The sequence below is a fragment of the Delphinus delphis genome, chromosome 3 (genome assembly GCF_949987515.2).
Source record: "Delphinus delphis chromosome 3, mDelDel1.2, whole genome shotgun sequence".
Classification (NCBI taxonomy): Eukaryota; Metazoa; Chordata; class Mammalia; order Artiodactyla; family Delphinidae; genus Delphinus; species Delphinus delphis.
This window is the reverse complement of record NC_082685.1, coordinates 11859827-11931915: the sequence shown is the minus strand read 5'-3', so window position 1 is coordinate 11931915 and position 72089 is coordinate 11859827. Positions and strand designations below refer to the sequence as shown.

Below are 72089 nucleotides of genomic sequence, written 5' to 3'. Positions count from 1 at the left end.
TTTATACCTCCCCCCCTTTCCCCGTTGGTAACCATAAGTTTGCTTTCTACACCTATGACTCTATTTCTGTTTTGTAAATAAGTTTATTTGTACCATTTTTTTTAGATTCCACATACAAGCGATATCATATGATATTAGTCTTTCTCTGTCTGACTTATTCACTCAGTATGACAATCTCTAGGTCCATCCATGTTGCTGCAAATGGCATTATTTCATTCTTTTCATGGCTGAGTAATATTCCGTTGTATATATGTACCACATCTTCTTTATCCATTCCTCTGTCGATGGACACTTAGGTTGTTTCCATGTCCTGGCTATTGTATCAATAAATAGTGCTGCAGTGAACATTGGGGTGCATGTATCTTTTTGAAGTATGGTTTTCTCTGGATATATGCCCAGGAGTGGGATTGCTGGATCACACGGTATCTCTATTTTTAGTTGTTTAAGGAACCTCCATACTGTTCTCCATAGAGGCTGTACCCATTTACATTCCCACCAACAGTGTAGGAACTGTCTCTTAGAAACACAATTGCCAGCAGCAAACATGCCTGAGCCTATGGCCCAGGCAGTTCACAGCCCCCCATGCTGGGGAGAAACCCAGCTGGATGAAGCTGGGCTTTGCCTCCTTCCAGCATCACTCAGTTTACAAGGAATGAGCCTCTGCCTTCTGTGGTGTCCTGGGCCGTGCAGGTGGGCAGCTTTCCCCTGGATGGCTGAGCAGGAATTCTGAATTCTGGCTGCATTCCTGTTTCAGGATCTGTTCTGAGTTGTCTGAGACTCCCTACTTCCTAGATTTATTACCCTCATCATCACAGTCAGTTTCATTTTTGCTTTTTATTTTTTTATTCCATCCTCCTCATCCTTTTCTTGTTGATAAAAGTATGTTAGAAATTTATTAGAAATATAAATGTATTAATCTTACAAAAATAAGAACTGACACTTAAAATGTGTAACAAAACTCCATGTTTTTTTCTGGTTAAATATTCAGAATCCTAAGAACATATTTCCATACGTGTGTTTATTTAATGAATATTGTGATAGGGTTATCACAATAGATGTATTTACCTAATATTTTAGGTTTGCTGAATGAAACAAATGAAAGAAGAACAAGAAAAAGCCAGACTGACAGCCTCTAGAAGAAAGAGATCAAACCTATCATTATTGTTAAGAAGTAGTGTAGCTGTAGGGTCATTTTTTTTTTTTAAACCTTGAGTCCCTAAGTTTGTAGGCTAGTCATCATCCCCTGGGTTATCAAGGGCAAACTCCTGCAAGATCCCCCGGAGTCTGGGGGTCTTGCCCTCAACCACCACCTCAAAGGAAGCCATTTATGTCTGATTGCACCCCTGCTACTTATAAGCAAGGCTGGCTCCCCAGCTCTAGGGGTGAGAGAGCCTGCAATTTGCCTGCTGGGGAGGAAGGACCAGGCCTCTGGTATCTGGGACCTGGCAGGGTGGATGCAACCAAACGAAGAGGTACTCCTGGCAGCAACCAGCAGTGGGATGGGGAGTCCAAAAAACATAGACCCAGTCATCAGCGTTGCCCTTCATTAGCTACATTACCTTGGAAAGTGTTGCCACTCTGTGCCTCAGTTTGTCCATCTGTAAAATGGAAATAATTTCACTGACTAACAAAGAAGGCATATGGAAAGCACCCAGTGCAGGCCTGTGACCCTCTGGAGCCATTCAGAACCAGTGACTGAAGATAATAACACAAGGAAGCCCCAGGAGACAATAAATTCTGGACCTGCAGGTCGCTGCATCCCTATTGCACTTTCCTTGTATTAATTTTCAAGTGCTAGTTTGCATGTTTGAGTGCTTAGCTCAGTGGGACCTGATAGCAGATGAGTGCTACCTGCATCTTAGAGGTCCCCTCCCCTCTACTGAGCTTTAAGGGCAGAAAGCATCCTAACCTGGACGCTGAGAAAGAAGCAGCCTGCTTAGGATAGGACAGAAGGCCCCAGAGAAGTCGGGTCACAACAAAACTGGATGTGGACCCTCACTCAGAGCCCTTGCTGCTATGGAGCTGAATCCCTGCTCACCCTTGCGGCAAGAGGAGGAGGCAACTTCTTGCTTCTTCTAGTTGAAGTCCCCAAAGGATTCAGACTGTGCATAAGGCCACCTCTCTTTAGGATATGTGCCTTCTTATTAGGGGTTCAGCCAGTCAGTATGAGGGGGGCTGGGATGGCCCTATCTTATATCACAGACTCTTCTCCTCCCTTGGGTTCTAGGATGCTGGCTCCTTCCAACCCAGAAGCTTATAGGGTGGAAATAATGATAATGAATTATTATATTATGTGGATAACTTAGTTCCATTCAGCAGGGGTGTGTGTGTGTATGCTGGGGTTCTTGGCATTGGTGGCTGTGTGTCCTTGGGAGTAATGTCCCCAATGTTCTCCTTCCATTTGCTTATCTCTCTCAGGGCTTCTGGGAGCATTTACACAGAAATCAATCCAACTCGATCATGGTGTATTATTCTGCCATTTGCAGCAACGTGGGTGGGCCTAGAGAATATTATGCTTAGTGAAATAAGACAGAGAAAGACAAATACTGTATGATATCACTTATATGTGAAATCATATCACTTATATGTGAAATCTAAACAAATATATAAATGAATGTATATGCGAAAGAGAAACACACTTAACGATGTGGAAAACAAAAGAGTGGTGACCAAAGGTGAGAGGGAAGGGGGGAGGGGCAGGTTAGGAGTAGGGGGTTAAGAGATACAAACCACTGTGTATTGGGTTGGCCAAAAAGTTCGTTCGGTTAATGAATACGTTCGATAAAGTTCTTGGTGAAACTGAAAAATGTGTCTTATTTTTGCTTAAAACCAAACGAACTTATTGGCCAACCCAATATAAAATAGATAAGCAACAAGGATATATTGTATAGCACAGGGAAGTATAGCTGTTATCTTGTAATAATTTTTTTTTTTTTTTTGCGGTACACGGGCCTCTCACTGTTGTGGCCTCTCCCGTTGCGGAGCACAGGCTCCGGACGCGCAGGCTCAGCGGCCATGGCTCACGGATCTTCCCGGACCGGGGCACGAACCCGTGTCCCCTGCATCAGCAGGCAGACTCTCAACCATGTTGCCACCAGGGAAGCCCTCTTGTAATATTTTTAATGGAGTATATATAAGCTGTAGAAGTGCTGAATCACTAGGCTATACATCTGAAACTGATATAATATTGTAAATCAACTATACATCAATTTTAAAAGTCACCTCATTAACATGACAAAGGGCACCTTTATTGCTCTCATCGTGCAGGAAATTCCAAGGGTTAATACCTTAGGAGCTCTTTGCCAGAAATGGGGACAAAGACCAAATACATATTTCTTATTATAAATTACAATATCACAGCTTTAAAGAACACTTTCCAGAGGAGGAGATACTTGAACTGTGTGGGGTTTTTTTTTCATTTTTTGAGGTAACATTGGTTTATAACATTATATAAGTTTCATGTGTACAACATTATATTTCGACTTCTATATACACTACAGCATGCTCACCACCAAAAGCTTAGTTTCCTCCATCACCATAGAGTTGATCTTCTTAACCCATTTCATCCTCCACCCATTCCATTTCCCTTCTGGTAACCTGTACTATGTTCTCTGTACCTATGTGTTTGTTTTGCTTGGTTTGGTTTGTTCACTTATTTTTTTTAATTCGGTTTTATTTATGCAGTATTTTATTTATATGTTTGTTTATTATATTCCACAACTAAGTGAGATCATATGGTATTTGACTTTCTCTGTCTGACTTATTCCATTTAGCATAACACCCTCTAGATCCACCCATGTTGTCACAAATAGCAAGATTTCATATTTTTTATGACTGAGTAGTAGTCCAGTGTGTGTGTGTGTGTCACACACATTCTTTATCCTTTCATTCATTGATGGGCATTTAGGTTGTTTCAACATCTTGGCTATTGTAAATAATGCTGCAATGAACAGAGGGGTGCATATATTTTTTTCAGATTAGTGTTTTGATATTCTCTGGATAAATGCTCAGAAGTGAAATAGCTGAATCATATGGTAGTTCTATTATTAATTTTTTGAGGAATCTTTAGACTGTTTTTCATAGTGACTGCACCAATTTACCTGAACACCAACAGTTTACGAGTGTTCAGTGCAATCCCTATCAAAATTCCAATGACATTTTTCACAGAAATAGAATTTTAAAATCCTAAAATTTATATGGAACCACAAAATACCCCGAATAGCCACAGCAGTCAGAGAGGAAAAAGAAATAAAAGGAATCCAAATCGGAAAAGAAGAAGTGAAATTGTCACTGTTTGCAGATGACATGATACTATACATAGAGAATCCTAAAGATGCTACCAGAAAACTATTAGAGCTAACCAATGAATCTGGTAAAGTAGCAGGATACAAAATTAGTGCACAGAAATCTCTTGCATTCCTAGACACTAATGATGAAAAATCAGAAAGAGAAATTAAGGAAACACTACCATTTATGATTGCAACAGAAAGAATAAAATACCTAGGAATAAACCTACCTAAGGAGACAAAAGACCTGTAGGTAGGAAACTATAAGACACTGATGAAAGAAATTAAAGATGATCCAAACAGATGGAGAGATATACCATGCTCTTGGATTGGAAGAATCAACATTGTGAAAATGACTATACTACCCAAAGCAATATACAGATTCAATGCAATCTGTATCAAGCTACCAATGCCATTTTTCACAGAATTAGAAATAAGAATTTCACAATTGGTATGGAAACACAAAAGACCCCGAATAGCCAAAGCCATCTTGAGAAAGAAAAATGGAGCTGGAGGAATCATGCTCCCAGACTTCAGACTATACTACAAACCTACAGTCATCAAGATAGTATGGTACTGGCACAAAAACAGAAATATAGATCAATGGAACAGGATAAAAATCCCAGAGATAAACCCACACACACATGGTCACATTGTCTTTGATAAAGGAGGCAAGAATATACAATTGAGAAAAGACAGCCTCTTCAATAAGTGGTGCTGTGAAAACTGGACAGCTACATGTAAAAGAATGAAATTAGAACACTCCCTAACACCATACACAAAAATGAACTCAAAATGAATTAAAGACCTAAATATAAGGCCAGACACTATAAAACTCTTAGAAAAAAACATAGGCTGAACACTCTATGACATAAATCACAGCAAGATCCTTTTTGAACCACCTCCTAGAGAAATGGAAATAAAAACAAAAATAAACAAATGGGACCTAATGAAACTTAAAAGCTTTTGCACAGCAAAGGAAACCATAACCAAGACAAAAAGATAACCCTCAGAATGGGAGAAAATATTTGCAAACGAAGCAACTGACAAAGGATTAATCTCCAAAATATACAAGCAGTTCATGCAGCTCAATATCAAAAAAACAAACAACCTGGAGATTGGTTCAAGATGGCGTAGTAGAAGGACGTGCTCTCACTCCCTCTTGCAAGAGCACCAGAATCACAACTGACTGTTGAACAATCATCGACAGGAAGACACTGGAACTCACCAAAAAAGATACCCCATATCCAAAGACAAAGGAGAAGCCACAATGAGACGGTAGGAGGGGTGCAATCACAATAAAATCAAATTCCATAACTGCTGCGTGGGTGACTCACAAACTGGAGAACACTTATACCACAGAAGACCACCCACTGGAGTGAAGGTTCTGAGCCCCATGTCAGGCTTCCCAACCTGGGGGTCCAGCAACAGGAGGAGGAATTCCTAGAGAATCAGACCTTGAAGCCTAGCTGGATTTGATTGCAGGACTTCGACAGGATGGGGGGAAACACAGACTCCATGTTTGGAGGACACACACAAATTAGTGTGCAGATTGGGACCCAGGGGCAGGAGCAGTGACCCCATGGGAGACTGAACCAGACTACCTGCTAGTGCTGGAGGGTCTCCTGCAGAGGCAGGGGATGGCTGTGGCTCACTGTGGGGACAAGGACACTGGCAGCAGAGGTTCTGGGAAGTACTCCTTGGTGTGAGCCCTCCCAGAGTCTGCCATTAGCCCCACCAAAGAGCTGGGTACGCTCCAGTGCAGGGTCGCCTCAGGCCAAACAACCAACAAGGAGGGAACCCAGCCCCACCCATCAGCCCACAAGTGAATTAAAGTTTTACTGATCTCTGCCCACCAGAGCAACACCCAGCTCAACCCACCAGCAGTCCCTCCCATCAGGAAGCTTGCACAAGCCTATCAGATAGCCTCATCCACAAGAGGGAATAGAGCAGAACCAAGAAGAACTACAATTCTGCAACCTGTGGAAGAAAAAACACATTCACAGAAAGACAGACACAATGAAAAGGCAGAGGACTTTGTACCAGATGAAGGAAAAAGATAAAACCCCAGAAAAACAACTAAATGAAACGGAGATAGGCAACCTTCCAGAAAAAGAATTCAGAATAATGATAGTGAAGATGATCGAGGACCTCGGAAAAAGAATGGAGGCAAAGATCGAGAAGATGCAAGGAATGTTTAACAAAGACCTAGAAGAATTAAAGAGCAAAGAAACAGAGTTGAACAATACAATAACTGAAATGAAAAATACACCAGAAAGACTCAATAGCAGAAAAACTGAGGCAAAAGAACGGATAAGTGACCTGGAAGACAGAATGGTGGAATTTACTGCCACGGAACAGAATAAAGAAAGAAGAATGAAAAGAAATGAAGACAGCTTAAGAGACCTCTGGGACAACATTAAAAGTACCAATATTCGCATTATAGCGGTCCCAGAAGAAGAAGAGAGAGAAAGGACCCGAGAAAATATTTGAAGAGACTATAGTCGAAAATTTCCCTAACATGGGAAAGGAAATACCCACCCAAGTCCAGGAGGCGCAGAGAGTCCCAGGCAGGATAAACCCAAGGAGAAACATGCTGAGACACATAGTAATCAAATTGACAAAAGTTAAAGAGAAAGAAAAATTATTGAAAGCAACAAGGGAAAAATGACAAATAACATACAAGGGAACTCCCATAAAGTTAACAGCTGATTTCTCAGCAGAAACTCTAAAAGCCAGAAGAGATTGGCCTGATATATTTAAAGTAATGAAAGGGAAGAACCTATAACCAAGATTACTCTACCTGGCAAGGATCTTATTCAGATTTCATGCAGAAATCAAAAGCTTTACAGACAAGCAAAAGCTAACAGAATTCAGCACCACCAAACCAGCTCTACAACAAATGCTAAAGGAACTTCTTTAGGTGGGAAACACAAGAGAAGAACAGCACCTACAAAAACAAACCCATAAGAATTAAGAAAATGGTAATAGGAACATACATATCGATAACTACCTTAAACATGAATGGATTAATGCTCCAACCAAAAGCCACAGGCTTGCTGAATGGATACAAAAACAAGACCCATATATATATGCTGTCTACAAGACACCCACTTCAGCCCTACGGACACATACAGACTGAAACTGAGGGGATGGAAAAAGATATTCCACGCAAATGGAAATCAAAAGAAAGCTGGAGTAGCAATACTTATATCAGATAAACTGGACTTTGCAATAAAGAATGTTACAAGAGACAAGGAAGGACACTACATAATGATCAAGGGATCAATCCAAGAAGAAGATATAACAATTATAAATATATATGCACCCAACATAGGAGCACCTCAATACATAAGGCAACTGCTAACAGCTATAAAAGAGGAAATTGACAGTAACACAATAACAGTGGGGGACTTTAACACCTCACTTACACCAGTGGACAGATCACCCAGACAGAAAATTAATAAGGAAACACAAGGTTTAAATGACACAATAGAACAGATAGATTTAATTGAAATTTATAGGACATGCCATCCAAAAACAGCAGATTACACTTTCTTCTCAACTGCACACGGAACATTCTCCAGGATAGACCACATCTTGGGTCACAAATCAAGCCTCGGTAAATTTAAGAAAATTGAAATCATATCAAGCATCTTCTCCGACCACAATGCTATGAGATTAGAAATCAATTACAGGGAAAACAACGTAAAAAACACAAACACATGGAGGCTAAATAATACATTACTAAATAACCAAGAGATCACTGAAGAAATCAAAGAGGAAATCAAAAAATACCTAGAGACAAATTACAAGGAAAACACGACAATCCAAAACTGATGGGATGCAGCAAAAGAAGTTCTAAGAGGGAAATTTATAGCAATACAAGCCTACCTCAAGAAACAAGAAAAATCTCAAATAAACAATCTAACCTTACACCTATAGGAACTAGAGAAAGAAGAACAAACAAAACCCAAAGTTAGTAGAAGGAAAGAAATCATAAAGATCAGAGCAGAAATAAATGAAATAGAAACAAAGAAAACAATAGCAAAGATCAATAAAACTAAAAACTGGTTCTTTGAGAAGATAAACAAAATTGATAAACCTTTAGCTGGACTCATCAAGAAAAAGAGGGAGAGGACTCAAATCAATAAAATTAGAGGGCTTCCCTGCTGGCGCAGTAGTTGAGAGCCTGCCTGCCAATGCAGGCAACGCGGGTTCGTGCCCCGGTCAGGGAAGATCCCACAGGCCGTGGAGTGGCTGGGCCCGTGAACCATGGCCACTGAGCCCGCGCGTCCGGAGCCTGTGCTCCACAACGGGAGAGGCCACAACAGTGACAGGCCTGCATACTGCAAAAATAAATAAATAAATAAAATAAAATAAAATTAGAAATGAAAAAGGAGAAGTTTCAACAGATACCACAGAAATACAAAGCATCACAAGAGACTACTACAAGCAAGTCTATGCCCCAAAAATGGACAACCTGGAAGAAATGAACAAATTATTAGCAAGGTATAACCTTCCAAGACTGAACCAGGAAGAAATAGAAAATATGAACACACCAATCACAAGTAATGAAATTGAAACTGTGATTTAAAATTGTCCAACAAACAAAAGTCTAGGACCAGATGGCTTCACAGATGAACTCTATCAAACCTTTAGAGAAGAGCTAACACCCATCCTTCTCAAACTCTTCCAACAAATTGCAGAGGAAGGAAAACTCCCAAACTCATTCTATGAGGCCATCATCACCCTGATACCAAAGCCAGACAAAGATACTACAAAAAATGAAAATTATAGACCAATATCACTGATGAATATAGATGCAAAAATCCTCAACAAAATACTAGCAAACAGAATCCAACAACACATTAAAAGGATCATACACCATGATCAAGTGGGATTTATCCCAGGGATGCAAGTATTCCTCAATATATGCAAATCAATCAATGTGATACACCGCATTAACAAATTGAAGAATAAAAGGCATATGATCATCTCAATAGATGCAGAAAAAGCTTTTGACAAAATTCAACATCTATTTATGATAAAAACTCTCCAGAAAGTGGGCAGAGAGGGAACATACCTCAACATAATAAAGGCCATATACGACAAACCCACAGTAAACATCATTCTCAATGGTGAAAAACTGAAAGCATTTCCATTAAGATCAGGAACAAGACAAGGATGTTCACTCTTGCCACTATTATTCAACATAGTTTTGGAAGACCTAGCCATGGCAATCAGAGATGAAAAAGAAATAAAAGGAATACAAATTGGAAAAGAAGAAGTAAAACTGTCTCTGTTTGCAGAAGACATGATTGTATACATAGATGTATATGATTGTATACATAGATGCCACCTAAAGATGCCACCAGAAAACTGCTAGAGCTAATCAATGAATTTGGTAGAGTTGCAGGATACAAAATTAATGCACAGAAATCTCTTGCATTCCTATACACTAACAATGAAAAATCAGAAATAGAAATTAAAGAAATAATCCCATTCACCATTGCAACAAAAAGAATAAAATACCTAGAAATAAACCTACCTAAGAAGGTAAAAGAAATGTATGCAGAAAACTATAAGACACTGATGAAAGAAATCAAAGATGACACAAACAGATGGAGAGGTATACCATGTTCTTGGATTGGAAGAATCAATATTGTGAAAATGACTATACTACCCATAGCAATCTACAGATTCAATGCAATCCCTATCAAATTACCAATGGCATTTTTTACAGAACTATAACAAAAAATCTTAAAATTTGTATGGAGACACAAAAGACCCCGATTAGCCAAAGCAGTGTTTAGGGGAAAAAAATAGAGCTGGAGGAATTAGACTCCCTGACTTCAGACTATACTACAAAGCTACAGTCACCAAGACAATATGGTACTGGCACAAAACCAGAAATATGGATGAATGGAACAGAATGAAAATCCCAGACATACACCCACGCACCTATGGTCAACTAATCTATGACAAAGGAGGCAAGGATATACAATAGAGAAAAGACAGCCTCTTCAATAAGTGGTTCTGGGAAAACTGGACAGCTACCTGTAAAAGAATGAAATTAGAACACTCCCTAACACCATACACAAAAATAAACTCAAAATGGATTAGAGACCTAAATGTAAGACTGAACACTATAAAACTCTTAGAGGACAACATAGGAAGAACACTCTTTGACATAAATCACAAGCTCTTTTTTTTTTTTTTTTTTTTTGTGGTATGCCGGCCTCTCACTGTTGTGGCCTCTCCTGTTGCAGAGCACAGGCTCCGGATGCGCAGGCTCAGCAGCCATGGCTCATGGGCCCAGCTGCTCCGCAGCATATGGGATCTTCCCGGACCAGGGCACGAACCTGTGTCCCCTGCATCGGCAGGCGGACTCTCAACCACTGCGCCACCAGGGAAGTCCAACAAGATCTTTTTTGATCCACCTCCTAAAGTAATGGAAATAAAAACAAAAATAAACAAATGGGACCTAATGAAACTTAAAAGCTTTTGCAAAGCAAAGAAAACTACACACAAGACAAAAAGACAACCCTCAGAATGGCAGAAAATATTTGCAAATGAATCAACGGACGAAGGATTAAACTCCAACATATATAAACAGCTCATGCAGCTCAATATCAAAAACACAAAACAATCCAATCCAAAAATGAGAAGACCTAAATAGTCATTTCTCCAAAGAAGACACACAGATGGCCAAGAAGCACATGAAAAAAAAGGCCGCTCAACATCACTAATTATTAGAGAAATGCAAATCAAAACTACAAAGAGGTATCACCTCACACCAGTTAGGATAGGCATCATCAGAAAATCTACAAACAACAAATGCTGGAGCGGGTGTGGAGAAAAGGGAACCCTTTTGCGCTGTTGGTGGGAATGTAAATTGATACAGCCACTATGGAGTACAGTATGGAGGCTGCTTTAAAATATTAAAAATAGAACTACCATATGACCCAGCAATCCCACTACTGGGCATATATCCTGAGAAAACCATAAGTCAAAAAGACAATGCACCCCAATGTTCATTGCAGCACTATTTACAACAGCCAGGTCATGGAAGCAACCTAAATGCCCATCGACAGACAAATGGATAAAGATGTGGTACATATATACAATGGAATATTACTCAGCTATAAAAAGGAATGAAATTGGGTCACTTGTAGAGACGTGGATGGATTAGAGACTGTCATACAGAGTGAAGTAAGTCAGAAAGACAAGAACAAATATCGTATATTAACGCATATATGTGGAACTTAGAAAAATGGTACAGATGAACTGGTTTGAAGGGCAGAAATAGAGACAGAGATGTAGAGAACAAACATATGGACACCAAGGGGGGAAAGTGGCAGGGGTGGGGGGGTGGGGGGGTGATTAATTGGGAGATTGGGATTGACATATATACACTAATATGTATAAAAGAGATAACTAATAAGAACCTGCTGTATAAAATATAAATTAAATTAAATTAAAAACAAAAAACCAAACAACCCAATCCAAAAATAGGCAGAAGACCTAAATAGACATTTCTCCAAAGAAGATAAACAGATTGCCAACAAACAGATGAAAGGATGCTCAATATCACTAATCATTAGAGAAATGCAAATCAAAACTACAATGAGGTATCACCTCACACACATCAGAATGTGTGTGAGGTGCGCTTCCTGGTGGCGCAGTGGTTGAGAGTCCACCTGCCGATGCAGGGGACACGGGTTCGTGCTCCAGTCCGGGAAGATCCCACATGCCGTGGAGTGGCTGGGCCCGTGAGCCATGGCTGCTGAGCCTGCACGTTTGGAGCCTGTGCTCCGCAACGGGAGAGGCCACAACAGTGAAAGGCCTGCGTATCGCAAAAAAAAAAAAAAAAAATTTACAAACAATAAATGCTGGAGAGGGTGTGGTGAAAAGGGAACTCTCTTGCACTGTTGGTGGGAATGTAAATTGATACAGCCACTATGGAGAACAGTATGGAGGTTCCTTAAAAAACTACAAATAGGACTACCATACAACCCAGCAATCCCACTACTGGGCATGTACCCTGAGAAAACCATAATTCAAAAAGAGTCATGTACCACAACGTTCATTGCAGCTCTATTTACAATAGCCAGGACATAGAAGCAACTAAGTGTCCATCGGCAGATGAATGGATAAAGATGTGGCACGTATATACAATGGAATATTACTCAGCCATTAAAAGAAAGGAAATTGAATTATTTGTAGTGAGATGGATGGACCTAGAGACTGTCATACAGAGTGAAGTAAGTCAGAAAGAGAAAAACAAATACCGTATGCTAACGCATATATATGGAATCTAAAAAAAAAAAAAGGTACTGATGAACCTAGTTGCAGTGCAGGAATAAAGAGGTAGACATAGAAAACGGACATGAAGCTGGGAAGGCAAAGCTAGGGCGAAGTGAGAGTAGCATTGACATATATACACCACCGAATGTAAAATAGTTGGCTGGTGGGAAGCAGCAGCATAGCACAGGGAGATCGGCTTGGTGCTTTTCGATGACCTAGAGGGGTGGGATAGGATGGGAGGGAGGCTCAAGAGGGAGGGGATATGGGGACATGCATATGCATATGGCTGATTTGCTTCGTTGTACAACAGAAATTAACACAGTATTGTGAAGCAATTATATTCCGATAAAGATCTATTAAAAATAGTAATAAATAAAGAGACCTAGGAATGAAGGCTCCTGGTCTAGGAATGCATAAGAGTATGGCTGGTCAAGAGGGACCCAAGTCCTCGACTGCAACTGTCTAGAGCAACTTCAGTGTATTGGCTGTGCACAAAGTCTGGTGTGGGGAGGACAGATTTCCTATTTGAAGTTAATATTCTTGAGGTAATTGCCTATGGTTGGGCCTGAAAAATCACACACAGCTTTTTACCTAGGAGCCAGACTCCTCAATAACTACAATAATTTTGCTGGATTTAACTCATGTTATATATGAATATTTCAAAATGAATAAAGGTATAATAGAGTGATGAAGACCCTACTTGTTCTAAGGAGACAGATAGTTTTAAAAATTTATATGTTGAGACCAATCAGATCAGAAGTCCCCACAATTAACAAAAAGCTTTCCATCCCTTATGACCATCTTGAGGGTTTGATTTAATGTAAAAAAGACAGTTACTCTTTAAATGCCTTCTCAGAGACAAATGAGGGCATTGCTAAGCCAGTATCTAGTGAGAATGTTCCTTATAGGTCCGTATTCTTAGGGAATGCAAAGGTAACACCTCTATCTTTTACTTCAGGCCCTGATGAGTCTGTGGCAAGCACCACCAGGGAGCTGAGTCAAGGAGAATATGGAGGTACCACTTCGCCAACCAGTAACCCCTCATCTCTTACGACTATGATCAATGTGGGTAAGTAAGAGCATCATCTCTATTTTCTTCAAGTCTAAGAGGACTCATTTGGGTCCTCTCTCTTCATCCCTGGGGTCAAAAATTGGATTGTTTAAGGAAGTAAAATGACTAGGTTTGAAATCGATTTCTTTGGCTTCCTGTCACTCTAAAGATGTTGGTTATTTTTTTCCTAGAGATTGTATTAACGGAACACTGTTATTGCTTCACCTTAGTAATTTATATGATTAGTAGCCAATTAATTCAGCAGGAGAAAATGCCACAAGGTCAGTTCCCTCCACACTTTCTCTTGCACCAGGGTGAAGGATCTTTCTAAATCGGAGATCCTCACTGGAATTTTGTGTTGACAGGGAGGGCACAGACAGACTTGAGGTGATACAGTTTTCTTTTGTTACAGTAGAGGAAGGGATCATGGTCCTTGGCTATGCCAAGTTGGTGAGGATAATGTAAAAAAGAGTGCTCTTAGGTCGAGCTTTCCTTATCCCTGTGGCAGTTACATGCCCTTTACCTCAACGATAGGAAAAGGGTTCAGAGAGGAAGATGAATTTGAAAGAGGATGAAGGTAAAGGAAAAGAATTTTATCACCCTTCTATTCTGTTGCTTCTCAAATATAAATCCTTAAGTGGCTTTTCAGTGAACTAAGATTTGGGGCATCTAGCGGAGGCTCGAAGTTATAAGCTGAAACTGGTTCCGCAAGGGCAGGCTCCAAGGAGAAAAGTAAAATAGGGTAGGGGAAGCCTCGTGCATGGGTAGAGTCCAGGTTCATCACATCCTTCCTTGTACAAAGAGCCCTTCTTTGTAGGGTATGTAGTACACTGAGTTCCAGGTAACAATTTCTTCTGAGTAAACAAGAGGGTCAAAGCCCTCACCCCACTAACCCTAACACTTTGATCCATCTTTGGGGATGGTCAGTATGTTCCCTGATGTCCAGAGTCTTGAAATGTGGTATGAGAGGGTTAACATTTTCTTTTCTGGAGAAATAGGAAATAGTTTGAGTTGAAATCACAGGAAGGAACAAATGATACTGTCAATCAGGACTCCTGTACCTTTTGCATATCTCCTACCAATTCACTTTCCAATCACAGGTATGTCCACAAGAAGCCCAGAAATGGCTACAGCCTTCAAAATCATAAGCTCCAAGGAGCCCAGCACCAGCCCAGAAATGAAGTACACTCTGGGAAATTCTTGGAATACTTCAACAGCAACTGTCCCTATGAAGACCACAGTGGAACCAGTCACACTTCAGTCCACAGCCATAGAGAGTAGCGGCATCAGCCTCTCTCACCTGCCCACAGGATTCATGACACCAGCCAAGTCACCAACAAAAGGGACAGCAACTACAGAATGGGTCTCACTCTCCCAATCTGAGGTTGGGACCAACCCCCATCTTGGGACTCCAGAAGGGACCAAAAAGTCATTGGGCACAGTGTCCTCTGTCTCCCGAGAGTCAAATCCTAAAGGCAACATAGGGACTGGTCCACAAACAAGCCCAAATCTGATTCCAAGGACAACTGGAATGAATTTATCCATGTGGCTTGGCTCCACTGGAGGGACCACCGTGGACACACATGTCTCTCTGAACACATCTTCCACTGGTCCTGAAGACTCTGTGGCCATCCCGGACTCTGTGACAACCCAGATGGTAACCACGAGCTCAGTGACAGATAAATCTGAATTTATAACCAAGACAAGGGTCAACATCACAGTCATTCCTTCCACTGTTCTGAGTAAAGATACAATGACAGATGAACAACAGGCAAGAGTATCTGTGAGTGAGGCTTATTCATCTGCTAGCCCGTGGTCACAGCAGACAACTGGAAGTAACCTGATTCTTGATAAATCCCCTGAGGCCAAAGACACATTGCATAAAACCTCCGTAGAACAAACCACATTAGCATCTCTGACCTCTGAAAGCCAAGACATTACCAGCATCACCAATGCCTCAGGAGGAAAAATGAGCTCTTTACCATCTGTCACATTCCCCTCCGTGGGGTCTACGACACTGGCAACCATCACAAGTGTAGTAAATAGTGATGTTGCCTCTACTCTTGGGCAACTATCACAGACCTCATATCCTGCAGGAGTGAGCAACATGGAGGTAACCATAGCTCCCACTCCACTTGTCACCACCACGATCACCACTATGGAAACCAATTCAGTCCTGACTACCATGCCCGGCCCAAAAGGAAGTGTGAGCACCATGGACAGCACCCTGGCTACAGAGACCAGCACATCTGCCCTACAGCACCCACCCACCTGGTCATCCACAGCTGCTCCTGCCCCAACATCAGGCCCCAGGACTATCACAGACATGGCTTCAATCTTGGAAGTCACAGGTTCTCCTAAAGCAATTTCTGCAATGAGCACAACTTCATCCATAGCATCAAGCACTGAATCGGGCTCTGTGTCTACCCCCCATGGCCTTGTGACTGTCAATGGAACCAGCCTAGCCATCCCATCCTCCTTTGCTTCAGCTGAAAAGACAGAGGCCAGCACAAGTGTAAGGACATTGAGTCCTTTAGACACAACTGCATCTATGCCCATCTCAACTTCTGGTGTCGAGAGGATGAGCACCTCAGTTCCTGACATTTTAAGCACAAGTTGGACTCCCAGTAGAAGAGAAACAGAAGGCTTGCATGTTTCAATGGCTTCTATGGACCATCCAAAGACAAAGACTATCCCAAAGATCCTCCCATCCACTCCTCTGCCTGATTCTCTGTCCACTCTTGACTGGGCCACTGGGAGTTCTGTGTCATCACCCATAACCTCTACCTCAGTTCTTCAGGAGGTTACAACTCCTTCAGAACTCCCTTTGGAGAAAATGATCAGCCCAACTACCTCACAGCTGCCCTCCTCCACAGAGGACATTACAAGTGAGGTCACACCTGTTACAATGGTAAATAGCTCTAAAGTCACTTTATCAGGGAGGCCAGATCTTGCCAGCAAAGAAGTAGAGCAGAGTTCTACCCAGCTTCACATCACAGCTTCTGCAGATCCAGGGTATATGTCTAGACCAGAAACAACAACTCTGGACTTAATCCCATATACAGTAAGAACTCCATATCCAACTCCCCGGGTAAATGGGATAAGGACTCCTACAACAGAGGCAAGAGCTACATCTCATTCCTGGATGAGGGAAGAAGAATCAAGCTCAAGCACATCTCTGAACACTGAGGTGATAAATGTCTCTTCTGTCTCAGGAGGGACCATCAAGGAGGTTACTGACTCCCCAGGCTTATTAAAGACCACAGATATACTGGGCATAAGCTTGGAATCTGGGACAACTTCATCTCCAAATTGGAAAAATGGCACATATGAGAGAATAGCCACTTCTGAACCTACCACAGACAAAGAGACAATTTACCCATCTACAAACACAGTAGATACAACAGTATGGCCCTCAAATTCTGAACATGATCTTCATTCCACTGTCCCAGCCCACTCAGAGTCATCCATGGGCACATATCCAATGAATACTACCTCCATCATGCTGAATACCATTGTTTCCACATCAGCAACTACCTGGCCAGAATCCACAAGGGCTGGAAGAGAGCTTGATTACCCCCTGACCACTGAACTGAGGGAGTCCAGTATTTACATGGATACCAACTCAACCGCAGAGATAAGCAGTGTCCATTCCCTAAGTTCTTTTGCTATTACTAGGGTGTCCGGGACAGAAGTCACTACCTCTGACAGAATTTCCAGCCCAGATCTAGCTCAGTCCACAAGGTCATCAGACATCACCAGGCCCTCTACCTTCCCTGACATAACAGATTCTGAAAGAATAACCATCACCATGCAAACAGGTCCTTCTGGAACTACATTGCTGGGTGCACCTACCATGGACACATTAGCCACAGCCTCCTTGTCAGGGACTTACTTGGCTGTGACTCAGGGATTTCCACAGTCAAAGATAACCACTCAAACGAGCAAAGGTCCTGAAGGTGTGTCATGGACAAACCCTCCCTCTCTGGGAGAAACCACCTCTTCCTCTTCCCTAGCACCTATCCCCGACACAACCTCATCTTCTCATGTTTTGCTGACATCACAAGGGCAAAGCACCTCCTCTACTCTACCTGTGACCTCAGGTCTCTTGCCTGAGAACTTCGGCTTGGGGAAGACCAGAGACATGTTGAGGACGAGTTTGGAAACTGATACCAGTTTACCCCCAAATTTGAGGAGTAGCTCAGATGAGATGTTTGTCACCACAGATATAGAAGCAATTCATCCTTCCACAAACACAGCAATGACACATGTAGAGACTACCAGTTGTGAACATGAATCACATTCTCCTGTCCTGGCCCCCACACAGCCACCCAAAGCTAAATCTTCAGTGGTTACCTCCTCCACCATGTGGGACACTACTGCCCCCACATCAATGTCTGGCTCATCTGAGACTATAAAGATTGAGAGAGAGTCAGTATCCTCTCTGAATACTGGACTTAGGGAGACAAGTAACTACCAGGAGACCAGCTCTGCTACAGAGACAAGCACTGTCATTTCCAATGTGTCCACAAATGATGCTACTACTGAGGTCACCAGGACACAAGTTACCTCCTCCAGCAGGAAATCTATCCCAAGCCTTGCTCACTTCAAAACTTCTCCAAACACACTTATAGAAAGCAGAACCAGCCCCTCTATATCCATGTTCATGACAGAATCTTCGGGAATGACCATCACCACCCAAACAGGTCCCCCAGGGGTTACATCACAGGACACACTTACCTTGGACATATTGACCAAGGTCTCTGGGGCAGGGACTCATTCGACTGTGACTCAGAGTTCTACACACTCAGAGATGACCACTCTCAGCAGCAGAGGTCCCGAGGATGTGTCTTGGCCAAGCCCTGCCTCTGTGAAAGAAACTGGCTCTCCAACCTCCCCAGTAATTGTACCTGCCATGACAACACCCTCCCCTGAGCCACGCAAATTACTAAGGAGAAGCCCCCCCTCTCCTACTCCTGTGACCTCACTTCTAACCCGTGGTCTGCGGAAAACCAGAGACACATTGGGTACAAGTGTGGAACCTGTGCCCAGTTCACCTTCAACTGAGATGAGCACCACCATTGAGATACTGTCCACCTCTGAAGCCTCCACAGGTACAGATGCAATTCAGCCCTCCAAAAACACAGGTGGGATCAATGGGGCCAACGAAAGCTCTGGACATGAAACACATTCGTCTGCCCCAGCTGACTCGGAGCCATCCAATGTCACGTTTCCAATGCTTATTCCTTCCAACTCTAGGGACACCCGTGTTACCACATCAGTGCCTCACTCTGTAGAAACTACAGTGTTTGAGCTAGACTCCATATCCTCTCTGACTCCTGAACTGAGGAACACCAGCACCGTCCAGCAGGACCGCTCAGCCACAGAGAAAATCGGCGTCCTTTCCAAAGTACCCACTGATATGACTACTGAGATCTCTAGGACCGAACCCAACTCCTCTAGCAGCACGTCCACCGCTGGCCCTGTTCAGTCCACGATGTCGCCAGACATCCCTGAAGGCCTGATCACCAGGCCCTCTGCCTCTCCTGTGACGACAGAATCTGCAGAAGTGACCATGACCACCCAAACAGGTCCCATTGAGGCTACTTCACACGACCCACTTACCTTGGGCGCTACAACTAATACCACAGGGGTGGAGATTCACTCGACTGTGACTCAGAGTTTTATGCAACCAGAGATGACCACTCTCAGCAGCAGAGGTCCCGAGGATGCGTCTTGGCCAAGCCCTGCCTCTGTGATAGAGACTGGCTCTCCATCTTCCCCAGTGACTGTACCTACCAGGACAACACCCTCCCCTGAGCCATCCACATTACCAGGGAGAAGCCCCTCCTCTCCTACTCCTGTGACCTCACTTCTCAACCGTGGTCTGTGGAAAACCAGAGACACATTGGGTACAAATGTGGAACCTGTGTCCAGTTCACCTTCAAGTGAGATGAGCACCACCATTGAGATACTGTCCACCTCTGAAGCCTCCACAGGTACAGATGCAATTCAGCCCTCCAAAAACACAGCTGGGACCCACCGGGCCAACACAATTTCTGGACATGAAGCACATTCCTCTGCCCCAGCTGACTCAGAGCCATCGAATGTCACGTCCCCAATGGTTACTCCTTCCCCCTCTAGGGACACCAGTGTTTCTACATCAATGCCTCACTCTTTAGAAACTACAATGTTTGAGATACACTCCACATCCTCTCTGACTCCTCCACTGAGGAAGCCCAGCACCGTCCAGCAGAACAGCACAGCCACAGAGAAAATCGCCGTCCCTTCCAAAGTACCCACTGATACGACTATTGAGAACTCTAGGACCGAATCAATCTCCCCTAGCAGCACGTCCATCCCTGGCCCTGTTCAGTACACGCTGTCGCCAGACATTCCTGCAGGCATCATCACCGGGCCCTCTGCCTTTCCTGTGCCAACAGAATCTGCAGAAGTCACCATGACCACCCAAACAGGTCCCATTGAGCCGACATCACAGGACCCACTTACCTTGGACACTACAACCAACACCTCAGGGGCAGAGATCCACTCGACTGTGACTCAGAGTTTTACGCACCCAGAGATGTCCACTCTCAGCAGCAGAGGTCCCGAGGATGTGTCTTGGCCAAGCCCTGCCTCTGTGATAGAGACTGGCTCTCCATCTTCCCCAGTGATTGTACCTGCCATGACAACACCCTGCCCTGAGCCACGCAAATTACTAAGGAGAAGCCCCTCCTCTCCTACTCCTGTGACCTCACTTCTCACCCGTGGTCTGCGGAAAACCAGAGACACATTGGGTACAAGTGTGGAACCTGTGCCCAGTTCACCTTCAGGTGAGATGAGCCCCAGGATTGAGATACTGTCCACCTCTGAAGCCTCCACAGGTACAGATGCAATTCAGCCCTCCAAAAACACAGGTGGGATCAATGGAGCCAACGAAAGCTCTGGACATGAAACACATTCGTCTGCCCCAGCTGACTCGGAGCCATCCAATGTCACGTTTCCAATGCTTATTCCTTCCAACTCTAGGGACACCCGTGTTAGCACATCAGTGCCTCACTCTTTAGAAACTACAGTGTTTGAGCTAGACTCCATATCCTCTCTGACTCCTGAACTGAGGAACACAAGCACCGTCCAGCAGAACAGCTCAGCCACAGAGAAAATCGGCGTCCTTTCCAAAGTACCCACTGATATGACTACTGAGATCTCTAGGACCGAACCCATCTCCTCTAGCAGCACGTCCATCGCTGGCCCTGTTCAGTCCACGATGTCGCCAGACATCCCTGAAGGCCTGATCACCAGGCCCTCTGCCTCTCCTGTGACGACAGAATCTGCAGAAGTGACCATGACCACCCAAACAGGTCCCATTGAGGCTACTTCACACGACCCACTTACCTTGGGCACTACAACTAATACCACAGGGGCGGAGATTCACTCGACTGTGACTCAGAGTTTTATGCAACCAGAGATGACCACTCGCAGCAGCAGAGGTCCCGAGGATGCGTCTTGGCCAAGCCCTGCCTCTGTGAAAGAAACTGGCTCTCCATCCTCCCCAGTGACTGCACCTGCCATGACAACACCCTCTCCTGAGCCAACCACATTACCAGGGAGGAGCCCCTCCTCTCCTACCCCTGAGACCTCACTTCTCACTCGTGGTCTGGGGAAGACCAAAGACACATTGGGTACAAGTGTGGAACCTGTGTCCAGTTCACCTTCAAGTGAGATCAGCACGACCAAGGAGATACTGTCCACATCTGAAGCCTCCACAGGTACAGATGCAATTCAGACCTCCAAAAACAAAGCTGGGACCCACGGGGCCAATATAAATTCTGGGCATGAAGCACATTCCTCTGCCCCAGCTGACTCAGAGCCATCCAATGTCACGTCTCCAATGTTTACTCCTTCCACCCGTACGGAGACCAGTGTTTCCACATCAATGCCTCACTCTTTAGAAACTACAATGTTTGAGCTAGACTCCACATCCTCTCTGACTCCTGAACTGAGGAACACCAGCACCGTCCAGCAGAACCGCACAGCCACAGAGAAAATCCCCGTCCCTTCCAAAGTACCCACTGATACGACGACTATTGAGAACTCTAGGACCGAACCGATCTCCCCTAGCAGCACGTCCATCCCTGGCCCTGTTCAGTACACGCTGTCGCCAGACATTCCTGCAGGCATCATCACCGGGCCCTCTGCCTCTCCTGTGCCAACAGAATCTGCAGAAGTCACCATGACCACCCAAACAGGTCCCATTGAGCCGACATCACAGGACCCACTTACCTTGGACACTACAACCAACACCTCAGGGGCAGAGATCCACTCGACTGTGACTCAGAGTTTTACGCACCCAGAGATGTCCACTCTCAGCAGCAGAGGTCCCGAGGATGTGTCTTGGCCAAGCCCTGCCTCTGTGATAGAGACTGGCTCTCCATCTTCCCCAGTGATTGTACCTGCCATGACAACACCCTCCCCTGAGCCACGCAAATTACTAAGGAGAAGCCCCCCCTCTCCTACCCCTGAGAACTCACTTCTCACTCGTGGTCTGGGGAAGACCAAAGACACATTGGTTACAAGTGTGGAACCTGTGTCCAGTTCACCTTCAACTGAGATGAGCAGCACCATTGAGATACTGTCCACCTCTGAAGCCTCCACAGGTACAGATGCAATTCAGCCCTCCAGAAACACAGCTGGGATCAATGGGGCCAACAAAAGCTCTGGACATGAAACACATTCATCTGCCCCAGCTGACTTGGAGCCATCCAATGTCACGTTTCCAATGCTTATTCCTTCCAACTCTAGGGACACCCGTGTTAGCACATCAGTGCCTCACTCTTTAGAAACTACAGTGTTTGAGCTAGACTCCATATCCTCTCTGACTCCTGAACTGAGGAACACAAGCACCGTCCAGCAGGACCGCTCAGCCACAGAGAAAATCGGCGTCCTTTCCAAAGTACCCACTGATACGACTACTGAGATCTCTAGGACAGAACTGATCTCCTCTAGCAGCACGTCCATCCCTGGCCTTGTTCAGTCCACGATGTCGCCAGACTTCCCTGCAGGAACCATCACCTGGCCCTCTGCCTCTTCGGTGATGACAAAATCTGCAGAAGTGACCATGACAACCCAAACTGGTCCCACTGAGGCTACATCACAGGACCCACTCACCTTGGGCACTACAACCAACACCTCAGGGGCGGAGATTCACTCGACTGTGACTCAGAGTTTTACGCACCCAGAGATGACCACTCTCAGCAGCAGAGGTCCCGAGGGTGTGTTTTGGCCAAGCCCTGCCTCTGTGATAGAGACTGGCTCTCCATCCTCCCCAGTGACTGCACCTGCCATGACAACACCCTCTCCTGAGCCAACCACATTACCAGGGAGGAGCCCCTCCTCTCCTACCCCTGAGACCTCACTTCTCACTCGTGGTCTGGGGAAGACCAAAGACACATTGGGTACAAGTGTGGAACCTGTGTCCAGTTCACCTTCAAGTGAGATCAGCACGACCAAGGAGATACTGTCCACATCTGAAGCCTCCACAGGTACAGATGCAATTCAGGCCTCCAAAAACAAAGCTGGGACCCACGGGGCCAATATAAATTCTGGGCATGAAGCACATGCCTCTGCCCCAGCTGACTCAGAGCCATCCAATGTCACGTCTCCAATGTTTACTCCTTCCACCCGTACGGAGACCAGTGTTTCCACATCAATGCCTCACTCTTTAGAAACTACAATGTTTGAGCTAGACTCCACATCCTCTCTGACTCCTGAACTGAGGAACACCAGCACTGTCCAGCAGAACAGCTCAGCCACAGAGAAAATCGCCATACTTTCCAAAGTACCCACTGATATGACTACTGAGATCTCTAGGACCGAACCCAACTCCTCTAGCAGCACGTCCATCGCTGGCCCTGTTCAGTCCACGATGTCGCCAGACATCCCTGAAGGCCTGATCACCAGGCCCTCTGCCTCCCCTGTGACGACAGAATCTGCAGAAGTGACCATGACCACCCAAAGAGGTCCCATTGAGGCTACTTCACACGACCCACTTACCTTGGGCGCTACAACTAATACCACAGGGGCAGAGACTCACTCGACTGTGACTCAGAGTTTTATGCACCCAGAGATGACCACTCTCAGCAGCAGAGGTCCCGAGGATGTGTCTTGGCCAAGCCCTGCCTCTGTGAAAGAAACTGGCTCTCCAACCTCCCCAGTAATTGTACCTGCCAGGACAACACCCTCCCCTGAGCCATCCACATTACCAGGGAGGAGCCCCTCCTCTCCTACACCTGTGACCTCACTGCTCACTCGTGGTCTGGGGAAGACCAAAGACACATTGGGTACAAGTGTGGAACCTGTGCCCAGTTCACCTTCAGGTGAGATGAGCCCCAGGATTGAGATACTGTCCACCTCTGAAGCCTCCACAGGTACAGATGCAATTCAGCCCTCGAGAAACACAGCTGGGATCAATGGGGCCAACAAAAGCTCTGGACATGAAACACATTCGTCTGCCCCAGCTGACTCGGAGCCATCCAATGTCACGTTTCCAATGCTTATTCCTTCCAACTCTAGGGACACCCGTGTTAGCACATCAGTGCCTAACTCTTTAGAAACTACAGTGTTTGAGCTAGACTCCATATCCTCTCTGACTCCTGAACTGAGGAACACAAGCACCGTCCAGCAGAACAGCTCAGCCACAGAGAAAATCGGCGTCCTTTCCAAAGTACCCACTGATATGACTACTGAGATCTCTAGGACCGAACCCAACTCCTCTAGCAGCACGTCCATCGCTGGCCCTGTTCAGTCCACGATGTCGCCAGACATCCCTGAAGGCCTGATCACCAGGCCCTCTGCCTCTGCTGTGATGACAGAATCTGCAGAAGTGACCATGACCACCCAAACAGGTCCCATTGAGGCTACTTCACACGACCCACTTACCTTGGGCACTACAACTAATACCACAGGGGCGGAGATTCACTCGACTGTGACTCAGAGTTTTATGCAACCAGAGATGACCACTCGCAGCAGCAGAGGTCCCGAGGATGCGTCTTGGCCAAGCCCTGCCTCTGTGAAAGAAACTGGCTCTCCATCCTCCCCAGTGACTGCACCTGCCATGACAACACCCTCTCCTGAGCCAACCACATTACCAGGGAGGAGCCCCTCCTCTCCTACCCCTGAGACCTCACTTCTCACTCGTGGTCTGGGGAAGACCAAAGACACATTGGGTACAAGTGTGGAACCTGTGTCCAGTTCACCTTCAAGTGAGATCAGCACGACCAAGGAGATACTGTCCACATCTGAAGCCTCCACAGGTACAGATGCAATTCAGACCTCCAAAAACAAAGCTGGGACCCACGGGGCCAATATAAATTCTGGGCATGAAGCACATTCCTCTGCCCCAGCTGACTCAGAGCCATCCAATGTCACGTCTCCAGTGCTTACTCCTTCCACCCGTACGGAGACCAGTGTTTCCACATCAATGCCTCACTCTTTAGAAACTACAATGTTTGAGCTAGACTCCACATCCTCTCTGACTCCTGAACTGAGGAACACCAGCACCGTCCAGCAGAACAGCACAGCCACAGAGAAAATCGCCGTCCCTTCCAAAGTACCCACTGATACGACGACTATTGAGAACTCTAGGACCGAACCGATCTCCCCTAGCAGCACGTCCATCCCTGGCCCTGTTCAGTACACACTGTCGCCAGACATTCCTGCAGGCATCATCACCGGACCCTCTGCCTCTCCTGTGCCAACAGAATCTGCAGAAGTCACCATGACCACCCAAACAGGTCCCATTGAGCCGACATCACAGGACCCACTTACCTTGGACACTACAACCAACACCTCAGGGGCAGAGATCCACTCGACTGTGACTCAGAGTTTTACGCACCCAGAGATGTCCACTCTCAGCAGCAGAGGTCCCGAGGATGTGTCTTGGCCAAGCCCTGCCTCTGTGATAGAGACTGGCTCTCCATCTTCCCCAGTGACTGCACCTGCCATGACAACACACTCTCCTGAGCCACGCAAATTACTAAGGAGAAGCCCCTCCTCTCCTACCCCTGAGACCTCACTTCTCACTCGTGGTCTGGGGAAGACCAAAGACACATTGGGTACAAGTGTGGAACCTGTGTCCAGTTCACCTTCAAGTGAGATCAGCACGACCAAGGAGATACTGTCCACATCTGAAGCCTCCACAGGTACAGATGCAATTCAGACCTCCAAAAACAAAGCTGGGACCCACGGGGCCAATATAAATTCTGGGCATGAAGCACATGCCTCTGCCCCAGCTGACTCAGAGCCATCCAATGTCACGTCTCCAATGTTTACTCCTTCCACCTGTACGGAGACCAGTGTTTCCACATCAATGCCTCACTCTTTAGAAACTACAATGTTTGAGCTAGACTCCACATCCTCTCTGACTCCTGAACTGAGGAACACCAGCACTGTCCAGCAGAACAGCTCAGCCACAGAGAAAATCGCCGTACTTTCCAAAGTACCCACTGATACGACTACTGAGATCTCTAGGACCGAACCCAACTCCTCTAGCAGCACGTCCATCGCTGGCCCTGTTCAGTCCACGATGTCGCCAGACATCCCTGAAGGCCTGATCACCAGGCCCTCTGCCTCCCCTGTGACGACAGAATCTGCAGAAGTGACCATGACCACCCAAAGAGGTCCCATTGAGGCTACTTCACACGACCCACTTACCTTGGGCGCTACAACTAATACCACAGGGGCAGAGACTCACTCGACTGTGACTCAGAGTTTTATGCACCCAGAGATGACCACTCTCAGCAGCAGAGGTCCCGAGGATGTGTCTTGGCCAAGCCCTGCCTCTGTGAAAGAAACTGGCTCTCCAACCTCCCCAGTAATTGTACCTGCCAGGACAACACCCTCCCCTGAGCCATCCACATTACCAGGGAGGAGCCCCTCCTCTCCTACACCTGTGACCTCACTGCTCACTCGTGGTCTGGGGAAGACCAAAGACACATTGGGTACAAGTGTGGAACCTGTGCCCAGTTCACCTTCAGGTGAGATGAGCCCCAGGATTGAGATACTGTCCACCTCTGAAGCCTCCACAGGTACAGATGCAATTCAGCCCTCGAGAAACACAGCTGGGATCAATGGGGCCAACAAAAGCTCTGGACATGAAACACATTCGTCTGCCCCAGCTGACTCGGAGCCATCCAATGTCACGTTTCCAATGCTTATTCCTTCCAACTCTAGGGACACCCGTGTTACCACATCAGTGCCTCACTCTGTAGAAACTACAGTGTTTGAGCTAGACTCCATATCCTCTCTGACTCCTGAACTGAGGAACACAAGCACCGTCCAGCAGAACCACTCAGCCACAGAGAAAATCGGCGTCCTTTCCAAAGTACCCACTGATACGACTACTGAGATCTCTAGGACAGAACTGATCTCCTCTAGCAGCACGTCCATCCCTGGCCTTGTTCAGTCCACGATGTCGCCAGACTTCCCTGCAGGAACTATCACCTGGCCCTCTGCCTCTTCGGTGATGACAGAATTTGCAGAAGTCACCATGACAACCCATACTGGTCCCACTGAAGCTACATCAGAGGACCCACTCACCTTGGGCACTACAACCAACACCTCAGGGGCAGAGATTCACTCGACTGTGACTCAGAGTTTTACACACCCAGAGATGAGCACTCTCAGCAGCAGAGGTCCCGAGGATGTGTCTTGGCCAAGCCCTGCCTCTGTGATAGAAACTGGCTCTCCATCTTCCACAGTGATTGTACCTGCCATGAGAACACACTCTCCTGAGCCATCCACATTATCAGGGAGGAGCCCCTCCTCTCCTACACCTGTGACCTCAGTTCTCACCCGTGGTCTGGGGAAGACCGAAGACAGATTGGGTACAACCTTGGTAACAGTGACCACGTTACCTCCAACTTCGAGTAGTCCCACAGTTGAGATAATTTCCACCTCTGAATTCTCCATAGATACAGCGAAAATTCTTCCTCCCCTATACACAATAATGAGTACTGTGGGTTCCAGCAGTTCTGGACACGAACTAAGTTCCTCTGTCCCAATTTTTCCTGAGTTCTCCAGCACCACATATCCTATGGGTACTGCTTCCTCCGTGTATGAGACCACTCCTTCCTCATCAATGCGTTCCTCCTTTGAGACGAAGACACTTTCCCATCTGACTCCTAGACTGAAGGAGACAAGAATAGCCTTGGATTCCAGCTCAAGCACACTCACAAACACACCTTCATCGCCTCTGTCCACTCATGGTTTGAAGGGTCCCAGGACTGATGCTACGTCTTCTGTGAAAGTATCAGCACCAGATCAGCCTCTGTCTACACAGTATACTGACATTCCAGTGGAAACAGTCACACGCTTTTACACTTCTCTCTCCATTACAAGGTCTGCTGGCATAACTGTCCCAGAATCCAATCTTTCTATGCCTGTATCAGAAAATACACGTTACCTAAGCACAGATATGCTGTCTTCAGCTGAGACCATTTTTGCTAATAACACACTAACACCTTCTTTGTCAGAGGCCATGGCTTCCTTTGCTACATCTGGAGTTCCAGGTGCCATTTCAGTTAGTCCATTTTCTAGGACAGAATCAGGCCCTGGGGATGCTACTATGCCCACCACTGCAGAGAGTCTACCTTCTTCAGCTTCAATACCATTCCCCTCTTTGACCTTCCGTACCACTGATTCTTCAACCAGCCCACTCCCCCATTGGATTACTTCCTCACCAGCTACCCCAAGAATAGTAGACACCAACCTTGAGGCAGAGAGCCAAAGCACTGCTGCATTACCCTTGGTTACAGCCAGTACTTTGCAGACTTGGACGCAGCCAGTCAGGACATCTTTACCACCCATTACGGATACCAGAATGACAGAGAGTGTTGGTTTGGGAACAGTGACAAGTTCTTCTCAAGTTCTTCCACACTCAATCCAGTTGACAAGTAAGGACCCACTGCTCCTACACTCTCATTATTTGGGGCTCATAGAAAATGGCTTCTTTTCCGACAGGTAAAAAGGAGTTAATTAGGAGTTTATTACTGCACCAGAAATTCCTTTAGCAAACATATATGTTGATCTATTTTCATGTTCAGGCATTGAAATAAGCACTGGGGGAACAAAGCTAAATAAGCAAGTAGTTGAATAATTATAGTACCATGATGGATGTTGTAACATTACAGCTAATGTTGATGATGACAATAATGATAACAACAAACGTTTATGGAACACTTATTCTGTGTCAAATGCTGTTCTATTAAATTCCTCATTGGAACACAGTTTGAGAAGGGACTATTATAAGCCCATTCTACAAATGAGTCAACTGATACAGAGAGAGGTTGAGTAATTTGATCAAGATCATTAAAGCTGGTAAGTGATAAGAACTCAGATTATATGGGACTAGGAACCTATGTTCTTAGCCATTAGGCTAGGCAGGAGTGGTCCAAGAGATAGGAGGAAAAGCAAGAGATTCTGGCCTCACAGCAGCCAGAGGAAGAGAGAGTTTTAGGAAGGAGGGATGGTCAGTTCCATCAAATGCTACAGAATAGCCAAATTGAAATGAGGTGAGAAGTTCTCTGACAACATGTGGGTCCTCAGGGATTCTAATGAAGGGAGCATCAATGAGTTTTAGAGGACTGAAACAACAGATAAAATAATACATAGATAAAAGGAGAGATTCCTCCTTTAAACTGAGCATGTTTCTATATTGAGAAGAGAGTCAGCAAGGAGAAGGGAAAGAAAAAGGTGAGTGAATGAAAATCGAGGGAACAAAGTACCTATGGATGTGGGAAGTACTTAGGACCTAGGAGGAGAAACACCACCTCCAAAAGAACAGTAGATGAGGTAGGGAACTTCTTGGGAGGATTCCATTCCTTGGATAAGTTGAATTTGACGCCAGATTTTGTTCTGGACACAAATCCAACAAGGCCCTCCAACTACTCCAGCACCTGTTCACTAGACAATATGTACAGAAGGGTGATTTGATTATTTCCCAAACCAGTTTTAACAATTCACAATCAGGTTAGACACATTGATGGCTATTGACCCATGTCTTAAAACGTGGCTTGATAGTTCAGTAATGGGTGTTCAGTAAGCAAGTGATGAGTGGAATGGAAAGAAGGTAGGACTGTGGTTGGATGGGAGGAAGGAAGAAAGGAAGAATGGAGTGATAGATAAATGAAAGAAGAAAAGATGGATGTATAGAAGAAAGGATGAATGTATAGAGGGAAGGGTGAAAATAAGGAAGATGGATGGAAGAAAGGATTGAAGGAAATAAAGATTGAAGGAAATACTGTAGGGATGAAAAGTTGCAAAGAAAGGAGAGAGGAAATATGAAAGGAAAGATGCATGGTAGGAAGAAAGGATAAAAGGAAGGATGGATGGAATGGGTAGATATAAGGGTAGATGGACAGAAAGATGGATGAATCTCTGTGTGAATGGATGAACACAGCCCTGGTTCCAATCCATACAGATGGTTGAGAAGAAATGCATTGTATAGTCAAATTAAGTGGATCTATTTAGACCATGTTATCCTTCTGGATGAGATGAGTTACTCTAGGTCTCTTCCCTGCCCTCTCCTGCAGGGACTGACGGTATTGTGGAGCATATCACAAAGATACCCAATGAAGCAGCACATGGAGACACCACCGTCCATGTCCCCCTGGCATCCACGTCTGCTAGTCTTAGAGGTAGGTTCAACTTTGCTTACTTCCCAGTAATCCGATTTATGCCTTTATTTCCTGTTCCAGAGGGATGAAATGTTTGTTTCTTTAGAGAAAGAACTATGTGGAGTTGCCATGGGTTTCCCTGTCTCAACTGAATCTTTGTCAAGTTGTTACCAGGTAGATGTTACTTTTCATTCCCTCATAACATGCTGAGTGAGTTTAGTTCAAGGTTGCATATGTCAGCTTCACAAATCCGACCCAGTTTAACTTAACTCTGAAAGTGCTTATTAATAATTTACTGTGTGTTAGAAACTATGACATAAACTAAGGATGCACAGATGAAAATAGATCGGCATTGCATCCATGGAGCTCTCAGTCCAGTACAGGAGACAGCAAAGGAAAAAAATAATTATGATGCAAGTTTTAAAAAAATTTTTATTGGAGTATAGTTGACTTACAATGTTGTGTTAGTTTCAGGTGTACAGAAAAGTGAATCAGTTACACACATATACATATATCCACTCTTTTTTAGATTCTTTTCCCATACAGGCCTTTACAGAGTATTGAGTAGAGTTCCCTGTGCTATAAAGTAGGTCCTTATTAGTTATATGATGCAACTTTAAAGTACTTGAATGGTAGAAGGAAGGCTTCATGGAGGAGGTAACATTTGAGCTGGGTTTGAAACGATGAAGAGGAATTTAGCAGGAAGACAAGGAGAACTGATGAAGACATTCTGGACGGAAGGGAGAGTTGCATGCAAAGGCACAGGGAAGGGTAAAATCTGGACATATTTGGGAGGTACAAATAATTCACCTTTGCTAAACTATGAAATATACAGATGAGATGGTGAGAGATGAGACTGTAGACGGGCAGAAAACAACATTCAGAAAACTTTTTAAGCCCTTGTAATGCTTGGATGCCCTTTAACAAAAGGACAAAAAGTTTGTGGCCAAAAAAGTCTGACAAACATGTTGCTCCTGGAAATTCCCTGGCGGTCCAATGGTTAGGACTCTGTGCTTCCATTGCAGGGGGCACGGGTTCAATCCCTGGTCAAGGAACTAAGATTCCACAAGCCGCGTGGTGTGCCAAACAAACAAACAAACAAAAAAACATTGCTCCTTCCTAGAGGGTAATAACATGCATAAGCATGTTAAAGGCTCTGAGATATCCTGCTGTAAAGAAACTTGTTTAGCCTTATTCAACACAGGGTTTTACATAATTATTTGACTGTATAATTTTTTTTGCTGAAAAGCACCTACTAACATGTTACAGTATTATTGGTCTGCATGAGTGTTTAAGAGGTGCATGGTGAGGAGAGGGGTTCTCCTCACCACATGGCTAAAAGGTAAAGTTCCCCATACCCATTAAGTTTCTTCCAACATTTTTTAAAATTTTATTTATTTATCTGTTTATTTATTTATTTATTTTTGGCTGCGTTGGGTCTTCGTTGCTGCACGCAGGCTTTCTCTAGTTGCGTCCAGCAGGGGCTACTCTTCATTACGATGTGTGGGCTTCTCATTACAGTGGCTTCTCTTGTTGCACAGCATGGGCTCTAGGCATGCAGGTTTCAGTAGTTGTGGCACGTGGTCTCAGTAGTTGTGGCTCGGGGGCTCTAGAGTGCAGGCTCAGTAGTTGTGGTGCACAGGCTTAGTTGCTCCACGGCATGTGGGATCTTCACGGACCAGGGGTCGAACCCGTGTCCCCTGCATTGGCAGACGGATCCTTAACCACTGCGCCACCAGGGATGTCCCATTTTCCAACATTTTTAGAGACCAGACTATTTTACCAGTACATTTTGGAAGCTTTTTGCCAGATCCAGGCTTTGGACAGAGTCACTACCAGTCAGGTTATTAGTCTTATCCTGTGACCCAGGTATCTTTGGTTGGCTCCCCGCAGAAGCAGACATGAGTTAAGGATGTGGGCAAATAGTTTATTTTAGGTGGGCGTTGGTCCCAGGAAGCGCTGGAGAAGAGAAGGAAAGGAAGTCAATGCAAGGTGCTTTCCTGAGCAGGTCACAGCTGTGGGCAAAAGAGTGTCAGTTCCACTCGGGACCTCTAGGAGACAGCATAGAACACCTCACCTAGCCAAGTGGCTGGAGTGTTTATCATCCAACTTCCTTCCATTGCTGGCCATGGGCTGCTTGGTCCTGGAGGTAACCCTCAGCACTTCCAGCCTGCCGGACACACAGGCTAAGTGAAAGCCCTTAGGTGCAGAGCTACAGGGGCTGCATTAGGATCCCGTTGTGATTACGTACTACAGCAGTGAGTGCTTGTGGGATATGAGTGAGGCATTGCCAGTTGGCTACACCAGATCACTTGGAAATGGATCACTGAGCTTCAGGTGATAACCAATATTTAGATGGCAAAGTTTATGAGGTATAGCTAACCATATTCATTGGCTTCTTTCAGTATAGAGCGGGATTTCTCAACCTCAGTACTATCGATATTTTGGGCAGATAACTACTTGTTGTAGGGGGCTGTAGGATGTTCAACAGCATCCCTGGCCTCTGCTCACAGGATGCCAGTAGCACCCTCCATATACACACAGCTGTGACAACCAAAAATGCCTCCTGACATTGCCAAGTGTCTCCTGGGAGCAAAACTGCCCCAGGCTGAGACCACTAAATTAGAGAATCCTTGAGGACCCCACCCCCATGGTCATTTTCTCCTTACATCCTTCCTTTCCATCCTGGCCCCCACAAGATCCTGAAACTCCGTTAGGGAATTAATAACCTGCAGTGGTTGAGAGCATAGGTCTAGGATTCAGAGAGAACTATGTTCAAATTTCCACACTATCAGTCAGTAGCTGTGTGATCTTGGCAAATGATGATCTCTGAGTTTCTGTCTTTTCCCTGGTCTGTAAAATGACAAGAATAATAGGATATACACTCAGTGTTCTTGTGAGGCTCAAAAATACAAGGCATGTTAGGCAATTTGCTCATCATCATCTTCATCATCAAATACATATTAAACACATTAGGATGTGTACTCTCGGAGATGTTTTTTAGGGCATACCCAGCAACACAAGGACATTGTTCCACCATCAGAGTCCAAATCCTCCTCCTTTTGTCCCTCTCCCTGCAGCAACCTCCAGTAGGCTTTGTGGTCTTTATAGAGAAGCCTCCCTGTAGTTCTTCCTCCTTCCTGGGGACCTTTTTCTGAAGGCCTGGTGAGTAGCTGCTGTCTCAGCCAATATCACTCTACTCTTCCTCAGAGACTGAATTCCAGTCACCTTGGCCAGCTAGCATGGTTCCTGGCAAATTCAATTCAGTAAACATTTATTGTATATTAGAAGTCCAAAGAGCAGGAGTAGTAATAATGTGTGGTTGTAGCTACTAACAGTAGCAATAACTCTAGCAATAGTAGGTAATAGCAGGCAGCAGCAGCAGTAGTAGCGATAACAGTAGTAATAGGTGGTAATAGTAGTAGTAGCAGCAGTAATGGTTGGTAGCAGCAGTGGTAGCATTAACAGTATTAATAACAGCAGAAATGGTAGGTAGAGGCAGTGATAGTAGTAACAGTAGTAATAACTCTAGCAGTAGTAGATAATAGACAGTAGTAGTAGTGGTGGTAGTAACAGTAGTAATAGGTGGTAATAGTAGTAGTAACAGCAATAACAGTAGTAATAGGTGGTAACAGTAGTAGTAACAGCAGTAATGTTAGGTAGTGGCAGTGGTAGTAGTAACAGTAGTAATAACAGCAGAAATAGTAGGTAGAGGCAATGAGAGTACTAAGAGTAGTAGTAGTAGGTAGTAGCAAGAGTAGTAATAACAGTGGTAATAGTAGATAAATAGTAGTGGTAGTAGTGGTAACATCTTATTACAAAACAGGAGGCATTGTGCTTGGTGTATTTTTATCAAGACTCTGAGATGACCACTGTACTTATTCCTACTTTATAGATAAGAAAATGGAGGTCTAGCAAGATCTGACAACGTAAAGAGCCACACATCTGTTTAGTGGAGGAGCCAGAACACTAATGTGGCTTAAGAGCCCAAGCTCTTAAGCACAAAGATACATGATCTCTCTCAAGTCAGAGGAGACCTGCTAATGTGCATATTCATCCATGTATTTGTTCATTCATTCAACAAATATTTGTTGAGCCCCTACAATATGCCAAGCAGTCAGACATTAGTAGATATTACCAGGCAGACTGGGAGGGGTGGTACAGTGCAGGTTCAGACAGTATGATGAGGAAACATTGAGAAGGGACAGATGGATTCCTACATGGATTTGTAAAGGTAGATTTGAGCTAGGGTTTGAAGAAGGGCAGAACATAAAACCTGTGAGAGATGGGCATGGCAGGTAGAGAAAACAGCTTGAACAAAAGGCTCAGAGGGAGAGTACAGAGAACATCTGGAAACGGGGTGGTCAAGAATTCATGGAGGAGTTCCCACATCTACTTCTCTGACTGATATGCATTGAGGAGACAATAAATATATCAGAGAAATTTATAGAAAGTGACTAGAACTTTGAGGATTTTGTTTTATATATACAAAAAAAAAACAACCTGAAACCCATTTTCAAAAATCCATTTGTGGGCTTCCCTGGTGGCGCAGTGGTTGAGAGTCCGCCTGCCGATGCAGGGGACACGGGTTCATGCCCCAGTCTGAGAGGATCCCACATGCCGTGGAGCGGCTGGGCCCGTGAGCCATGGCCATTGAGCCTGCGCGTCTGGAGCCTGTGCTCCGCAACGGGAGAGGCTGCAACAGTGAGAGGCCCGCGTACTGCAAAAAAAAAAAAAAAAAATCCATTTGTGTGGGACTTCCCTGGTGGCACAGTGGTTAAGAATCCACCTGCTAATGCAGGGGACACGGGTTCAAGCCCTGGTTCAGGAAGATCCCAAATGCCGCGGGGCAACTAGGCTCACGCGCCACAACTACTGAGCCCACATGCCGCAACTACTGAAGCCTGCGCACCCTAGGGCCCATGCTCTGCAACGACATGCCACCACAATGAGAAGCCCGCGCACCGCAACGAAGAGTAGCCCCCACTCACTGTTTAGGAGGAATAATATTCCATTGTATGGATGTAGCTCATTTTATCTGTCCATTCGTCTCTTGATGGACACTCAGGCTGTCTCCACCTTTTGGCTATGGTGAATAATGCTGCTATGAACATGGGTGTACACCTGTCTGAGTTCCTGTTTCCATTCCTTTTGGGTATACACCTAGAATAGAAATTGTTAGGTCATTTGGTGTATTAGTTTGTTAGGGCTGCCTTAACAAAGTACAACATACTGGGTGGCTTAAACAACAGAAATCTATCATCTCACAGTTCTGGAGGCTGGAGAGGGACCCTGAGAGAATGCACAGAACATGTACTTTGGAGTTATCCTATCTTGGTGGTGAGGCAGCTGGGGTATTTATCCACCAACTCCCATCAGTCATTGCTAGGTGGATGATCCCTGGGCCTAAGTCCCCTAAGACAAAGAGATGCAGGTGCTGGTGTGTGCTGAAATGGTAAGAGCCAAGGGGAAGTGGGAGTAGGGTGACCAATTCTGCATCCCAGGAATCCACATAGTCCCAGCAAACTGGGATGGCTGGTCACCTTATGTGAGAGGGCCCTGGACAGGGATTGCTACATGAGGTGTCTCAGGTAGGACAGCCTAGGCCAGACCCCCAACTGGGCAACAGAGTTAAGGTATGTCCTCAGAGCCTTACCTCCTGCCCCCAGACCAGGCTTGACTCAGGACTGGCCTCATTTTACTCTCCCCACCACTGCAGCTGCAATTCCTTTCTTGATGCCTTTTACTGTCAACTTTACCATCACCAACCTGCGCTACACGGAGGACATGGGAAACTCGGACTCTGAGATATTCAATGCCACTGAGAGAGACCTGCAGCACCTGGTAAGAGACCCCCACCAATGCCCATCTTGCCCCAACACTACCACACCCTGCTATCTTGGTCCCTCCTGCTAATCCCCCTCTCATTCTTTCCAGCTCAGTCCTCTGTTCAAAAAGAGCAGCGTTGGTGCCCTGTATACCAGCTGTAGACTGACCTTGCTCAGGTGAGACTTCCTCCAGATCACCTCCAGAAACACCAATTCTCTCCTTTCTTGGTCCCCCACACCCTGGTCAACCACAGCTACTTGTGTATCATAGAGGATCAAAAGTGCCTGGGTTAAAAAAAAAAAAAAAAAAAAAGTGCCTGGGTTTAGGGGCTTCCCTGGTGGCACAGTGGTTGGGAGTCCGCCTGCCGGTGCAGGGGACGTGGGTTCGTGCCCCAGTCCGGGAGGATCCCACATGCCGCAGAGCGGCTGGGCCTGTGAGCCATGGCCGCTGAGCCTGCGCGTCCAGAGCCTGCGCGTCCAGAGCCTGTGCTCCACAATGGGAGAGGCCACAGCAGTGAGAGGCCTGTGTACCGCAAAAAATAAATAATAATAAAAATAAATAAAAACACAGTGGAAAGGAAAAAAATATAGAGAGTGGAAAGTTTCCTTCTCTGACTAGGAAGAAAAAGCAGTTTTTTAAAAAAAAAAAAAGTGCCTGGGTTTAAAGCCCTCCTCTCCCACCTGCTAGCTATGTGATCTTGGGCAAGTCACAGAACCTCTCTGTTCTTCCATCACATTATCTATAAAATGGTGATAATAACAGTACCTTACTCTTGGGGTTGTTAATTGTTCATCACAATACCTGACCCACTGTGAGCATTCTATTAATGGGATCTCGTAGTGCCAGCTAGTGTAACATCTTTGCCAACTGCGTTGCCAGAATCCCTGACACTCTCACTGCCCCCAGCTCATCTCTATCCTGCTGGGGACAAACTCTAGACACTGCAGCTCTTCAGTTTATTCCCTGAAAAGAGGTACTGAACCAAAGGGGGACACAAAACAAATATAGATTACCAGTAGGATATACTGCAATTTTAAAACTCTCAAATGGGCCTAAACTCTGCAGAAATGGCCTCTCTTCTCCTCTCTGTCCCCTGAGGTCAGTGTGCTCAGGACCCATTTCTTACACTTCATGATGCTATGGCCTTTCCATGAGGTCCTTCATTCAGCCAATTCAGTCATCCTGCTGAAGAGGTGGGTTCTCTGCCCCCATCTCTCCATAAGATGGGAGAATTAATAATAATAATAATATTGCCCATACTACATACCACACAATAATCCAAGTGGTTTGCATGTTTTCATTCATTTCATCCTCACAAGAACACGATTATTATTCTACCTTGCAGACGGGACACTAAGGCTCAGAGTAGTCAAGTCACTTGCTTGAGAGGAGTCAGGGTTTGAACCCAGGTGTTCTGGTTCTTGAGTTGCTCCTTTTAACCACAATACCAGCAGTGCCCAAGGTTGGGCTGGGCTCAATAGCATTTTACATTCTTAAAAAGTACCCAGGGACTTCCCCGGTGGCAGAGTGGTTAAGAATCCGCCTGCCAATGCAGGGGACATGGGTTCGAGCCCTGGTCCAGGAAGATCCCACATGCCACGGAGCAACTAAGCCCGTGTGCCACGACTACTGAAGCCGGCGCGCCTAGAGCCTGCAAGCCACAACTACTGAAGCCGGCGCGCCTAGAGCCCGTGCTCAACAAGAGAAGCCACCGCAACGAGAAGCCAGTGCACCACAACGAAGAGTAGTCCCTGCTCACCGCAACTAGAGAAAGCCCGCGCACAGCAACAAAGACCCAACGCAGCTAAAAAAAAAAAAAAAAAGTACCCAGAACTCCAAAGAGCCTTAAGGGTTATATCTGTCCATATTTACTGTATTAGAAATTTAAATGGAGAAATTTTCATTTACTTCAACCAAAAGAGAGAGAGAGAGAAAACTCAGTAAGTTGTAAGCAAAGATTTTGTCTTTTCTGAAAATTGTATATATTCTTATTTGATACTACACCAAACTGCATCAAACTCAGTAAATGGTAATTATTAAAAGTTGGTTGCAATCTGGAATCTGAAACCATATTAAAGAACTTTATGTGCTTACCAAAAAATGGATAAATTTTATAAAGATTTATTCATTAATTCACTAAAAATGATAATCCCATTACAGGTTAGCATAAATAACATATTTTTATGAATAATAGCCATATTTCTCCTACCGCCCCCCCAAAGAAAGTGTAATGAGAAGAGGGTTATTGCTTATATTTTTCCAAATTTTTTAAATGTCTGGCTTAGTAGAAGACACAGAAGGATATCTGCTTCTGCATTCCATATTTTACAATATTTCACCTGTGGCCTCTGGAAAAATCTCACTGTATACTCCTGAAAAAGTGAGAGTGAAAATAATGTCTTAGTACTACTAAGAAATATTTTTCACTTGGTGGATGCCCTGTGAGTTTTGGGAACTTCAGGGGTCTTTGGGCCACGCTTTGAGAACCACTGCACTATGCTGTATAGACATATCATGGGAATGCTATGGATAGCATGGATAATAGCAAGTAGAATTCCCAGACAGGGGAGGGATGGGAACTTTCTTCCTACCTGCAAAGCTGGGTGAATCACTGTAGGGTCAGCTTAAATTCAGGGCAAAGATATTTTTGAACCATCTTTCCCTTTATTACTTCTTAACTAATTTTCTCTGTTTCTCTCCAAACCTGGTTGCCTACCCAACATGTGTTCCCAAAGAGTTGACCTCAGCCTTTGGACTTTCCAACTTGAAATAAAGTCCCTCCTTTCAGGCTCCACAATAGTTGTCACACAACATCACAACCAGCCATGGGGGTGATTCACTCACATTCTCCAAGGTCTCTGGTCCTCTTGCTTTTCCCTTCCACATACTACCTGGCCCCAGGATTCTCAGGAGTTTCCTCCCTGGGAGCTTTACATCCCCAACCCCAGGGCCCAAGCAGGACTCAACTGTTAACTAGAGTGGACACTATCTTTATTTACCTTCGTGAGTGGACGGGGAAGGTACTAGGGGCTGGTAGTGAAACAATGAGCTTGAAGCAATTAGTAAAAAGAACAGGGAGAAAAAGAAGAAACTGAGCTAAGGAGTAGCCCTAGAGAGTACTCCACTTAAGGAGGTGAGGGGATCTGGATCCCCACATGAGACAGAAAAAGACATGTTCAAGAAAGCAGATAAAACCTAGAGAAGAGTGCCGATCTAAAGAAAAAAAAGGGTACAAATGAACTTATCTACAAAACAGAACTAGAGTTGCAAATGTAGAAAACAAATACCTCTCAAACCAGGGAGTAAGAGAGGGGGAGAGATAAATTGGGAGATTAGGATTGGCATATACACACTATTATGTATAAAATAGATAACTAATAGGGACCTACTGCATAGCACAGGGAACTCTGCTCAATACTCCATAATGGCCTACATGAGAAAAGAATATAAAAAGGAGTGGATATATGCATACGTATAACTGATTCATTTTGCTGTACACCTGAAACTAACACAACATTGTAAATCAACTATACTCCAATAAAAAAAATTTTTAATTAAAAAAAATAAAACCCAAGGAGTACAATTGAAGGAAGGTGTTGTCAAGAGTATCTAACCCTCAAGTGTCTTTCATGTTCCTACTCCCATGTCCCTCCTTCCCCAGGGCTGACAAGGATGGAACAAGCACCAGAATGGATGCGGTCTGCACCTACCGCCCAGATCCCACAGGCTTCAGGCTGAACAGAGGACGGCTGTATTGGGAACTAAGCCAACAGACCCATGGTATCACTCGGTTGGGCCGCTACACCCTGGACAGGAACAGTCTCTACGTCAATGGTGAGCAGTTCTGCTGGCTGTAGCTGGGGTCTCCTCTTGCTCCCTAGATGGGGTCTCCTTGCAGTGTAATTTCTCTGTACGCACCTTCCTAGTTCTGGACCAACCTAGAATTTCCATGGAGGCTCAGTTCTCTCCCCTGAGAACACCTAAAAAGGAACTTCCCAGGTCTGGAAATAAAGGTTTCCTCCAAAGTTTACTTCATTTCAATGACCTTTCACAGAAGCCCAAATAGAACATGCAGACATCAAAGAAGAAAAAGGGTAAATAATGCAAGCCCATGGTGGCCATTGGGGTTAACTCTTCCCCAAGGGGCAATGGGTTCCCAATGCAGTGACTGCACTTCTTTCTCTTCCTTATGGCAGCTTGTGGCCCTTTACTCACTCTCCAAGGGCCAGCTGGAACTACACCCCACCTAAGCAACACACAACAAAGCTGTTAGTAATGCTTTTGGCAACAAATTCCTTTGCCACAATGCTCTTAGCAACAGCACCCGCAATACCACCTGTACTAAAGGCTAATATTTATTGAGGAATTCCTATGTTCTAAAGCATTATATGTATTATGCCTTAGTAATCCTGCCCAGCACTCTATGGGGTATTATGTATATTTGACAGAGGATCAAACAAAGTTCAGGGACGGGAATCCATTTTCCCAAGATCAGACAGCTAATACATGTGGTAGAATCGAGACTCAAACCTAAATTGACTCGAAAATCTAAGCCCACCTAATTACTAGGCTACAGCTCAGACTAACCCAGCTATAACACACCTCAAATCTCAGGATGGAAAAGTATATTAAGGGGCCCCTAATACAACAATTTAAACTAAGCAATTATGTCCCTACTATATCACCTTGGACAATTTCTTTCTACCTGGATTAAAATCTGTTTTGTATTTCAGCAGTCCTTGGGAATTACCTAAAAGTAGTAGTTAACCACTATGGGTTTTGGTGAATTATAGGTCTTGCTTTAATTTAGCCCTGGTCCTGCCTATTGCTTACTCTGTGGCCCTGGGCAAGTCATGACCTCTCCACACTTTGTCCATTTTTAGAATGGAATTTTTTAAAAAGTCACCTATGAACTTGGACTGGAACTACACCATTGACTCTCCTGGGTCGCCAGCTTACAGAGGGCAGATCTTGGGACTTTTCAGCCTCCATAATTACATAAGCCAATTCATTATTTAAAAAAAAAAAAAAGTCACCTAAGTGTGAGTCAAATGAGATGAAACCTGAATAACCCAAGTAAACCACAGGCTCCACTTGGTCAAGTCTCAGAGAAGAGTTTCATTTCAAGAAACCCAATGAGACTATTAAATATAAAATAAGTCTAAGTTTTACTTGCATTTCTTACAGAGCATCAAAGAGGATCCAATCCATTATCCAGAACCATACTTATTCAAATCCTCTTTCCTCCATTTTCTCATATTCTCCAACTTTATATTCTCTGGCTGACCCCCCAAGTCTGTCTCTCTCTCCATCTCCCTCACTATTCTCAGTCCAACATTACAGAAGTCCAAGAACTATGCTGTCAAAGGTCAAACTTTGTCTTTGGAGAGCTGGGTATTGGGAGAAACTCATCGAGCAAGGACAAAATTATATGTCATGGATGAAGAGAACATAAATAAGGCTGGAAACACACATAAAATTGCTGTCCTTATTATTTATTTGATGAGGTTGATATTATTCCAGGCACCTAGTAAATCTCCACAATATTGAGGGTGATTTGATCATTATTTTCTTTAAGGTTAATGGTTATGAGGATGAAATTATCAGGAGCATCAGAGTATGAGGCAGTTAACTCATAAAGAATAACCATCTTTATTTACTGATGAATCTCAAAGAAAGCACTCAGTAAGGTCTGCGAGCTTGTGTTTCCAGTTCTACACTTCATTCCTTTTTTTTAAGTCTTTACTGAATTTGTTACAGTATTGCTTCTGCTTTAAGTTTTGGTTTTTTTGGCCGTGAGGCATGTGGGATCTTAGCTCCCTGAACAGGGAATGAACCCGCACCCCCTGCATTGGAAGGTGAAGTCTTAACCACTGGACTGCCAGGGAAGTCCCCCTTCACTCCTTTCTTAACCTCCCATCATCTTACTCTTTCTTTCTGCCTCTCTCTGCAGGTTATAACCATCAGTACTGGATCCCCACCACCAGCAGTGAGTAATGAGGGCTCAGATATTCCCATGACCCTGGGACCCTTCCTCCCTCAGCCTGCTCCCTGGGAGGAAAGTATGCCCCATCCCCCAGATACTCAGCCCCACAATAGCCTCAGACCAGCAAAAGTCTCAGGTTAAGCTAAGGTAGAGATGCAAGTTTCCATTAATAACTCTAGCCTCTCGTTGCTTCATGATAGGATCCAACAATTTTATTCTTTCAGCTCCGGTGACCTCTACATTCTCTCCAGGACCTCCAACATCTCTGACCTCCACCCCCAGCTCTACAGGTCTAATCTCTGGGTCATGAAATTTCAAATCCCATCTAGTGGCTGATGGATTCTTGCATGGTCTGGACCCTGATGCCCACACAGCCTCAGCCCGTCCCACTGTCTACCTTGCTCCCTAATCCAGCCTCACTTCTGTTCCTGCAGGGCCCAGACATCCTTCCATTCTCATGCACTTACTGTTTTCGGAACTCAGCTGTGCTTGGTTCCTCCTTGTCCTCCAAATCTCATCTCAGCACATTCTTGCTCAGACCATCTCCTAGAAAACAGCTTTTCCCCATAGCTAATCTCTATTCTATTCCTATTGATATGAACATTTCCTTCCTGGAAATTACTGCTATTCTGTGGGCAAGGATGTGGATAAAAGGGAACCCTTGTACACTGTTGGTAGGAATGTAAATTGGTATAGTCATTGCAGAAAACAGTATGGAGGTTTCTCAGAAAACTAGAAATAGAACACTATATGACCCAGCAATTCCACTCTTGAAAAAAACAAACACTAATTTGAAAATATTCCTGTGCCCCAGCGTTCATAGCAGCATTGTTTACAATTGCCAAGATATGGAAGCAACCTAAGTGTCCATCAACAGATGAATGGATAAAAAAAGATGCGTGTGTGTGTGTGTGTGTGTGTGTGTGTGTGCGCGTGTGTGTGTACACAATGGAATACTACTCAGTCATAAAAAGGACAAAATTTTGCCATTTGCAGAGACATAGATGGACTTGGAGGGTATGATGTTAAGTGAAATAAGTCAGACAGAGAAAGACAAATACTGTATGATCTCACTTATATGTGGCATCTAAAAAATACAACAAACTAGTGAATATAACAAAAAAGAAGTAGACTCACAGATGTAAAGAACAAAGTAGTGGTTACCAGTGGGGGTGGGGGGAGGGGCAACACAGGGGTTGTGGAGTGGGAGGCATAAGCTACTGGGTGTAAGATAGGCTCAGGGATGTACTGTACAACACGGGGAAAATAGCCAATATTTTGTAATAATTGTAAATGGAAAGTAACCTTTAAAATTGTATAAAAGGGACTTCCCTGGTGATCCAGTGGTTAAGACTCCGAGCTCCCAGTGCAGGGGGCACGGGTTTGATCCCTGGTCAGGGAATAAGATCCCACATGCTGTGCAGCGCAGCCAAAAAAATAAAATAAATAAAATTGTATAAAAAATTTAAGAATATTTTTAATAAATGTAAGCTTGTTAATAAAATACATGAGATGCACATTTAAAAAAATTCTATTGGGGTATAGTTGATTTACAGTGTTGTGTCAGTTTCAGGTGTACAGCAAAGTGAATCAGTTATACGTATACATATAGCTAGTCTTTTTTGGATTCTTTTCCCATATAGGCCATTACAGAGTATTGAGTAGAGTTTCCTGTGCTCTACAGCCCCACTTCTCACTTTTGACCAGGATGGGTTTCTCTCTTGGTTGGGGCCCCTATGCCAGGAAAGCAGGCAGGCACTCTGCCTAGGGGATCCAAGCTTTGGACACACTGGGCATCAGCCTAGAATCCAGGAAGAAAGAGCATTTGGAAGGGTGACCCTTAACGGGGGCTCTGAGGGTCAATGCACAGCTGTGGTGAGGTTGACTGGAATTACTCAGCTTCCCCTCTCTCTGTCCCCAACCTAGGAATAGAGTTTGGCAACTCACACTTTCTTATCACCGTTGCCCCATCAGGCGGGCAGGAGACATCCTGGTCCTTTATGACTCCCATTTTAGCAAAGAGGAAAACAGAATTACAGAGAAGGGAAGGGAACTGTCCACACCCACAGTAGGTTTTTCACCAGTCTAGGTCCTGAGGTTCTTCTGAGTTCACATTTTCCCCCTTCACCTTGGCCACTGCAGGGGCCAGTTTAAGACTCTCCCCAACCCCTTGTAAGCTGCACAACTTATATGCTTCATTGTGTTCACTCATTCAGCATTTACCAAGCATCTACTATAAGCCAGGCCTTGTGCCTGACACCAGAGACAGACAGGCTACATGTACAACCTATCCTAATGTAAGTTCCAGTGGGGTAAAGACTGTTTGATTCGGCAGTATATTCCCCAAATGTAAATGGAACCTGACACATTGTAAGCTTTCCATAAATATTCACTGGATGTAGGGATAGATTGGAGGGAGGCTGGAAGGGCAGATGGCAGGGTGGATGGATATTTGGGGGCAAAAATGTGTGAACATAAATATTATGAGAGTCTCTTGTTGGGGACTTGCTGGTGAGGTGGGTAAGGAAGGGTCATTTCTAATCCAAAGGTCAGGAAAGCCTTTATAGTGGAGATGACATTTGAGTCTGATCCTAGAAGATGCAGATGCTCACCTGGTACAGAGGGAATGACATCCCGAAAGAAGCCCCACATGGACAAAGCCCATGTATATCTGGGCTTGTTCCTCAGCCTCCCCTTAATGTGTGACTTTTTTATTTCCAGGTTATAATGAACATGGTCCAGATGAGCCTCTTACAAGTATGTATCTTTTCATCCACTGTCCATTTCAGTCTCCAATGATCTTGAGCCAAACTTTTCTTCTCACTGACAAAGGGAGCTTGCCCCAAACTCAGGCCAGGTCTCCTGAGTGGGGGCAGGGTATCAGTGGGAGGAAGGATGCCGAGTCCTTTGTCTCTTTTTAGACCTGCAGCCATGGTATTGGCTTTCCGAATTTTCCACACCCTTCTGGGCTGGAGGAAGAAATTTGAACGAGCGTTCGCTACAGAAATAAGGGTTCAGGTCAGATAATGACCTTGTAGTCCATGTCTCCTGATAACAAAACCTTTTAATAGGGCCTGCAGAATGGGCCTCAGTGTCAAGTTGCAAACTCGGGCGGTACTCAGTGCTTTGGCCAAATTTGTCCATTCACTCATCCAATGATCACTTCACCTATCTTTTCACCCATCCATTCTTCCATTCTCCTAGTTATTCCTTCTCTCAGACCTCTTCCTTCCTCCCTCCCTCCTTCCCTCCCTCCCTTCCATCCATCTATCCATCCATCCATCCAACCAACCATCCTTCTGCCTATTCACCTGTTTGTCTTTCTTTCCTTCTGCACTTCCATTCATCTCTCAACTTTTCTTCCTTGTGTTTATTCTTCTTTCCTTCTCTTTGACCCTCCTTGTGTCCATTCTTCCTCTGTCTGCCTGTATTTCTGCCCCTCCATCTGTCTGTCCTCTTTGTTCAGTCTCTCTCTTGTTTACCCACTCACACTCTCTTGGGTTCATTTCATTCACAGGCTTGCTCATCTCTCTACTCATACAATCACTCCTTCGCTCACTCTCATTAATGGTAAACCTATGAATGGTTTCTAGAGCCCAGGTAAGCCTGGGGGCTTCTGGAGCCCAGGTGAACCTGGAGGCTTCTCCCACTCTGTGGGGGGCTCTGTTCCTCCCTAATGACTGCCCTTTCCATAGCTCCTGAACCAGCTACCACATTCCTGCCTACTTCATCATCACCTGTACAACCAGAATCCACCACAGGTATTGGGGGCCCCTTTTCCTTCCCAAGAGAAGCTCTCCAGCCCCACACATCCACCAGCCAATGTAACACAGGAGCTGGGAGGCCAGGGGGTGCAATTCTGATTTTAGGGCAATCGTGCTGATCACAAAGGTTATACCAATAATTCTGTGACCATTCTGTCCCAAGCCATGTTCTGGCCATGGAGATAGAATATACAGGTTCTGTCTCTGAAAGAGTCATAATCAAGTGAACTAAAGATTACTTAGGAAAAAAAAAAAGATTACTTAGGGACACAAGTGAAGTAAGTCAGAAGGAGAAAGACAAACACCATATGATATCACTTATATGTGGAATCTAAAATATGACACAAATGAAACTATCTATGAAACAAACAGACTCAGAGAACAGACTTGTGGTTGCCATGCGGGAGGGGTGAGTTGGGAATTTGGGGTTAGCAGATGCAAACTATCAAATATAGAATGGATAAACAAGGTCCTACTGTATAGCACAGGGTACCGTATTCAATATCCTGTGATAAACCATAATGGAAAAGAATATGAAAAAGAATATATATATATATATATGTATAACTGAATCACTTTGCTATACAGTAGAAATTAACACAACATTGTAAATTAACTATACTTCAATAAAATAAAAAATTTTTTTTAATATTACTTACGGGGACTTCCCTGCTGGTCCAGTGTTTAAGACTCTGCGCTTCCACTGCAGGGGGCATGGGTTTGATCCCCCGTTGGGGAACTAAGATCCCACATGCGGCATGGCGTGGCCAAAAAATATATATATTACTTAAGGACACAAAAAAGGCAGAGACACTATTATTAACAGGGTGCCATGGGAGTGCAGAGATGGGGCAAGTCAAGGATTGCCTCCTGAAACTGTACTAGGCACTGGACATGACAAGAACAAGATAGATGAATGTCTGCTCTCATGGAGCTCCACCTCAATGGGCTCCTGAAGCAAGAATAGGAGTTTTCCTGGAAAAGGAAAGGGTGGAAGAGCATTCCAGGAAGCGGGAACTGCATAAGCACAAGCAGAAAAGCTCAGCTTAGGAGATTCCTTATAAAATTCCAGTTTTCTCCCTCTACAGGGTGACTTTCCATTTAGGAGCCCTATAGTCCCCAACATGTGGACCTGGTTTTGGATGATTATGACAGTAGGTAGGGGCCCCCAAGCCACCATGCCTCTGTCCTAAAACCTGAGAGTCTCCATCTGTCTTTTCTTCCTCTTGGTGGCTCCAGGCTATGTACCCCAGAGTTCATCTATCCAGAGCGAGTACCAGCTAAATTTCCACATCATCAACTGGAACCTCAGCAACCCAGACCCCATGTCCTTAGAGTACATTGCCCTGCTGAAGGACATCCAGGACAAGGTAGGGTCTCTCTCCCCTCCCATCTCTCCTTGCCCTGGGTGCCCCTCTCATTCCTCAGTCTGACTTACATCTGTTAAGTGACTGCTTAACTCCTCACTTTACCTACATGTTCTGGGTTCTTGCAGATTCCAGGGGTCATACCCTAGCTGCCTCCCCACTTCTCATATGGGCAAACTGAGGCTCAGAAAGGGGAGCACTGTGCCTAAGGTCACAGAGTGAGTTAAGGACAGAGCCAGGATTGGAACTCAGGTCTCCCTTGCTTCAAGACCTATGTTTGTTCTTCCACTGGCTCCAGTGGCCCCCTCCAGCCCCAAGAGACCTCCATCGCACTCACTCTCCCTACCCTTTATTCCAGGTCACAAAACTGTACAGAGGCAGCCAGCTACAAGACATATTCCACTCCTGCCTGGTCACCAACCTGATGTAAGTTGATATTGGAGGCATTGGCTGAGCTGGCGGCTTGAGGCTCTGACCCCCTGTTGGCACACCCTTGAACTGGAAGGTTCATTGACATGGTGCCCATTCTTCCCCATGTCCCTGACAGCTAATCTTACCATCTCCTTCCGTACGTCTTCGGGGTGCAGGAAAAGGATTAACCTCATGGAGCCACCAACCCCTTGCACCCACCTCCTTCTTGGGAAATACAACTTTCAGCTAATAATAGTCCAATAATAACATTCACCGTGGCCAGGCTCCCTGCTGAGTACTTTCATGCAAGATCATCTCATTTAATTCTCATAACATCCCCCAAGAAGTGAATGCAATGTTCATCCGCAGTGTTCACATGGGAAAACTGAGGCTCAGAGAAGTGAACAGCGCAAGAGCTGTCAAAGTTGGGTTTGAACCCAGGTCTCTGAGGGATGGGTAGAGGAACTAGGACATCTATACTAGAGAGAGGGAGGATCATGGGACACAATGCTGACTTTGAATGTTACCAAACTTCAGTTCCTTTGTCTTTAAAATGGGGATAATTATAATAATCGCTTCCACCAGAGCGATGGGGAGGGAATGTGGAATTCACTTCTTAGAGGTGCACAGTAGACATTCATTATTTTTACTATTATTGCTTCTATTCCCAACCCCTAGAAATCTTTCCCTTTTTGGTCAGGGTCTCTTCTCTTGCCTGGGGGAAGAGGCAGTCAGATACCCACAGTGCTTGTCCCTAGGTCTTTGGCTCTATAAAACAGTAACTCAGGAGACACTGCTGGTGTTGGGTGCTGGCTGAGTTCCCATGGCCTCTGTTCCTAGGCTGGATCCCATGTCGGTCAGCATCAAGGTACTGTTCTCCTCCAAACTGGACTCCAGTGTGACGAAGCAAGTGTTTCTAGACAAGACCCTTAATGCCTCATCCCACTGGCTGGGTGCCACCTACCAGTTGACAGATGTGCATGTGACAGGTATGAGATAAGGTGGGGGAATAGGTTCATGGCTGGAAAAGATGGTTTTATGAAGAAGGATAGGGCTTCTGGGTAGCAGTGAAATGGATAGAGGCTGCAGAGGAAAAAGGGGGGCTTTCTGGAAGCCCATGTTGATGATTCATGGCAATGTATCATCCAACAGGATGCAGGAAGAGAAAATGCAGCGATTGCAACCAAGGAAATGGTTATTTTACATGTCAGTTTTTCTAACCCAGAATGTAAAGGATCCTGTGTTTCCTTCTTAGGCTGCAGTTATGAGTCATGCATTGGTTGATTCATTCATTCATTCAATGTATACGCCATGAAAATAAATAGGCACTGATGATACACTGTGAAAACCACTATAACAGGGGAATTTCAAAACTCTGTGGGAACCCCCAAAAGGGATACACAATTCTCTCTTGGAAAGTTTTCTAGAGGAAGTGATGAAGAAACTGAGATCTGAAGGAGAACAGGACCTAGTTGGGGGAAAGAGATGGGCAGCTGTGCTACATGTGTCTATAACCTAGAATACAGAAAGAACATGTCATTGGAGGAGGCTTTAAGAAGTTTGGTGTGGCTGGAGCATACACCTTGACATGAGACATGGGAAAGCTGTAGCTGAAGATGTGGGCAGGGACTCTCCTGGGCACTGGAATGGTTTGTGGAGGAACAGAACACACCCAGAATTCTACTTTAGAAAGCGCATCCTCTCCGTGTTACAAGGACAATGATTGGGGACGGGGAGGAAGAACAGAGGCAAGAAGACACATTAGGAACCTAGGTCAACAAAGGTGTGTGATAGATGCCCACTGAGATGGTCAGCACCTGCACCTGCCAACTCTGCCCCAGAGAAGCCCAAGCTCCTCTTCACCACATCCTAGTGAACTCTCATAATGCTTGGTGGAGAGTTGGACAGGCAGACAGATGAATGGATTCAAGGTGGACAGGTAGATGAATGGTCTTCTGTAGGCCACTTTTTTTTTAAATTTTATTTAAGTACAGTTGATTTACAATGTTGTGTTAACCTCTTCTGTATAGAAGAATGACTCAGTTATACATATATATATTCTTTTTCATATTCTTTTCCATTATGGCTTGTCACAGGACATTGAATATAGTTCCCTGTGCTATAGAGAAGGACCTTGTTGATTAACCATCCTATATATAATAGCTTGCCTTTGCTAATCCCAAACTCCCATTCCCTCCCTCCCACATCCCCCTCCCCCTTGGCAACCACAAATCTGTTCTCTATGTCTGTGAGTCTGGTTTTGCTTCATAGATATGCTGATTTGTATCGAATTTTAGATTCCACATATAAGTGATATCATACAGTATTTGTCTTTCTCTTTCTGACTTGCTTCGCTTAGTGTGATAATATCTAGGTCCATCCATGTTGCTGCAAATGGCATTGTTTCATTCTTTTTGAGTGTAGCCCACTTCTAAAATCCCACCTCAGTCCACATTGCCAGGAATAAGTAGACTGGCTGTAATGACTTCTTTGTTAAAAACTTCATACTTTCTTTTTATTCTAGAAGTGGAGCCATCAATTCATATACCAACAGACCAACCAACAATCAGTCCCAGCTTCCAGAACTTCCAGCTGAATTTCACTGTCACCAACTTAATCTATTCCCAGGACATAGCCCCAGGCACCCCCAAACACCAGCGGAACAAGAGAAATATTAAGGATGCGGTGAGAATGGGGTTGTTTGTCCACCCTGTTCCCATGTAGAGACTGACCTATGGACACTGGGTAGTCAGAGGGTGACTTTTTTTTGGTGTGTACATTTATTTTTTTTCAGTTTGGCAATCTGGCCTTTTTTTAAAACATCTTTATTGGAGTATAATTGCTTTACAATGGTGTGTTAGTTTCTGCTTTATAACAAAGTGAATCAGCTATACACATACATATATCCCCATATCTCCTCCCTCTTGCGTCTCCCTCCCACCCTCCCTATCCCACCCCTCTAGGTGGTCACAAAGCATCGAGCTGATCTCCCTGTGCTATGCAGCTGCTTCCCACTAGCTATCTATTTTACATTTGGTAGTGTATATATGCTGGACATTTTTAAAAACTGAAGTATAGTTGATTTACAATATCATGTTAATTTTGGGTGTACAGCACAGCGATTCAGATATATATATCCTTCTTCAGATTCTCTCCCTTAAAGTTAATACAAAATATTGAGTATAGTTCCCTGTGCTATACAGTAGATCCTTGTTGGTTACCTGGAGGGTGACTTTTTTTTAACATTTCATGAAGACAGGTTCTTATTCCCATTTTACAAACTAAGAGACAGCCACAGAGGGGTTCACTTGCTAGCCCAAGTCATACCCTGGAACAGGCCCTGGGCTAGTGTTTTCTTTTTCGTTTTCGTGTTTATTTGGGGTTTTTTGGCCGTACCACTCAGCATGTGGGATCTTAGTTCCCTGACCAGGGATCAAACCCATGCCCCCTACAGTGGAAGCACAGATTCTTAACCACTGGACCGACAAAAAAAAAAAAAAAAAAAAAAGATGGGGAAGTGTGTTCTTTGGTTAATTGGCATTCTCCAATGCCACTGTGCCATGGATTCTGACCAAGGAAATGTTGCCCTGTCTTTCAGCTCAACCAGCTCTTCCGAAACAGCAGCATCAAGTGTTATTTTTCTGACTGTCAAGTTTCAGCATTCAGGTGAGTTCCAACTCAGGACCCAATCATTTTGGAGGTTTGTTCTGTCCTTTGAAAGTGTCCCACTGCCATAGTCTCTCAGTTCCTAGCTGTCATAGAGGAGAGCCCTAGGAATATAGAGCTGTTACCCAAACATCAGCTTGTTCCTGAACCAGCGAGTACAACTGGCTAGAAACTCAGAAGAGCTTGTGTCAACCTAGGTAGGCATGAAGGTGGCTGGTGCTGGGGGCCATGGAATATAGAGTGTAGCATTCATGTCTTAAGAAATCGGCCACTGAAGGCAGAATCCATGGGAGCTAGGGGTTAGAACCAGATGACTTGGAATCCAGCAGTCTAACTGTGCTGTCCAATACTGTAGCTACTAGCCATAAGAGGCAATTAAAAACTTTTATACACCTCTTGGGATGTGTTTCACATACCATAAAATTTACCTTTTTGATGTATGTAATTTAGTGGTATATTTATATAGTGCTACAACTATCCCACTACCTAATGGAGGGAGGAACATTTTCATCACACCAAAAAGAAATCTTGTACCCACCCATTAGCAGTCACTCATTTTTCCCTCACCCCCACCCCCTATCAAACAATTTACTTTCTCCCTCCGTAGATTTGCCTATTCTGAACAATAGGCATTCCATTTATATGAAATGTATATAAATGGAATCATACATTATGTGGTCTTTTGTGACTGATTTCTTTCCCTTAGCATAATGTTCTCAGGATCATCCATGCTGTAACATATATCAGTCCTTCATTCCTTTTTAGGACTGAATAATATTCTATTGGATGGCTGTACCACTTTTGTTTATCTGTACATCCACTGATGGACATTGGATTGTCTCCACTTTTTGGCTATTATGAATAATGCTGTTATGATCATTAATATCCAAGTTTTAACGTGAACTTATGTTTTCAATGCTTTTGGGCATATAAATAGGAATGGGTATTGTAGGGTCATAGGGTAACTATGTTTAATTTTTGAGGAACTACTGAATTATTTTCTACAGAGGTTCCACCATTTTATATTCCCTTCAGCAATGTATGAAGGTTCCAAATTCTTCACATCCTCACGAACGATTATTATTGCCCTTTTTTTCCCCACTATAGCCATCCTAGTGGGTGTGAAGTGGTAGCTCATTGTAGTTTTGATTTGCATTTCCCTAATGATTAGTGATGTTGAGCATTTTTTCACATATTTATTGGCCACTTTTATATCTTCTTTGGAGAATTGTTTATTCAAGCTCTTTACCCATTTTTAAAATTTTGTCTTTTTAATGTTGGGGTATAATAGTTCTTAATATAGTCTGGATACTAGACTCTTACAAGATACATGATTTGCAAATTTTCTCCCATTTGAAAGGTTGGATTTTCATGTTCATGATAGTATCTTTTAAAGCACAACAGTTTTTCATTTTGGTGAAATCCAATTTATCTACTTTTTCCTTTAGATTCTTGTGCTTTTAGTACCATATCTAAGTAAGCAATGACTAATCCAAGGTTATGAAGATTTACTCTTATGTTTTCTTCCAAAGGCTATATAATTTTATCTCTTACATTTAGATCTTTAATTTATTTTCAGTTAATTTTTGTATATGCTGAGATAGGGGTCCAACTTCCTTCTTTTGCATGTGAATATCTAGTTGTCCCAGCTCTATTTGTTAAGTAGCCTATCTTTTCCCTGTTGTTTTGGAAACTTTGCTGAAAATCAGTTGTCCATAATTGCATGACTTTGCTTACAGACAGTAAATTTTATTCCATTGATCTGTATGTCTATCTTTTTGCCAGTGGCAGTGTTTTGAGTACTGTAGTTTAGTAGTAAGTTTTGCAATTGGGAAGTGGCGCTGTCCAGCGTTGTTCTTTTTCCATATTGGTTTGGTTATTCGAGTCCCTTGAAATTCCATATTAATTTTAGTATCAGCTATCAATTTCTGCAAAAGAGCCAGCTGGGATTTTGATAGGCATTGAATTTAATCTTTAGGTCAATTTGGGGAGTGTTATGATCTTAATAATACTAAATCCCCAATTCATGAACATAGGATGCCTTTTCATTTATTTAGGTCTTTTTAAAAGTCTTTCAACGAAGTTTTATAGTTTTGAATATACAAGTCTTACATTTCTTTTGTTAAATTTATTCCAAAGTGTTTTGTACATTGTTTGATGCTATTGTAAATGGAACTGCTTTCTTAACTTTATTTTCAGAATGTTAATAACTAGTGTATAGAAATACAATATAGATTTTTGCATATTGCTCTTATATCCTACAATCATGCTGAACTAATAGGATTTAGTAGTGTGTGTGTGTGTGTGTGTGTGTGTGTGTGTGTGTGTGTGTTCTTGGGATTTTTCTATATACAGTATCATGTCATCTGCAAATAGAGAGTTTAACATCTTCTTTTCCAACCTAAATGCCTTTTATTTCTTTTTCTTTCCTAATTGGCCCCATAAGAACCTTCAGTATGATGTGAATAACATATAAGAGGAGGGCAGACATACTTGTCTTGTCCTTGGTCTTAAGGGAAAAGTTTTCACTCTTCCACCATTAAGTATGATGTTAGGGGTAGTCTTTGCATGAATGCTCTTTATCAGGTTAGTAAAGTTTCTTTCTATTCCTAGTTTGTTGAGTTTTTTTTAATCATGAAATTATATTTTGTCAGTTTTTTTGTGTCTATTGAAAACATGTGGAAAAAAAAGAAAACATGTGGTATTTGTCCTTTATTCTATTAATATGGTATGTTACATTGATCAATTTTTTTAGATATTAAGCCAACCTTTCAGCTAGAGGTAAGAGTTTAAGACCTTCTCAAGTCTTGCACAGCACTCTTGTGGTCTTCTGGATACCCAGGAATACATTGGAGCTTTTCAAAGCCCCCTGTAGACATCTCATTCCCCAATTTTTTCTTTTAAGTTATTAGCTCACCTCTTGCTTGCCTCAACTGGTATTGCTCCCTTGGGCAGATATAGTGTAAAACAATTACCACTGACTGTGGCAAGTGCCATGGGGTTAGGCTTTCCTCTCTAAACAAGCTCTGAACTACCATATGACCCAGCAATTCCACTACTGGGCATATACCCTGAGAAAACCATAATTCAAAAAGAGACATGTACCACAATGTTCATTGCAGCACTATTTACAACAGCCAGAACATGGAAGCAACCTGAGTGCCCACTGACAGATGAATGGATAAAGAAGATGTGGCACATATATACAATGGAATATTATTCAGCCATAAAAAGAAATGAAACTGAGTTATTTGTAGTGAGGTGGATGGACCTAGAGTCTGTCATACAGAGTGAAGTAAGTCAGAAAGAGAAAACCAAATACTGTATGCTAACACATACATATGGAATCTAAAAAAATAAAAATGGTTCTAAAGAACCTAGGGGCAGAACAGGAATAAAGACACAGACGTAGAGAATGGACTTGAGGACACAGGGAGGGGGAAGGGGAAGCTGGGACAAAGTTAGAGAGTTGCATTGACATATATACACTACCAAATGTAAAATAGCTAGCTAGTGGGAAGCAGCTGCATCGCATGGGAGGATCAGCTCGGTGCTCTGTGACCACCTAGAGGGGTGGGATAGGGAGGGTGGGAAGGAGATGCAAGAGGGAGGGGATATGGGGATATATGTATACATATAGCTGATTCACTCTGTTATACAGCAGAAACTAACACAACATTGTAAAGCAATTATACTCCAATAAAACTCTGAGTCAAATAAAGACAAGCTCCGAAAATAAGGCTTTTTCAAGGAGCTGCCAGATAGGTCAAATAATGACAATTCAATGGTGATGGGTCTTTTGGGGAGCTCTAAACCCATTATGGTTTTCAAAGTTACTGAGCCCCTTGTGAGAGCAGGATGAGAACTGTGCAAGTTATAACACCATAACGTTTACTCCATTTACCAAGATTCAAACATTTTTTCTTAACTAAATGCTGTTTGAATTGTTACAAGCCTTCGGTTAATTTCTAGACTTCTGAAAAAGTTGATTTTGACCATGTTTGCCAGTGTTCTCATTGTTTTTACAGATTTTCAGAAGTCCTTACTCCAACATTTCAAAATGTTCTCCCTGCAGCTAGTTATTTATAAATTAATTCAATTAAATAAAATGAGACATTCAGCTTCTCACTCACACTAGCCATATTTTAAGTGTTCGATAACAACATGGGGCAAATAATGACTGTATTGGATAGTACAGACACAAATGTTTACATCACTGCAGAAAGTTCTCCTAGACAGGACCAGAAGCAGGGAACCAGGAATCGGGGTAGAATTCCAGATATCCTTGTTCATCCCTTGTGTCCTTCCAGGTCTGAGCCCCGCAGCAACCACACTGGGGTAGATGCTCAGTGTAACTTCTCACCATTGGCTCAGAGACTGGACAGAGTTGCCATCTATGAGGAATTCCTGCGGCTGACCAAGAACGGTACCCAGCTGCAGAATTTTATCCTGGACAGGAATAGTGTCCTTGTGGATGGTAAGGCTCCCTGATCATTGAGGCAGAAGTGGGGGCTTCCAATTTCCTCACCTGGGGACTTTCCTGGGAATCTGGAGACTTTGGGATGAGTCAGCACTGAACTTCCCCAGGCTGGCAGGAGGTGCATACTCCCACAGATTTTACCCACTACTGAGGGAGAGGAAAGGACATTCAGTGGGATATAGGAAACGCTCGCCTTCTCCTAGACTGCACCATGCAATAGAACTCTCTTAGTGAAGGAAATGTTCTATATCTGTGCTATCCAGTGCATAAGCCACATGAGGTTCTTGAGCATATTAAACACGGCTATTGTGACTGGCTTTTATGGTTAATGATTTTTAATAGTACTGACTAGCAGATTTTTAAAATTTCACTTAATTAAAATTAATTTTAATTTAAAAAGGCACTTGTTGAAGTAAGTCAGAAAGAGAAAAATACCCTATGCTAACACATATATATGGAATCTAAAAGAATAATGGTTCTAATGAACCCAGGGGTAGGACAGGAATAAAGACGCAGACGTAGAGAATGGACTTAAGGACACGGGGAAGGGGAAGGGGAAGCTGGGACAAAGTGAGAGAGTAGCATTGACATATATACACTACCAAATGTGAAACAGATAGCTGGTGGGAAGCAGCTGCATAGCACAGGGAGATCAGCTCGATGCTTTGTGACCACCTAGAGGGGTGGGATAGGAAGGGTGGGAGGGAGACCCAAGAGGGAGGGGATATGGGGATATATAGCTAATTCACTTTGTTATGCAGCAGAAACTAACACAACACTGTAAAGCAATTGTACTCCAATAAAGATGTTAAAAATTTTTTTTTAATTTTTAAAAAATTTTTAAAAAGTAAAAAATTAATTAATTAATCACAGCATATATTTTATAAACCTGGTCTGAATGGAAGTAAGAATAAACCTCCAAGTAGATGTAGAAAAAAAATAAAAAATAAAATTAAAAAAAAAATTAAAAAGCACTTGTTCCTGCTCGTATCAGGCAGCACATCTTAAGAATTTGCCTGGGGTTGTACGAGCAGGGGGACCTGAAACCCTCTCCCATTGCCCAATGGGTGCTATGTGTCCCTACCCTCATAGAGTTTGTGTTGCAGTTGGAAATAACAATAGGCAATTTAAAATTATAAATTATTTGATGTGAACCAATCCATACTTGGGAGTGGTAATCAGAAGGCTTCCTGGAGGAAGTTACAGTATAGGTGAATCCTGGAAAATAAGCATTAAAAACTCAGTAAAGGAGAAGGGAGAGAATGTACTCATAGCCAGAGAAGAGAGTTTTGAGTGGGAATTTATAAATTTAAAGAGATCCCATGGTCTTGTCAACTGTGATGATCCATTCTCCCCTCCACTAGCATAAGAGGGTCCAGCCCATCATCAGTCATCCATTCCCAGAGGTATGATTTGAAATATCACTCTTGTAGTGTGATAATGGCTTTGTTATTATGTAGCAAAATATCCTCATTTTCCAGTGATGCAAACTAAAATGGAGTGAATCATCATTATGGCTACATGACTTTAATATTTCAATGGAATTATGGGATGATGCAAGGGTAGCAAGTGTTACTAATTTATACATTGGGTATGATACTGTTTTAACTGGATAAATTATATATTGTTATTTCTAGGTGATGGACGTTTATAATGTGGTTCTATTTTTCTGTGTATTTGAAAAGTTTTATTTAAAAAAGTAAAACACACTCACATGCATTCTCCATTTCATTCACTTTCAGGGTATTCTCCCAATAGAAATGCTGTCTTGACTGAGAATTCGGGTAAGCCTCAAAGACGCTCCAGCCCAGGATGGGGAGGGAATATTTTGATTCTCTGCCTCACTAAAGGGAACCATGTACCCAGGGTATTGGATGATGATGAATGTTGGCCAACCCATGCTAAGGACTTTGAGGCACAGTAGGGGGGGATCAGGAGCCCTAGGGGAATGATAGGAGGTGGCTCACACAAGCACTTGTCTCCCCAGACCTCCCCTTCTGGGCCATCATCCTCATCTGCCTGGCAGGACTCCTGGTGCTCATCACGTGCCTGATGTGCTGTTTCCTGGTTAGCAAGAAAATGCTGTTGTCTTCTTACTATCAGGTTGTAAGAGCCCTTTATATATTACAAATACCTGTCTTCTGCTGGGGATATGTTTTGCAAATATTTTCTCCTAGTCTGAGTGTAGTTTGCCTTTTCCTTTTCTTAACAGCATTAGTCATTAGGGAAATGTAAATGAAAGTCATAATGAGATACCACTACACATGAGAATGGCTAAAATTAAAAAGATAACAAGTGTTGGTGAAGATATGAAGCAACTGGAACTCACATATAGTGCTGGTAAAAAATAACATGGACACATCTTTAAAAGTTACATTGGGGTTAGTAGATGCAAACTGTTACATATAGAATGGCTAAACAAGGTCCTACTGTATAGCACAGGGAACTATATCCAATATCCTGAGATTAAACCATAATAGAAAAGAATATAAAAGAATGTATATATGTGTATAACTGAGTCACTTTGCGGTACAGCAGAAATTAACACAACATTGTAAACCAACTATAGTTCAATTAAAAAATAAATTTTAAAAGAAGTTACATACATCTATGCAACCACCCAGTCCTAGGAATTTATCCAAGAGAAATGAAAACATATGTCTACACAAAGACTCGTACACAGATGTTCATAATAATATCTGTACTAGCCAAAGACTAAAAACAACCCAGAAGTCCATCAACAGGTGAAGGAATAAACAAACTGTGGTATATCCACACAATTCAATACTATTTAGCAATAGTACTGGATTATTAACACATGCAATGATTAATCTCAGAATAATTATGCTGAATGAAAGAAGTCAGATGAAAAAGAGTACTTACTGTATGATTCCATTTATAAACAAACTCTTGAAAATACTAGCTAATCTCTGAGGCCAGAAATCAGATCAGTGGTTGTCTGGGAATAAGAATGTGTTTGTAAATAGCAGGGGAGGAGGAATTGCAAAAGAACATGAGGACGATTGGGGGGATAATGAGCATTCCTTATTTCGATTGTGGGGATGGTTCAATAAGTTTATAATCCAAACTTATCAAATCATTCACTTTAAATGTATGCAGTTTACTGTATGTCAGTTATACATCAGTTAAGCTGGGGTGGGGGGAGGAAAACAGAAGATATGAAGGGGATATCAGAGAGAAAATGGTAGAAAAAAAAGAGAGTTAAAAAGAAAAGAGAAGAAGAGAAAGAGGTGAAAGAGGGAGAAAAGAGACGAAAAGGGCTGGGAGAGAAAATTAAGAGAAAAAGAGAAAAAAGGAAGAGAGACACACAGGAACATCAGGTCTCTGTGGCTGTGGCCATGTCCCTCCCCTGTAACCCCCAATACTTGGCAATGACTGGTCCATTCTGATGCCCTCTGCTCACCCTCACAGGTCACTGTCTCCAGGCAGAAGGAGAAGGAAGACTGTGAGGCTCAGCAACAACGCCTGGGCTATTATTACCTGGGACCTGAGGAAGCTGCAGTGACATCTGCTTGAGTCCCCTTTTCCCAGTCAGGTTCCAAAGGAGCTTGGCCGGAACAGAAATAAACCACATTGGTCAGACACAACCTCTGGGTCTTTCTTGACTTGGCCCCTACCTGGTTCACACTGTACTGAGATAAAATTCTTCCCCTTCATTATGTCCTAAAGACAACTGCAACTTCTGTCTTATGGTTTCACACCATATCAACCCTCAGGGACACAAGGATTGGTGAAACAGGCACAGACGTTGTCAATGAACAAAATCAACATCCCACTTAAGTGTGAGGTTTGCCTACCTAGTCACCCACTACACACGTCTCTCCTTGACTCCTGCGCAGCCATCACCCCATCTCTATTCCTCCATATTCTGCACCCCCTTCCCTGAAGCCCTGACAGTCTCAAGTTCCCCTTGAACTACTTCGTTCTCTGATGTTCAGATTCACCAGGACATCCAGAAAATCTGCCTTGGTGACTCCTTTCCCTCATCACAGGTCCTACAAGGTGGGAAACAGACCAAGAAGGAATGAGTGGGTCTGACATGACTCTGCAATCAGCCCTGGGACTTGGGAGCTGAAATGACTAGGTATCTGGGAAGACTGAATCCCTGAGTAATACCAAACTCTAGAGAGATAGGGTCTGCTTTGGATTTAAAGATTTATAAAACTCAGGGGAAAGGTCTGAGAGAAAAAAAGATAGTCTTTTTTTCATTTTTTTTTTGCACTGAATCTAACCAAACAGTTAAAGCAGAAACTCTCTAACAGGCAGTGTGAAGCATCCCAGGCATGAAACAAATACTACAGATGCTCTATTATTGTTTTACTACAGATGCTCTATTATTGTTTAACACCTCGCTCTCAGAAACTATAAATCCCTCAGACAAAAGTAAGTCATGATAAAGAGGATTTGAATAATACAACATGCTTGATGAGGCAAACAGGCAAATAAATCCCAACAAGCAGTGACTTATTGTTAGATTAATGATGCTGAAAACAGTCTCTTTTGATATCATGATACCCCAAATGGCATGTCAATTTTCATGAATCAAATTTTCAACACATAAACATCTTTAAAAGTAAGGAAAAGTTTGGTATCTCATTATATGCAACTCTGAATTAGCATGCAACAACACAAAAATAGAGACCTAGTAGTAGATATCTTATTTGAGAACATAATTATAACAGCTCTTTAATGAAATATTATTTTGGAATCTACTGGGTATTATACAAAACAGGATAATCTATTGTGAAAAGGTAGGTTTTATTCTGTGATTGTAAGGGCAAAAAAACTAAATAATCCCATAACTTTGATAACTCTCTATTGACTTTAAAATACAAATAAATAACATACATAGAGAGGAAAATGAGATAACAACATGAAGAGGAAAGATCTCCTCTTCTCACCAGAAACCAAATCACTCCCCTCAAAAAGATCACTGTCTAGGGAATTCCTTGGCAGTCCAGTGGTTAGGACTCGGCGCTTTCACTGCCGCGGGCCCGGGTTTGATCCCTTGTTAGGGAACTAAGATCCCGCAAGCTGAGGGGCCAGCAAAAAACAAACAAACAAATATAAATAGACCACTGTCTATATTTTCTATGCCACGCAAAAGAATTTAATGAGAGAAAAGTATTGGTTTATTTTAAAGTTTCAAAAGCTCAAAGCAAGAAAAACTTACAGACACTCCAGAGAGTCATTAATAAAGTGCTGTGGTGTACCATTTCATCTGCACCATTTTCTCTTTTTTTCAACAGTGTTTGTCAGGACATCCTTCTTAGCCCCTCACTTTTTCTGCCTTGATAGCTAGCCTGTCTGCAATCAATGCTATCCTCAGGCTCTCTCTTGCCATCTTCACTTTGCTGTTTCCTGATATCTTCCTCAGTCACCGGAAATTGTTTGCAGAGGAGCTGTGAGATACCCAGACCAGCTCCTGGAATCATCTCTGCCAAATCTGAAGACTGGGCAGGGGTGGGCCTGGGGCTGGAGTTCAGACCACCTGTGAGAACTCCTGGCAGAGATTCACCTGTGCAACTAGTTGCAAGTTTTTGCAAGGCTTTGGCAAGATCCAAAGTACTTAAGGGTTCTCTGGTTCCACTGAAGACCTGGAATCCATGTAGTCTCTTCGGCCAGAGCACTTGCTGGGGCTTATCCAAAGTTTCCTCCCATTGATGGCATCTGATCTCATTGCCAGGATAGGATGTGATTCTAGCAACCAGCCTCTTGAATATGTACAGACATTCTCAGAGGGATGGAGGTGCTTAAGCCACGCTTTGGATTGGTTTCTACAATCACGTTGCTTCCTCTGTGAAGTCTTGACCATCATGCTTCTTTTCTTCTTATCCTATAAAATTAATCATGAAATTGTACAGGACAAAATAGTTCTAACGTCTTATTCCTAAGGAGAAACAAATATTATTAAATATATATATATATTTTTAACATCTTTATTGGAGTGTAATTGCTTTACAATGGTGTGTTAGTTTCTACTTTATAACAAAGTGAATCAGCTATACATATACATATATCCCCACATCTCCTCCCTCTTGGGTCTCCCTCCCACCCTCCCTATCCCACCCCTCTAGTTGGTCACAAAGCACTGAGCTGATCTCCCTGTGCTATTCGGCTGCTTCCCACTGGCTATCTATTTTACATTTGGTAGTGTATATATGTCCATGCCACTCTCTCACTTCGTCCCAGCTTACCCTTCTCCCTCCCCGTGTCCTTATATATATATTTTTAAGTGCCAATGTAGCCATTGCCCGGGCATTAAAAACTCTTATCCACAACACTGCCATTTTCAGGAAAGATCCAACAGTTGATGTGATTCCCTTTTTTGGAAGCTTCACTGGTGGGTTGTTGCTTTACTTTAAGCATGATAACCCTAAGAAAACTTCCAACGGAATCACCATTCTGAAGCATAACATATTTCACACTTCTGGTACCCTGTAAAAACGTTTGCATTGCACTGGAAAGCAGCATCTGGAGCAGATCTATTTCCTCTTCTAGTTCGTTTTCAAGCCCTATTATCAAAAATCTCTTCTCTAGATGGAGAATGCTACTCTTGGTATGGATTTTACAGGCGTTCTTCCCTCAAATTCAGATTTCTCACAAAGACGTTTGTAACAACAGCTGGTCACTGCTATGCCTCAGTGTGATCTGACGTTCACTTTCCATTTGAGGGCAAGGGAGGGAGACAGAGATGAGGGAGTGAAAAAGAGAGCTGGCTTCCCCAGCCCCCAGAGCTGCTAGACAGTGCTGCTCTGTTCTTCCCTACTGCTGCCTGCACATTGGTCATTTCTTTCAACTTTCACTACTGTGTTAAGCATAAAAGAAAATCCAAATCTGTTAGGTATTGCAGGCTCTCTGTTACATGTCTTTACCCACATTTATCTTGCTCCATTTCTCCACAACCAGGAGAATATAAACACAGAGCTTATTACTAAACTTTCAAGATTATTAAACACAGGAACTAGATCTACATTTCCAAAAGGAGACTGATATTTCTTCAAAGTCCCAGACCAGGGCTGAGTGTGGTACATCATTAACAGTCAATGATGACAGTGAAATATATATATTTGACCCTGTTTGGCTGCTTCTGTAGTGGATACTTTATGGGGTGACACCAGCCAACGTGTGACCTGGTGGATGAGCAGCCAAACAGGTTTAATTAGATCAGAGACACAAAGGGCTATTCCCTCCTTCGATAACAAATGAAGCAGCTGTAAGCGCCTACAATAGCAGTCGAGAAACAAAGGCAGCAAAACAGAACCATAATTGGTCCTTCTCCTAGCTGGCCTGTTATTTACCTGTAACCTGGGAAGTGACAGCTGGAGCAGGAGACTCAGCTAGAAGCCAGCTCCAGAAGATGAATTGCTTGGGGATGGGGAGGAGGGAGGTAGCAAAATCTCTGTTTCGTAGCCCAAATTTACTCAACTATTTGTTACACATCATAGAAGGCTGCTAGGTTTTAGCCTGCTGCTCCCAGACCTGGTCCTGATTTCACCAGATTTGCACGCTAGGAATCCCATAAAATAAATCACCCCCTACTCCCGGATCCCACAGACAGCTCCGCGGGGTTAACGCCACCACAAGCCGGCTCTGTCCTTAGTACAGGGCATCCTCCAAGCCCAGGGTGGGAGGCGAAGCGGGTAGGAGGCAATGGCAGGCGACGGTACTCCGACTTTTCTCCACCCCCGCGCTCATTAGAAGCGTCGATTTTTGGATCCAGGTCTAGCAGGGATTAATTGTCAGGCAAGTCAACAGTTTATCCCACTTCAGAAAGGACGAAAGATTGAGCGGGCGGACAGGAATCTCCCCCTGCCAAAGGGCTCCTACCTGCTCCCTCTTCCTCCTCCGTCCAAGATAACAAGCTCAAGCCAAAGCCTGCGCATTTCGCCAACTCTCCGTTTTCTAAGTGGCCCAGGAGCCCAGACAGGGACCACAAAGTGGTGGAGGAGGGAGTGAAGGAAGGGAGGGGGCAGCAGGTGCTGCAAACAGCTTCGCCTCACAGCTCCGCACTCAGCTCGCGCATCAGCGCACCACTGCCTTTCGGTCCTCCTCCTCCCGGCCTGGCGCAGTCTGCGTGGCGTTGCGTTCGCCCTCCTCCAGCTCCGCGGGGTGCAGGTGCTTGGCGATCTCCCGCAGCGCCGCTGCACGTCCGAAGTGGTCGTTGTGCCGCTTCTCCATAATCAGGTCCTCCAGGCTCTGGAACTCGAGCTCGTGGCTGCGCTGGGCAAAGAACTGGATCTGCACCCCATAGGGCTGTTGGCCGAAGCGCGGCTCGTCGCCGATCTTGAACCCGCGCTGGCCTAGGCGGCATCAATCGGGTGAAGCTCTCGGAGTGGCATCTGCTCAGCTCGCGCTGCGCACCGTGGCGCTGGGGCTCTGCGGCTCGTAGCTGTAGACGGTTCACCACACGGCTCGCGTCGGGTGGGAGGCTGTTGCTCACCTCCAGCCGATGCAAATGCACCTGGAAATAGCCCACGTATACAGTCCAGTTGCGGGTACTGCGCCTGCCACACGAACTCCCCCAGGTTGCCAGGTCGGCATTTTTGAGCAGGTTCTTGGGCGTGTAGGTGCTCAGCGCCACGGAGCCCGCGCAAAGCTTTTCTGGTAGATGCAGTCGTGGCGGTAGAACTTAGAGCGCCCCACCTCGCGCAGCTGCGGGTCAGAGGTCCACGGCGCGGGCAGCGGCTGCGGCTCCACGGCCTCATCATCATTGGAGAAGATGTAGGAGATTCCGATGTGGGGCCCGTCGGGTCGGCTGTGGGAACTTCCTAATAACTTAGGCGGGTCATTTTCTCCGCATGCTTTCCCATCACACTGCAGACGCAAGATCACACCGCCGAGGGAGAAAGCGGAACCGCCACTAGGGTCATTGGCACAGGTCTCCGGACAGGGACTGAGACCACCCGCGAGAGGTGGAGGCCGTGGGGAATTTTGGGGAGGGGGGCGCTGCACCCTGAGACTTCTAGGGGAGTTTGCAAGTGTGGGCTCCGCAGTTCCTCTCCTGGCGCGGTGGCAGCGAGGCTGGGCAGAGGCAAGGGACACACGTCTTGCCCTTACAGCTACATCGCGCCTCAAGACTTGAAGGTAGGAGGGCACTGCCTGTTCACACCGTCCCCTCCCTCCTGCTGGGGCTGCTGCTCCCCCCAACCTGCTCTCGGGGAGGTGGGGCTCCAGAAGGAGAAGGAAGCAGCCTTGCTGCCTGCCATTGGCAGCTCCTGCTCAGCCCTGTGAGCAACAAGCACCAGATCAGGAGAGCTGGGGTTGTACGTAGATCCTGCTCCCGGCTTCCCCAGGGGAAGGAATACAGACTATTAATACAGGGAGGTCTGTTGTTCCTCAGCTAACAAACTGCCTAGAAGGTAACAATTGTATAACTTTCCCCCTCAACCAGACTCAAAATGTACTTTCAAAGGCCAAAGCGTTTTTCACTGCCGGCGCTCCTGTCCCGCCTCTTGCACATGTGCCTGAGAGGGCTGGGAGTTCTTGGGTGAGCTACAGACCTCCATCCTCCTGGTAGTTCATGGTGATGCCACTGACTGTCCCCTGTTGTTGCAGGCAAAGATGAATCAACTCTTAAACTAAATGAGGCCTGCAGGATGGGTACCCTCCAGGAAGATACAGTGTAGAAGCCTGTGAAATCCATGGTACCTACCAGGGAGAAATGTCTCCTACGTGGCCACATTGCTGTCCACCTACCCCACTTCCAACACCGCCCAACAGGTACTGGACCAGTGGTTCACTAGGTGAGTGTGGCCCCCTCCTCAGCACAGTGGTGACTTGCCCATTGCTAGCTGTGTGTTTGAGAATGTGGCCAAATCTCTCTGAGCCTCAGTTTGCTCCTCAAAGTGGGGTGGTAGAGGATAAACCTCATAGAGTCGCCTTGTAGGGACTACTGGATCACCTATGGCAGGTGCCTGTCTGGTGCAGAAAGGGCTGCTTGACGTGCCGGGGTTGTTCCTCGTTATTATCCTCCCCTCCCCCATGAAAGGCCATCTACCACACCCCACTGGTCTGTGGCCTTCCTGAGTTTAGAAAAGCACATGGAAAGCAACCTGCTATTCCAATGCAAAGGTTTGAGATTCCATCTTGCTGATCCTGGTCCTTGTCCTTGGTGAGGCCAGAGTAGGGATCTCTGTGGGCAGGATGAGAGGCCCCAGGCCCACTCAGATACCTGGCATGGTCCTGGTTGAAGTTCATTCATTCCACAGTATATATTAAGCATCTACTACATGCAGGCACTTTCTGAGACACTTAACAAACTCAGTGAATGAAGCAAACACAATACCTAGGCCTCAATATAGCAGAAGAGTCACAGTCATACTAGACATCATTTGCAGGTCCTGCCCACTGTACATCACATGTGATGCCCTCATCTAGATCTGTAAGCACCCTCCCATATTCTAACTGGGATGATGAACCACAGGACCAACTAAAAACCTGAGTGGTGTCTGGGCCCAGAAGAAGGGCCTCCTGTCCCCACAAAACAGATGGGGAGAGTATAGGGGCTGTGTGTAGGGAGTGACTGGCAGAACCTTGGATCTCACACAATCTTTTGATTTCCCTGGGAGGGCTGAGGTCTGGAAGCTTCTGCTTCAGAACAGGAGGAAAGAGAACTGTATATGGGGTCCCATGTCCCTTGAGAATCAAAGGGGAGGATGGGTTGAGCATCCCCTGAAATAACCATCCCCACCACAGTCCCATCTTCATCTACCTGGCCCCCTCCACATCCACCACTCCTGACACCCACCATCAGGCCCAGGACAGGAGACGTGGGAGAAATGTGCTCACGGGTCTGCCTCAATCCTCAGTCCTGACTCCCAGATGCATGGAGGACTGAGGTGGGAATGCATATTTGGTCAACAAGCACAACAAGAAAGGCCTCAAAAGATTCAGGCCAATGTTTCCAAGACAATGAAAATTAATCTGTACAGAGGCCAACAAGGTGCTCATTAAGCCCAAAGTAGTCAAATACAAGACGTTAAAAAGTGCCAGCCCTAAATTAGACAGTCTCACCCATATCATCCACCCCAGTCTCTAGAAGTATGTTGTTTTTCTTTTCCCATATAGTCAAGAGTACTACACTTTGGCAATCACAGACCATGAGTGAGGCCAAGGTCAAAGCAAAGGCCAAGGTCCCAAAAAGTTCCCCCAAAGACTCCAGGAAAAAAGCTTTTGTCTATCAACTTTGAGGATCAAAAATGGTACAAAACTTGGACTACTGCCCACCTGGGCAGGTATCTCCCTATGCAATTTATAGAAATACAATATAAATTCCACCCCCCACCCCCCACTTACCATAAAAGAGAGATAATCATATAGTTTTACCCTGAAATATGTTAATACAATAAATCATGTTAATATTTAACTGTCCTTGCCGTTATGGAATAAACTCTACTGGATCATGATGTATGACTTTTAAATACACAGCTGGATTTATTTTGCTAATATTTTATTCTGAATGTTTACTTCTCTAATCATGTGTTAGAGTGGGCTAATGTATACAATAGCAAAAAAAAAGAAAACAAACAACATCCATCAGATGGAGAACAACAGAATAAATTATGGTGTAGTATACTATGGAATGTTACTCAGCTTTTTCTTAATTTTGAGAGGTCCATTGACTAACCCAAAGAGATAGCCATGATATACTCTTAAATGAATACACCAAGTTACAAAAAGTCTATATATGTTTGTATATATGCTTATATATTTTTGAGCAAAGAGAAAGATGTCGAAAAATACTCAAAGTGTTGGTTAATGTTGGCTACCCCAAGGAGTACAGTGGAGAAGGGAGAGACCTGAGAGGGGAGGAATATATTAACTTTTTCTTTATTCACTCCTGGTTTGTTTAGTGATTGCAAGCAGAGTATTCCTTTTGTAATTTTTTCTTTTAACAAAGGTAGGATGGTGGTGGGGGGAGGAAACACCAGTTATCTATTAAAAGTGATGTCAATTAACATCTGTTGAGAACCAATAAATAGCTACAATTAATACATCCAAAAACGAAAATAGAATAAAATTATCAAAAGCAAGAAGAAGAATCATTATGAAGTTCATTTACCTGAAAATACAAAGCAATCAATCTGGAACCAAAGTTACATAGACGTGGTCTTTCCCAAGTGCATTAAGCAAGACATCTTCAGGAAGAACTAGTTTTTCATTTACAACTAGCACAAAATTATCGGTTCATGGATATGAGGACAACCAAGGATAAAACAAAGAGAAAATGAGTCAAGTCCATTTAAAGGAAAATATTTAAGGAATAATTGTACCCATCATACATACACAGATTAGCTGAAAAAGGCAAAATATTACAGAAATCATTGAAGCTTGGGGGAAAAAATGACATTCTGAATAGTCAGCTTGTCATCTTCACTAAAGAAAGAGGGGCAAATTTTTTCCTAGTGTGTTATTTTATATTTTACACCGTAAATAGACAAGTCCTTTTTACTAAATCACAAAGGAAAACCAACCACCTTGACCGATCGCCACATATGAAACAATTTAAAATGAAAACTTACAAAAAGCTATCAACATGGAGCATGGGGCCGGGTGGGGGGGAGCGATAAAGTTCTCACACTCAGAAAGTTGCAGTTACTCACAAAAGTAAGAAATGTGTGTAAAATTTGAAAATATTTACATAATCGAATTTTTAAAAATTGTCAAAGGTCTCATTCTCTCTAGAAAAGCTGTGGTTTGCTATTTCACCGAGGAGATAAAAATTTAATTTCTGTCAGCTCTGTGGTGGTTAAAGGAGAATAGTACAGAAAGAAATGCGTACTAGGAGTCTGCCCAACAGAATTTTTGTCCTAAAAGTTTTTCACTAAGTTTACGGTTATTCAAGTACTCTTTCTCTCAGCTCTTATCAAATCCTTCATAAAAGAAAATTTCAGGACACAAATCAGTAGCCGAATCGCCATGGGCTCCGTTGGCTGCCCACTTCGCCGTCTCCCGCTCGCCCCGTCCCTCTCCCTGGAGCTCAGGCGCTGGAGACGAACGCCCGCCCTTCCCGAAACCACCTTTCCCGCCCGGCTCGCCAGTCTCTTACCTGCCGCTCCGAGTTGCTCTTGGCACGTGGGGGTCAAGCCCCGGGTCCCGGGGTCTCCCGTGAGGCTGGCGCCGCCCGCGATTCCCCGAGCACCTCGCCGCGCTTCGCTGCCTGAGGTGAAACTGCGCCCGGCAAAGCGCTGCGGCCCTCTCCTGTCAGCGGCCCTCTCCTGTCAGCGACCCTCTCCTGTCAGCGGCCGCCTCACAGGCGCCGGCTCTCCGCCTCAGCTCGGCGTCAGCTCTCCGCTCTGAAGTGAGCGCTCAGCTGGGATGCGAACGCGGCCGGGGGCGGGGCCTCGCGGAGCATGCGCGGAGGGCGATGCCGGAGGCCGTAAGGGTGACCCCTGCCTTGCGCTCAGAGAGCTCCCAGCTTCCCCAGCGGGGGGGTTGGGTATCACTGGCCCGCGTTGCCAGAGCCTAATTGAGCGGCACCCGGGAACCCGCAGTTCCCGGCCTCCCGGTGGCGCCGCCTTCGCGACGGGGCTGTTGCACCCTCCAAAGAACGGGCAACCCTGCCCTCTCCACAGTTTATGGGTGATGAGCAGCTTCGAGAGAGAACGGAGACCAAACCGTTCTCTGCGCGGAGAAGGTGAACCCTGGCTCTGCCGCCCTGTGAGGTTTGGGCATTCCTCTTTTCCTCAGGGGCCTCTGACTGGTGGGGTCCTTGGTATTTTGTGAGGAAGAGGAAGGGGAATTCAATAGATCTCCAGGCCCTAGATAGTTCAGCTCTGCCCCCAGGGGTGAGGTCGCGCTGGGTGATGCTGTTGTCACGTGCGCCCATTTCTGAGCCAGTCCTCCTGCTTTGAGGGCCGGAACGTTCCTTTAGATGCCCCCCTCCCCCACCTCAGTCCCCTCACACGCACAGGTGAGTCATTGGTCCTTATAAATGTCAGTTATTCTTTCCTTGATGCTGAGCTGTAATCTGTAGACTGTTTGAAACGCCACAATTGGCTGAGGTGGGAATCGGGGATGAGGTGCCAAAAGCAGCCCTGGGAGGTGGGGTGGGGAGGGAAGAGAGAGAAGGCCGACTGTGTTGTCTAGAATCACCGCTGAAATTCACCAACGCCAGCCCGAGAGCCTGTGGTGAAGCTGTGACACTCCTTCTGTCACTGCCAGGTCGGACAAGAAGTAATGCGGGGTTTTTTTGTTTTGTTTTGTTTTCCGGTACGCGGGCCTCTCGCTCCGGACGCGCAGGCCCAGCGGCCATGGCTCACGGGCCCAGCCGCTCCGCGGCATGTGGGATCTTCCCGGACCGGGGCACGAACCTGTGTCCCCTGCATCGGCAGGCGGACTCTCAACCACTGCGCCACCAGGGAAGCCCAGGAATGCGGTTTTGAGAGCTAGTCAGCAAGGTACAGAAAGCCCCCATATTAAAGCCTCCTTGAAGGTCCTATTTCCCCCATTTGCCTCCACATAGATCCTCTTCCCTTTGACTCTGCTTTCCCTCGCATCACACAAGAGGAAGCCAACTGTGAAAGATATCTGGACATACGTTTTCCTCATGGGCTGTAAGATGACGCAAAGCAATCAGTGTCACATACTCTTCCTGGTTAGTCTTTCCTTCCATCAACTAAGACGACCTTTTGTGTTCATCCGGTCCCTAATGAGAAGCCTAATGAGAAGTGACTGGAAATAGATAACCCAAATTACTTCAGTCAAGCAACCTGTTCCCTGGTGTTTCTAGGAGAGGTTGGTTTGGTAAGTCCTTTGAGTCTACTTCAGGACTTTCTTTTATTTACCCCCCCCAAAGTTAGTATGAATTTCAGAATAATACAGGAGATTGAATATGAAACCATTTCCAAAAGCTAGTCTCTACAGTGAGTGCTTGAAAAGTTAGAACTAGAGCAGCTTTGAATACTATGGCTAAAATGGCAGGGTGAAGGATTGGTAGGTGGAACTTTCTGGTGATAACTCCAAAAACTTAGATTACTCTAAAACGGATCTGTCTATGGTGATGGAGGCAGAGTAGTGATTACTTTGGGGGAACTGACTTGAGAGGGGACAGGAGGGAGCCTTCTGGGTTACTGGAAATGGTCAGTATCTTGATTTGGTTAATGATTACAAAGGTTAACATATGTGCAAAAAGATTTGTGTGCTTTACTGCATATCAATTCTAAAATGTTTTTTTAAAATTTTATACACACAAAGAGGCATTACAACATGACCATGATTGGAATCTGGAAACTTGGGTTTGAATCTCAGTGTCACTCGCCAATTACCAGCTATGTGAACTTGAGCAAGTCTCTGAGCCTTCTTTTTTTCATCTAGCTAATATGGGTGATGTTACCTCACAGGATGGTTGTAAGGATCAAATCAAATTATGTTTGCAAAATACTTAGCACTAACCCTGCTAAATAATAAGTGCTTGGGAAACAGTAGCCATTGTTACATTATCTTTCTTACACTCACATTTACTCTACTCCTCTTGTCTTTTTAATTTATTTTAAATATTACTTTGTACCACTGAACTAATAACATTCCTTTCCCCCAAAATAACAAAAGGCAGTCAGAAGTGTCAAGTGTTGGTTTTCAAACTAGCTCAGGTGGCAGGACTTAGAAATTAGGGTAGTCATTGTGGAACCCTATGAAATGTTGATGGATTTATTTCTTCCACATGGACTTCACACAAATTTACTAACACTAAATTTGGCTATATTTTGTTTATGCAGATCTCCCACATATTAAAAAATGTATTTTAAGAAATAATATGTCTGCCTTTTCCCTTTTTTTAAAATTTTATTGAAGTATAGTTGATTTTGCTTTTTTCCTTTAAAATTTGTTGGCAACGCTTCACAAGATAGAAAGTATCAAACATTTAGGAACAATTCACAAAATGCAAACCTTTAAATCCATTCTTCCTGAAAATTAAGAAACCACTGTAATTGTTCAGTTTTAGCAGCAGACCTCTTTAGTGGGCAAAAGCAACAGGCAAAAAGCACATCTGTTTGTCTGGCACAGACACTTTTAGGCACAGACCTCTTCCTCAGTTCTCTACAGAGTTTGAAGGTACTTGGTATTGACAATGTAAATTCTGTAAAAGACATTTCGACTGAGAAAGGGGGAAAAATTAAGTTCCATTTGGAACTTTCTACAGGTGGAGCCCTAGTTTATTTCCAACCCATTCCCTTCTAGTTTATTCATATACTCCTGAACACATATACAAAAGTTGATTATGAAAAAATTTAAATGCACAGT

The 72089-nt window shown here is 44.3% G+C and overlaps 2 protein-coding genes and 1 pseudogene across 2 annotated transcripts; 1 reads left to right on the top strand and 2 right to left on the bottom strand.

Annotated features, from left to right (window-relative positions):
- The first annotated feature begins 13652 nt into the window (after positions 1-13652).
- MUC16 (mucin 16, cell surface associated) lies at positions 13653-59425 on the top strand. The gene is made up of 21 exons (XM_069540505.1): positions 13653-13665; positions 14748-17001; positions 17866-28214; positions 30237-30341; positions 33869-33895; positions 33968-34024; positions 36040-36164; positions 36258-36325; positions 39811-39983; positions 42103-42138; positions 44857-44892; positions 45831-45896; positions 47139-47269; positions 47625-47692; positions 48518-48666; positions 50202-50362; positions 51276-51343; positions 55654-55820; positions 57566-57607; positions 57811-57929; positions 59256-59425. Exons 1-21 carry the CDS (start codon positions 13653-13655, stop codon positions 59358-59360), a joined length of 14319 nt encoding a protein of 4772 aa, XP_069396606.1. The 3' UTR covers positions 59361-59425.
- A 1661-nt stretch (positions 59426-61086) lies between these two features.
- Positions 61087-61659, bottom strand: MBD3L1 (methyl-CpG binding domain protein 3 like 1). Its single transcript, XM_060006471.1, is given in 4 exon segments — positions 61087-61198; positions 61200-61571; positions 61573-61623; positions 61625-61659. Coding segments are annotated over 4 exon segments (570 nt in total).
- Positions 61660-63869: 2210 nt separating this feature from the next.
- On the bottom strand, positions 63870-64657 carry LOC132421674 (protein LRATD2-like; annotated as a pseudogene).
- Between the last annotated feature and the right edge of the window lie 7432 nt (positions 64658-72089).

Coding starts and splice junctions, on each gene's coding strand:
- MUC16 (XM_069540505.1), top strand. Junction 30,342..33,868: donor CACGTCTGCTAGTCTTAGAG/GTAGGTTCAACT, acceptor AGTAGATAATAG/ACAGTAGTAGTAGTGGTGGT. Junction 44,893..45,830: donor TCCAGATGAGCCTCTTACAA/GTATGTATCTTT, acceptor CCCTTTCCATAG/CTCCTGAACCAGCTACCACA.